General features: G+C 31.4%; 2 protein-coding genes across 3 annotated transcripts; both read right to left on the reverse strand.

The window, feature by feature from the left end:
- Positions 1–26,451: 26,451 nt before the first annotated feature.
- LOC107435010 (phosphatidylinositol 4-phosphate 5-kinase 1) lies at positions 26,452–31,823 on the reverse strand. The gene is made up of 8 exons (XM_016046543.4): positions 30,045–31,823; positions 29,750–29,914; positions 29,369–29,534; positions 29,085–29,195; positions 28,779–28,972; positions 28,536–28,666; positions 28,352–28,445; positions 26,452–27,616 (listed from the first exon to the last, which is right to left on the reverse strand). The coding sequence occupies exons 1-8, from the start codon at positions 31,220–31,222 to the stop codon at positions 27,310–27,312; spliced, it is 2,346 nt and encodes a 781-aa protein (XP_015902029.2). The 5' UTR covers positions 31,223–31,823; the 3' UTR covers positions 26,452–27,309.
- Positions 31,824–50,966: 19,143 nt separating this feature from the next.
- On the reverse strand, positions 50,967–60,193 carry LOC107435011 (oxysterol-binding protein-related protein 1C). Of its 2 annotated transcripts, none has more exons than XM_025067745.3 (10): positions 59,070–60,193; positions 58,294–58,650; positions 56,147–56,243; positions 55,055–55,512; positions 54,380–54,535; positions 53,670–53,837; positions 53,429–53,569; positions 52,510–52,740; positions 52,185–52,298; positions 50,967–51,659 (listed from the first exon to the last, which is right to left on the reverse strand). In XM_025067745.3, the coding sequence occupies exons 1-10, from the start codon at positions 59,658–59,660 to the stop codon at positions 51,492–51,494; spliced, it is 2,481 nt and encodes an 826-aa protein (XP_024923513.3). In that variant the 5' UTR covers positions 59,661–60,193; the 3' UTR covers positions 50,967–51,491. The 2 variants fall into 2 exon arrangements, with proteins under 2 accessions (XP_024923513.3, XP_048331317.2); XM_048475360.2 differs by having other exon boundaries at positions 55,055–55,503; positions 59,070–60,192.
- Between the last annotated feature and the right edge of the window lie 755 nt (positions 60,194–60,948).

The raw sequence follows: 60,948 nt of genomic DNA on the forward strand, positions 1-60,948 counted from the left end.
AAGAACTATTCAGGGATACGTATCATGTAGCTGTATCTTGATAATTTATTCAGCCAAACGCGACTCATTGAATAAAAAAATAAAATAAAATAAAATAAAAACCACTCACAATAAAATAATAAATGACTAATCAGCAACAGTATAATGAAAATTTGTCGGTTACTTTGTTTAGGGGGGTTTTGTTTTTGGCAGCCAACAAGAAGACCAACTAAAAGGAGCTACAGCCTACAGTGACTAATAAATTACATAAAGAAAAAATAAATAAATAATGACTAATAATCAAATGAATAAATAAACCAGTTGAACAGTAAATTTTTTACCATTTTTTGTGATCAAAGAAATACTGGACACTTGTTTACTTTCTACACCATCCTTTTCTTAAGAAAATAAATAAATAAGAAGAAAAGTATTTGTTTAGAATGGTATAATTAGTAACATGGTCCAGACTCGGATTAAATCCTTTATAAAAATTTACATTTTGTTGTCTCAATTGTCTACTATCAATCACATCCATAATAGTTGATTCTAATGTTTGCTAATAAAAATGTATATATTTCATTGAAGAAAAAATTATCTAAGAATAATATTAAAGGTATTAATTAATCTATTATAATCGTTATATTATGTGCTACATAATTTGTAAATAAATTGATAAATATCTTAATAACTTTAACGTCATTAAATATAAATATATATACCAATTTATCATATCATTTTAATAAATATATTAATAAATTAATTGATATACATAGCTAGCATTATTCATTATATAATGTTTCAAACTATACAAACTGGTAGTTATAGCATAATGGGTAGAATGTGATCCCTTTTTTTTTTTTTTTTTCCAAATTACTTCCAATTGTACTTAATTAAGACAGCAATTAGAGTGAATGACTTTCAATTATAATCATCTTGGTCAGGAAACAGAAATGTCAGAAATTCAATGTGAATGTAAATGTAGCATTTTCCACGAACGGAAGATTTTATATTCTATTTACAGGCCAACAAATAAAATTTATTGCAAAGAACCTGGGATTCCTTTTTTTTTTTTTTTTTTTTTTAAACCTGGGATTCCTTTGTGTCTAACAAATTATTCAATCAACATGTTGGGGTCAGACTTATTTAAAATAAGAACAAATTTAATCCGTACGGTGTTTTTTAAAAATTTAATTAGTACAACTCAAAAAAAAAAAATTATTACTCAATCAAATTAATAAAGGTTCCAATCATCGCATGGCAATAACTATTGAACAAAGGTTAGTTGTTACTGTTTCCAACAAAAAAAAAAAACACGAAAAAAGAAGAAGGTTAGTTGATATTCTTATTAGTTTGCCAGCAATAATAAATGAATCATTGTTTTAGTTGTTTTTTGTTCTAATCTAGAAATCAACCAGTTCGAAGACAACCTCCACTCTACCATAAATGAATATGGGGATTGAAAATAAATTAAGTGTCCATGTTATCTCTAATTAGTTAAGAGTATTCCCAAATATTCTTTCTCTTTCTCATACTTTATATTAATTTTAAAAAATCGAACCTAAAGCCTAGAACTTCAATATTTCAATAGACTTTTTAAAACTTTTATATTCTTTATTTTCTAGAATTTTATTTATTTTTTAATAGATTCTCTAAATTTAAAATCTTAAATCAAAAATTTAACTTGGCTTTTTAAATATAGAAAGTGAAACCCCTTTTTATATAAAGATTTTAATAAATTTATTTGTAATTGTACAGTTTTTTTTATTAGCTATTATAATTAAATTTATTAATTGGATTTTTATATTTTTTATATATTACTTTGCTATGTAAAAAAAATATTAAAAAAATATATCATAATTGATTATGGGGAAATGCAAAATAGAAATTATATTATATTTAGTGACATTAGAGTTTTTTGAAAAAGGAACCCAAAAAAAAAAAAGAAAAGGCTATTGGAATTGGAGTTGGATATGAAAGATCACTTTTTATTTTTTAAAATGCTATTTTTAATTTGAAAATTATAGTTTTTAAAATAAAAAATACTGTTTAAAACATTCAAATAAGAAACATATTTTCAACAATAGAAAGCGTATTTAAGATTAAAGATTTATTATTTAACCAATATATTAAAGAATCAAGTACGCAAGGCAATTTTCAAAATAATGAGCATATTTTTCATAACAAAGCACATTTTTATTTAAAATTAGTTGAAAATTTTAAAAGATCCTTCAATAATATTTTTTATTTTTTATTTTTTATTTTATCTATAACATTTATTATTCTATTTACATTTTTTTTCAAACTTTTAATATAATATAATAATGACACAAAAACCTGTAATACATTAAATTAAAATAATACAATATTTGAAATTAAAAAAAAAAACAAAAAGATATAGCTTTCTGGAATTATAACAACAAAACCACTGTTTAGAGTAAAAAGTTAACATAAAAAAAATTATTAAAACTATTTTTTAAAAAATTAATTATGTAAGATAACAAGCATGGACAAATAAAAAATCATTCAAAAATACTCTTACAGTTTGGAATACAGAATACATATTTCTTTCAAAATATGAATAGTTATTCATAGAATAGAAAATGAAAAAAAATTGATAATCCCTATTTATATGTTTGGTAAAAATATTGACTTAAAATTAAGATTTAGGTTTAGGCTTTATAAATATTTTTTTCTCAAAAAATTCAAATTTGATAAAAATTAATCAAAAATTAAAATTTATATTTATTTATATATTTTTAGTATGTAATAATTAATTTAAATTTAAATGTGATAAGAATATTTAAAAATTTATCTAAATTAAAATATACGAATAGAGATTTTGAAGTTTTATAATGAATTATTATTCTTTTAAATAGAGACATATCTATTCCTATATAACAGCTATTGCTAAATTTAAAAACTTACAAAAAAAAAAAAATCTATGTAATTTTATTCTTATGTTTATTCCATAAACCACACATGCCTTTAATGGTTTTTTTTTTAATTAATAAAACAGCGCGAAATATCGATTTAACTGAATGGATAGTTTCAATGATTGAACACTCCTATCTATTCTAGGGATGTTAAGATTTGGATAACTTATAATCTTAAAAATACTCTTAATGTCTTTTTTTAATTAATATATCAGCGTTTAAGGACAATCGATTTGGATAACTTGTAATCTTAAAAATACTCTTAATGTCTTTTTTTTAATTAATATAACAGCATTTAAGGACAATCAATTTTGACAAAGTGAATAGTTTTAGTGATTGAATACTCCTATATATATTCAGGGATATTAGAATTTGGGTAATTTAAAAAAAAAAAAAGAAAAAAAAAGAAAAAAAAATTCTTTATTTTCTTCGTTTTTTTTCAATAAGCAACTCAAAAGAGGATTACATAAACAGATTGCCACCCAACTGATCTGATTATACAATGTGGGTATTTAACCACTCCAACTATCCGTTCGTTCATAATATAATTTGTACAATATTAAATGAAAAGAACATAATACTCATCCCCAAAAGTCTCTTCGTTTTGAGAGAGAATATTTTTCACATTTTTCTTTTTTTTTTTTTTTTCTTCTATAAACATTTGTCAATATACATTATTTTATGAAATACCATAAAAGGATTGTTGGATTGGAACTTGTGTACCATTAAATAAAAATTAATATAAAATTCAAGTAGAGTTTCATACAAAATTGTAATAGGGTAGTGTTTTTTTTAATGCAAAATTAGTAGAATAGTATAAAAAGAGAAGTTTCATAATTTAGAGTTATTAATTTTTTGCTGAATATTTTATAGTGTGATTTTATTTATTGTTATTCAAAAATAAAATAAATATCCTTCTTATAAGTATCCCACTCAAATTAATTTCTTACAACAAATTACATCAAAACTAAACCAACTAAAAAATTACGTTAAAGAATAAAATAAAAATAAAACGTTTCAGAAGAGAGAACTAGAGTCCGATTCTAACCCCTTTTGGGTTTTGTCGGTTGGGCAAAAGCGCTGGTATGGTTTCGATAGAGAGATGATAAGATGATAAATAATAGAGCAAACAAACATTTAATGCCTTGTACGAAAAGAATAGACATTTCATAAATGGAAGTTTGGCTTTTGACGCGTTTGGGGTCTCTCTGGGTCGCAATCAAAGATTCAGAATCCTCTTCCAAGTACTGGAATACAGGTCACTAACACCAAAAAAGGACGATTTCTGATTTCAATCTCTTGCTCTCTGTTTTTTAATACTTTAGCTCACAAATAGAGCCTGCTTTTCAGAATCTCTACCACTACTACTACCAGCGTATGCAGGTCTCCATATGAATTTTTTTCTCCTTGAGCAATGCAGACAAGGTGTTCGATAAAAAACCCCTGAGAGCTGGTTTTCCTCTCTTGCTCTTTCTCTGGTCTCTACCATGCTTTAGTGCCTTTTTAGCCAAATTCATACAAGAAAACCCCTACACGATATTGATCGGATTTGGAACTTTCAAAATTGTGCTTTGACTTTTTGGTGTTGGACCTAATGTATAACATTCCTCTTATTATCACCCTGCAGGCTGTGTAAATCTTTGTGGTTTCTGGCTGTTGAGCTATTGAAGCTATAATATAGAAACCTTGTCCTGCATCTACAATGCTGCTGACCCCAAACAGTACCCAAAAATAAATAAATAAATAAAATTATAAAAAAAAGCCTCCGAGAAGTAAATATTAATTGTTAATTAATTTATAAATTAAGATATGATTGCCGGCTAATGTCTTCTACTTTTCAAATGGGTCTTACGAAAACTATTGCGAGCGATCCAGCACAGCAGCAATTCGACACTTACGGGTAGAAATTCGAACCTTCTTGCACCATTTTGTTATCCGTTTAAATTTTATTCTTTTTATTTTAATTTTCAATTTGAATATATATGTAATTGTATTTTTTTAATAAATTCTAATCATATAATTTGTGCTTGCTTATCTATTTCACAAAAATATATATATATATATATATATACATATATATATATATATATATGTTTGTATGTTTGCGTATGTTATTCCAATAGACTTTATTTTTAAAAATATATATATATATATATATCTTTTTCAATTGATTCTATAAATTGAAAGATAAAAATATAAATCAATTTTTTTTTATATAAAACTTTAAATAGATTCATTAATTGCTGCACAATCTTCTATGTATAATTATAATTAAAATTTCATATTTCATTTCTTTTAAATACTGCTTTTTCATATATAATGTGGGAAAAAAAGGAAAAAAGGTAAGTTATAATTATTTATCAAAAAAAATAATAATAATTATAAAGAGCAGCGTTCGGGTATCGGCTAAAAAAACCTTGTTGTTCCTTTTTTCTTTTTCTTTTTTCTTTTTTTTTCTTTTTTTTTTTTTGTTTTTCAAGTTTCAAATATAGATATTGAGAAAGGGAAGACTTTTTAAAGACGTGCCCCAAGAATCTCAAACACAAGGGATATAAGAGATTGTACGTGTTTATGAATTAAACGAGATTCAAGCAGAAGAAATGGTTAAATTTGTTAGCGGTACGAAAGGAATAGCATTAAATCTCGAAAATGAGAATGTAGGAATAAAATCCTTGTTTTTTCTTCTAAATAAATGTTTAATGCCCTAATAACTCTTTTTCAGCCTTTGTAGTCTTTTATTTAAAATGTTTAAATTTAAAATTATATTTTAGATTAACATAAATAAACACATACAGAATTTATATTACTATTTTAAAATTTTAATTTTTTTTAAATTTCTATAAATCTTAATATCCAAAATAATCTAATAACCAATAATAACAATTCTAATATTTTCATCAGAACAAAAAATAAATACTACTATTTCCATTAGAACAAAAAAATAACTCATATCAAACATACTACAAATGTTACTTTTATCATATTCAATTGTATGTCTGTAATTATATTTTTGGTACCAGACAATATTTTAGCTTAAAATATTACAAAGAGTTCGAAGCTGAAACCGAAAAAAGAAAAAAGGAAAAAAACAAAGAATAAAACGATGATGATGTATAAAACGATGGACGTCCCGTCCTATAAATTACGAGACTGACGTGGAACGATCACAGATCTCACAGATAAGATCAAGCGGCAGTAATTGGACCAAAATGTACATGAACAAATCCCGACGATGATGGATTCGATCGGACAGAACAATTAATCTGAACAGTAAGAAAGATGTGATGGAGGGGTGTGGTGTGATGATGGGATATGGATGATTGTGATAGTCTGTGATCATCATCGTGGTGCCAAACTCAAAGCATGGGTCCCAAAAGATATCTGAGTAGTTGAGAATGAGAGATGGTGGGGCCAGAGTACCCTCCTTTCTATCAAATGGGACCCACTTTTTGGGCCTAAAGCTGTGCTATAAAAAAAAAAGGTCCTGAAATGATGAATATGGAAAATGAAAAGGCTTTGTATTGTCAGTGTTTTGATATAAAATGTTTCCCCAAATTTGCACCACGTCAGTTCTGCGTTTGTTTTCAGCTTCCCTTTTGCCGCCTATTTTATCTGACATTCTGCATGCAATGCTTTTGTTTGTTTTTATTGTTTTTCATTTAAAAAATAATTAATAAATTTAGAAACCTTTATCAGCTATCCTTTTGTTTTTTTTGTTTTTTTTTTTTTGTTTTTTTTTTTTTTTTTTGTGTGGGTAGTATCAGTTATATACGAGGATAATCTTTTTGGTAAATAGCTATGCATGAGGATATTTTTCTTTTTCGTTTTTTTTTTTTTTTAATAATACTATATACGAGGATAATCTTTTTTTTTTTTTGGGTAAATTACTATATTTGAGGATAATCAATGGTTGAATAGGCAGCCAATTTCATTTTTCAATTTATCCAAGTTTGATCAATAACCATTAACCAGTAGTCAGAGGAGGAAGAAGATAAAATTCATGGTTATATATGGCAATTTACATTTTACTCCTTTCACGACTTGTATGATCATCAGGACGACTGAAAATGGTTTCAAGCATAATCTATAGTAGGGAGGAGATACATATCCTCCAAGAGCATATTGAGAATAAATATTTTTGAAACAAATAAAAAAATCTTTATCTGCAAAAATATATTGCAGTTTTGCTTTGAAGACCATCTAATATATATGACATTAATTGGAAATATTGAATGATTCTTTGTTAGTTTTATTTTCTCTAGAATAAAGAGTTAATCTCAGTTCTATGTCTCCAACAAACTCTTTATATTTACAGATTAAGACTTATAGAAAGTCAATTTTACTTTCTAAAATTAAATTTTTAATGTTTTTATTTATTATGTTAAAAAATATACTATTCTTACATTTTTTATACAAAATAAAAACAAATTTAAAAAGTGTTGTTGGAGTGGTCTTATAAAGTTCCACTATTTATTTTTAAAAATTTAATAAAATGCGTTGTTGGCAATGCTCTAAGATAATTGATTAACCAATAAAGCTATGTTAACAGGAAGTCACTGCTTTTAGCAGTTACCCATTTATAGGATCTTAGTGGTAATGAATCTTTTAAGTTATAACATCTCCAATATGCTTTTTGAAGGACTTCTTTATTCCATTTTAAGGAATCAAGCATTTCTTTTACAACTTCAATGTAGTTTTTAAACTTAAAAATTAGAAGAAATAATGGGCTCTCTTAGACGTAAAGAGGCAAAATCATTTTCTATATAAAATTTTTAATGTATGCATTTATTACACTAACATTTTTCTATATACGGTTAATATAATTTGTTTGATATTATATATGTATATAAAGATGGGAGTCATTAATGAAAAAAGCAGAGAAAAAAAAAGAACAAATAACAATTATTTATTGAAAAATGAAAAATTAAAGAGTGATAAAAAAAACACCATTAAAGTTTAATATAATTATTTATTGAAAAATTAAAAATTAAAGAGTGATAAAAAACACCATTAAAGTTTAATAAAAAATCAAACTCTTTATTTTGTAAATTTTTTAATATGTTCTTTATTTTAAAAATTATGATCTTTTAAAATAGAGAATATTTTCTAAGAGTAATGGATTCGTCTTCTCCAAAAAGTTTATCACCTAAGTGCCTGTAATATAATCATATAAACTGATAAAATGGTCAACGTGAATTTTTGTCTTTATGTATTAAAAGAATCATTACAAAGATTTTTTTTTTTTTTTCCTTCTTCTTTAACTAACCAATAAAGAAAGTGTAACTGTCAAAAGCATATGTTATTCGATAACCATTAAAATTAATTCACCAAAATATATATATATATATATATATATAAAACAAAAAAAAAAAAAAAAAACGTAACCATTAAAACAAGAACATGAGTTTCTTAAGTTTTCGATATAGAACTCCAAAAAAGGAAAACCATCCGCCGTCAAAAGAAACAAAACTTCCCCCAATATCCAGATTTTGAATGAAGAACATGTGCTTCACAGATAATCTCACTCCTCAACCTTTTTGACAAATCCCAAAGCATAATGGGAACCCAAATGCTAGAGCGTATAAATATAAAATGTAATCATAAGTTCTCATATATTTAGCAAAATATTAAAAAAACAATTTCACAATTTTAAAATTCAAAATTTATACTAATTTTTTTAGCAAATAAAACTGCATTAAGCACAAAAGATGGGGAAACAGAAAAGAAGCTGATTATTCCCTGAAACAAACAAAATATTCTTCAGCGAGGATTTGAGTCACTAAATCAGTTGAACAATTACAAAGATAATCATTGGAGCAAAACAGGATGATATTATCCTTCAAAGCTGCCTTAGCTGCAAGATCAACATGTTTATTGGCCTGTCTTGTGGGTCCAAGAAACAGACCAACTCTTCTCTTTCAATTTGCCTTTGAGAGCTGTGATTATATCCCATGTTTCCCATTCGCAAGGCTTTGAACTATAATTTAGCTGGTTGACAACAGAAAGACCATCCCAGTACCAATCCGCGTTATGCCAAGCAAACTCCTCAGAAATGGTTGTAGCCCATTCAATAGCGAAGTTTAGCCAGGTCTACTCTCACCGGTTGCATTGGCTTAGCTGCAAGCAAAAGAATCTTACCTTTGTCATCTCTGGCAATCAAAGCAATAGCTGATTTGCCTGGAATACAAGCAGCATCAGTGTTGATGTAAATTTTACCACTTTGAGGGAATCCAGGTAAACTCTTTAGCCATAGGTAAAATTTATACTAATTTGTGCCACATGCCAATCACATTTTAATATATAAAAGGCTAATGAAGTAAATTTTAGGTTTTGGGTCAAAAGGAAAGGCATATTAAATAGTAATGTTAACATCATCTATTTGTGATAATCATTAATAATAAATAATATTTTTATTAAAAAAATTGTTGGGAAAAGACCCAAAAAAAAAAAGAAAAAAAGAAAAAGAAAAAGAAAAAACTCTAGGAAAATGAAAAGTATAGATGATGATGACAATTAATTTCTCACACTAATTTCATAATGCAAGCAATATTAATTTCCAAGAGCATCTACATGTAAATACCATTTTTATATTGTCATTTTAAAATTTTAACACAGTTGTTCCATAGTAAATATCAATATTAATATTAAATTTTAGCATAAACTTTTTAATAGCAAATGTTAAAAAATAACGATGTGTAATTTTAAATTATGTTTGCTTAAGTTGTTTTTCTTTTTAATGGGATCTATCGCTATAAAATGGGATCACTGTCAATTTTTTACAATTTTTTAAGGAATAGAATCTACTATAATTATAATATCAAGTGCAAATTTGACACTGTAAAATTTACCATTTATCATTGAAGTGGTCAAAAACCGCTTCTATGTCATATTTTGGCAGTGTAATGGCATTGGAGATGCAAAAATTTTGAAATTCAAAAATTTGTACTAGCTCGTGTCACACGGAAAATCACATTTTGACATGTAGAAAGGTAATATTAGGTTAATTGGGCCTTATACAAAAAGAAATAAACTTATATTTTGGGTCCAAAGTGAAATAAAATTTCATACAACAAAATAACATTATATGAATTCACAGGATAATTTATATGTTTAAGTTGATGATATCATATTGAGTTCGTATCAGTATCATCTAATAAATTAATGGATTTTAACAAATGAAATATGATAAACTCATTAAACCTTTTAAAGAGAAATACTTTGTAATTATATAAATTATATAATATTAAAATTATTTAATTTATTTTAAAACATGTATTGATTTGTTGTTTTGATTTATTTTTAAATAAATATTGATTTGTTGTTTTTTAGTTTAATTTTTTAAGAAATATAAAAACAAACAAGTTTTTGTAAGATTTTTAAAAAAAATATGATTTTATTATTTGAACTTGGTTTGCTTTATCTTTAAAATATAAAAACAAGTCGGATATAAAATATAAAAACAAAAGTCTTATACAAATTTATCTTTTGGGTTCAAGGTAATACCATATATCTTGGACTTGGTTTTGCCTTGTGGATCTTTTTGTAATTTTCTCATTCTCTATGTCTAAAATCAATTTAAAAATAGCCCAAGATAAATATATGAAGGAGATTGGGCTTGGTCAGTTTGGGATTTGCTTTGTTTGTTTGGATTGTAGGATGTACCAAACTAATGTGTCTTTAAATCCAAATCAAGGATTTTTGGGATTATCCTATTTTTAAAAAAATGGTTGGACTTTTAGAAAACTCTTAGGCTCTCATTTTCAAACTTCAAATTTTGAATACCTCTCACTTTCCAAGCTAATTATATTCTTAGGATTATGGGTTTGAAGAATATTGTTTGCTGCCATTAATGATAATCGTAAGTGGGGTCATGTTTATATGTCCATTACCAAGAGGTGAAGGTTTGTGTTTAAGGGTTTATTTATCCTACATATATAATTTTAATTTTCAAAGTAAAAAAAAAAAAAGAAAAAAAAAAAGGATTTAAAGCATCGTATCATAAAGTTATAAGCAAGTCCATCCTTTGTGTAAAAATAAATTAATTTTAGACTCGATACTATAAAATTGTGCCAACGAATCTTAACTTTCACTTGTGGCCTTATAAAGTAGCTTGTGCCTACTATATTATTTTATTTTATTTTTGTTTAAAAAAATTATTTATATTTGGGCCTTGGAACATAATTTCTCCAAATTGCATATTAGAAATGTATATATTTTTGGAATATTTGAGAATGATAACATAAGCAGATAAAAGGTTATTTCAAAGGCAAGGGTATAGGGTACTGAGACGTTCAGGATTCCAAACAAATTCGATGCGTTGAGTTACGTATCATATTTCCCCCCAAAAAAAAAAAAAAAAAAAAAAGGGGTTACGTATCAATTTGCCAAAAAGAAAAAAAAAATATTATCACAGAAATTAGTTAAGATTTTCCTTCATGTTGGAATCTTTAAGTGGGTCTCAACTTGAATCTCGAATATTATTAATAGGCCCGTCCAAATTAGGTCATCGATGGATGTGGGCCTTTTCATTTGGATTGAAGCATTGGGCCTGTGACAATCTGGCAGTCTCTCGATTGTCAATATTTTTTCCTTTTTTTTTTTTAATTAAAATATCTCAATTGTCAATTTTGGAAGCCATGTTTATTTATTATTATTATTTTAAATTTCTATTATTCCATAGGTGATCTAGGCCTCGGAAAGTAGTCTAAGAGCATGTGTAGATTTTCTTATTTTTATTTTTAAATTTTCATGTATACATATTTTGTTACCGGAACCACTCTATTGCTGAAATGCTAGTTTTGTTAAGTGGGCCGAAATTTGGAGAGTATCCCAAATCATGAAAGCCAGGTTTACATTTGAAGCCTAGTTACCTCACACAGTTAAGAAAAGCTACTTTTTCCATTAACATTCTATCATATCTTTTTGGTGGATCAAAATGCCAAGACTAAAGCCCAGAATATGGACAATGGAAATAGGTCATCTGGGTGTTTTGTAGATTCTATAGATTTGAGACATAGATCGACTAAATCAAAAGCATTAGCATTAAGGGACACTAAAATGAATATTATACAACAATATCAATATGAATATTGGACATTGACATTACTTAAAGCCTCTGACCTAATCCTATATCATATAATGCACCCAAAAAATTATGATGGATCACCCACAACTGGATGACAAATATTTATATTAAAATCATCAACCATATGGTTTTGCCTCCCAAAATGGGTATGAATGTATTCCAGACATTCGAAAAAATGTCTCAGAATGAGGTGCAATGTCATCTCCTGCCACATGTCAAATTTAAGCAAAATCACACAGCTGAAAGTTTGAGTTGGCCCCCATAAAGAGCTGGAACAACCACCAATAAGAGAAATAGTCCTTGCCTTTTTTTTGTTTTTATAAAAAAAAAGAAAAAACAGAAAGCAACCAGGCACGACTCACCAAAATTATTGCATTTTGATATATAACGGAAATGATATGCGGGTTTGAAAAGTGGGGTTCTTATGTGTGACCTTAGAAAGCAAAGTCCATATGACATCTCTTGAAGTTGTCCACCCAGTGTCAGCATTTTGTGGTGTGAATATGTTAGATTGTGAGTTTGAAGTGTTTTTGGAGATCATTTTCAAAATCCTCTGGCTATGATCAATTTTCAGGATTTTAAGCAAAATTATGTAGGCCAAAATATCTTGTTGGTTCTTTCCTCCAAATGGCAACGAAAAAACCTACCAATCAACTATGTTTTTAGGGTTTTCATAACCACAATTTTTGGGCAACTCTATAATTATGACCAAATTGCTTAAAAATTAAAATTATAAAATGAAATTTGGTGGGGGCAAGTATATACCTCTATACAAAGAAATCAATTTTTGTCTCAATTATTAGAATTCAATAATTATTATTGTTGAATTATGAATTATTTCTATATTAGTATCAAAGATTATTGAAGACATTTTATATGTTTTAGGTCTCTATAATTCATGGACCATTTTGAGAATTACCAAAATTGTAATTTGATTAAAATTCTGATGCTCAGGGGTTGTCAGTGGGCATTTTCTCTCTTTTGCTGTCCAATTATATACCTATTTCTTCTGTCTCTTCCTCTGTTGCAGCGGACAAACTGAAAGCTGAGGGCTCCTCTTGTTCTTTGTTATTTGCCTTTATATATATATATATATATATATATATATAAAGGAGAAAAAAGTAAAGAGAACCTATTGGTCCCCAAAAGACTCAATAGGCTACAAAAATGGACCAGACTTGGGTTTGCCATCAAGTAAATATTGTTACGTACTGAATCCGAACTCCATGAGTGCTCTATATATTAGATATCAGATCCAAAGTAGGGTAGATACTATTGGGTCACAAAAATTAATAAATAGGAAAATAAAGAAATCATCCAACTGAGAGAGCGATGAGGAATTGACCCACAAATGTTTGATGTCCAATTTTGAATCTTATATAATTATTAAGATGCAAAAATGTAAAAATATCTGCAACATTAAAATGGAAAAAAAAAAGAAAAAAGAAAAAAAGTTGTGATTTTGGTAGATATGGAGGTCCCAAAATTTTTATTTGATGGTGTTAGCCAAGAATATATATATATATATATATATTTATGGTGGTGCACTCAAAGCTTCCTTCTTTCATGTGCCATTATATTAAAAGCCCAACCGCAGATACTTTCCTCATCTCAATCCTTATTATATATTCTTTATTTATTTTATTTTATTTTTCATTATGGGTATTCTATAAACCAAATAATTCACCTATTCATAATCTTTTTCATGCCGATCATGTGTCTTACTATGTGTAACTATTTGTCTGCAATCAGATTCTACTAAATTTGTTAGGAAATATTCGAGATATGTAATGTTCAATGACCCTTTTCATAAATATCCATAAAATTGAAAACAATTAAAAAAAAAAAAAGTAAAGAAGAAGAAGAAGAAGAAGAAGCAAAAAAGCTGAAGGAAAGTTTTACAACCTCGATCTTAATTAGTTCCAATGCAACATTATATATTTTACATATATATATGAAATGATTGTGCTCATGTAAACCCTTTTTTAGAAAGCTCAGCCAGTATAAATTAATAAGGTCCATAACTAAATAAATATGTAGATATATACATTTGTTTGGTTAAACTTGCTTAGGTGGCTCAAGAATATGGAATAAAATATGAATAAGGGGTTTATCCATATAATAACAAAATGAATATGATATTGAAGAAGAGGAACCGCAGAGAGCGAAATAATAGGGACTGTGTTTCCTTTTGTGGGAACCTAATGACTAATGTTGGAGATGCGTGGACCTTTTCTAAACAATTTGCCCTTCTTCTCATTTCAAATTTGGACAGCTTTTTATCTTGGAGAGTAAATACCACTTTTTTTTTTTCTAGTTTTCAAAGTTTTAGGTAAATTGAGTTGAACTTCTCTTCCTAATAAATGTGTAATCTAATGGAAAATGTGTAAAAAGAGATTTTGAATGATAGCTTCAAAAGTTTGTGGCTTTTTTATTTATTTATTGTATTCATTTAATAAAAGTTTGATAAATTTGAAGGCGGACATATAGGTAGCTTTTTGAAGGATGCAATGGAAAAAACCTAACTAGTCAATGTTTAAGAATCTTTCATCGGGTTTAAATAAAACAAGTAGTTATTTAAGAATGAGTTAAATAAACATTAAAAAAAATTGCAATTTTTGAAGAGCAGAATGAGGACAATTTTAATTAAATAAATTAGTATTATTAAGTACAAAAAACGTGGATGAGAGTAAAAGGTTATGGGAGGACCAGGAGAAATAAGGAGGAAAAAATTAATTATATTTTTAAATCATTTAAAATAATAAAAGATCATGACTTGTATCTCATAAGTACATTGTGGTAATCGCGTCTGTTGTCTATGAAAATTTAATATATATATATATATATATTATTTCATTGAAAGGTGGAAATCAGGTCGGGCAGTTTATTGCTGTCTCGTTCTAGGGCAAAATAGGCTTATAGGATTCACAATACGTGCTCTAATTATAACTTGGAAGCTTGTTTAAACGTACCATGCAAGATTTTGTGTCTCTCTCTGGCCTGCTCTGGGTACTTATAGTCTCTTGTCCTATAATTCTTTTCTAATTTAATACGTTGTATAGTTTTCGATTCATTGTCTCTGACAGAATGCATATATATTGAATCCCCATTTTTTAATACTTTTGAAATTTAGTATAATTTATTAAGTTTCACTACGCTTTGTGAAATGACTGATTAACCAATTTTGACCAGTACCACTTCTTTACGTGTGAATTTTTGTGAAATATAATAAAAAAATATTGAAGAAATTAAAATTGGCATAACTGTAAATGTAAAATGGCAGGATATGTTTTGTATGATTAGACCTCATCTTGTCACTTCTGGTGATCAAAATTAATTAAGGTATTGTCTCCTTTGAGGAAGTTATTTTGTAAGGTCTCAATAAATTTATTTTGTCTTGGAAATTGATCGAAGATGTCACTTGTAATTTCTCTTAAACTATAAGCTGCCAAGTAAGTAAACCTAATAATACAAATCTTTTAACCAATTTTTTTTTTAAAAAAAGAAAAAAACTACAACTCTTCAAAGAAGTAAATTAAGAAACTTGATCAATTTTCCTTCATAAAGATTATGTCCAAATTGGGGAAAAAAAAAGAGTGTAACCGTTCTATATAATCCTTCTAAAAATCAATAATCAAATCACATGCAACATAAATGAGATAATTCATAGATAATATTGTCAAAATAAAAAAAATGTAAGTTACTATAAATGTTTCTTTCAGGATTGAGGTTTCTGTTCGTAAAGTATACAAATTAAGTAGATGAAAATTTCTTAAAAAAGAAGAAGTAGGAAATCCATGATGTTGAACGCTAAGCCACCCCAGCTAACTCATAATGTATAACACATATATAGTAATTATGATAGGTTTTAAGAAAGCATTAGAATAAGGACATTATTAATATATATATATACATATATATAATAGTTTGTACTTAGCTTTAGAATGTACAATCTTCATTGGTAGATGAGAGAGCAATAAGTAAGTATAAAAGCATATAATTATGGAGATGGAAATTTGTCTCCTCACTTGGCCCAATAAAATTAGACTTGTCGCCCTCCAAACAAGCCTCATGTTGGCCATCATTGCGGCCTTTCTCCGACAAATGGCCGCAACCCATTTAAGAATTGAAGGCCATCAATTCATTTATCTCATCACTCTTTCGCCATTATGATGTTTGCTTGTATCATTCATATGCCACCTGTATGTGTATATTTATTTTGTTTATTTAAGGGTATGTTTGACAAATGAAAAATCTCAAATTAAGTTAAATAATTGAAGGAAAATAATCATGCCAAGTGATGGAAGTTTAATTTTAACTCTCATTTTGAAGGACATTGTCCATATGGAGGTAAAATAGAATTGGGTAATTTATTAGAAATTCATTTTGTTGCTAATAATTAATCATGGGTATATATGAATCTCTTTTTTTCTTGCAAAAAAAAATAAAAAAAATTAATGCCATTTTACAAATATAATTAATTGTTTTGGTCATAATAATTCAGCCGACATACATTTATTTATTTGTTTAGCCACCATACATTTATTAGTCAAGCTTTTAGGTGTGAAGGTGTGAACATTGAGCTCCTGTGAGGGCCCATATAAAGTCCTTTGTATGGCTCGTTCTTGTTTATCATATATTTATTTATTTATTTTAAAAAAGGAAAATTTAACAATATATATTCTACATATTTTTAGTTTTTTAGTTTTTATTTTTTAAAATTTCCCCCCGGGATGGGGTATACAATTCTCCGTGGAGATGGGAATGGTAATTCGAAAACCAGCACTGCCTCGTTCCGTCGTCATTATTATTCTTAATTTGTAGATTTTTACCTTGCACGAACTGGAAGGTTGGATCATGGATAAGATAGAAAATAACATATACTTTGCAAATAAATAATTCTCCCAAGAAAACCTTATAATTACTATTTTTTAAGGGTTAATCCACCGACTTTCTTAAATTTGGAGGGCGATTTATCACAAAACTTAACGTTAGGCTCGCAAATATTCTCTCTCATGGTTTGAATGGAGCCCAATAATGACGGTTATTATCTAACAGTTGGAAATTGAGTTTGTGTGATTTTAAGAAAATGACGTATTTGAATTTTCAACACTAGAAAATATAAACTTTCTTCGTTTTTTTGGCGTGCCTAGTTCTTTGGTTCATATATATATATATATATATATATATTAAAAAATAGTATAATTTCTTATAATTTTTTTCCTAATTACGAAATTTGAGATGTTCATATAGCAAACTTAAAAGTTTTGCATGCGCAATTTTGATTTTTTTATTCAAATTCATATAATAATTATGGATTAGCAATATAAACTCCTCCATTTAACAGTATTATATAATTTAATCTTTGAGTCAAGCGTCGACAACCTTCCTCGACCACGTAATATATATATATATATGAGACAAGGTGGGGTAAGGATTATTAAATAAATCCGCACAAAAATTTGGCAACCACAAATTATAATAATAACAAAGACAACCACCAAACATGTTGTCTAATGCAGTTTAATAATTTATAGTTTCAAGAATTTGAACATGGAAGATTAAATAAATAAACAAGCTCGCCGAGTCCCGCCACCCAAGTCATACATACATTACATACACCCACGTTTACAAATAAATATATTTATATAAAAATTGGCCGAAATGTTGTTTGAATTTTTCTTGACGATGAAGTTTTGCTTTGGAAATCATGAAAACTCTATCTTTATCTGCGACTGCAAAGGAATACTTGTGGATAAAGGTTTTGATTCATGCACGGACATATATATATTTATAAACATTAGCTATAATTATATATATGCATGCATGCAGGTGGTGATGGTGTTCAAGCAATATATGTAACCAAACAGCTTTTGGTTTTAACCAAAGATTTGCTCATCATTTGCTTTGCATATGTTTCTGTGTGCACGAGAAATCGCATTCATTAAATTTGGCATTCTTTCACTTTTTATTGGCATGCATGAAATAATATGTCCCTTTAATTAATTAATTTATAATAATCCATTAAATACATATATATATCATATAAAAATATCAGAAAGCATTTTAGCTTTGATTATCTCACTCAACACACCGCACCGATTGATCCAGTCATTATATATATATGTATATGGCTGGCTATAATTCTTTCATTTTCATTCATGTTTTTTTGGTGAATCTTATTTTCGGTCATGTTGTAAGAAAGAAAAATAATATATATATTTTTTTCCCTTCCAAAGAAAAAAGAAAAAAAAGAGTATATATGGTCACACAGCATATAGCTAAATTTAACAAAACATTGTTTTTACTCAAAAAATTTAAAAATTGAGTGGGCTTGGTCTATTCTTTTGTTGCCATTTTCATGCATATGATCATCCAATTTTCGTAAAATTAAATTAATATTAAAAATGGTTTAAAACTATCTTAAAGGTATTAAATTAAATATATTTACTAAATAATATGGTAGTATTTAATTGATTTATTTTTTTATTCACTTATATATATTAAGGTTATATGAATATAATCACTAATAATACTTTAATATGTATAGTATTACTGTAAGTTGAATTGAATTTCAAGTGTAAAAAATAAAAGATTAAATGAGGTAAACATTTTCCGAAAAATCATTTTCAAACCATAAATCATCTCATTTGTATACTTTTTTTTGGGCGAAATATGATTTATAAATTTGACGAACATAAATATGTATATAAATTATATAGTCATGATCCCAAAAGTTATAGAAACCTTCTATAGTAATATGTGATCAACGATTTGGTATTATTTTAGATAAATAAATAAAAAAAACAGGTTTTTAAGTTATTACAAATTTCTTTATTTATATAGTATGTACATTAATTTTAAACTTATGAGCTGAAGACGTAAATACCCTTCAAATATAATAAAGACAAATAAGAGAGTTGAATATAAACAATATGTAACAGGCTACTTGAAAATAGACAATATTTGGTACACCCTAATTCAGTGGGGACCCAATTTGTAATTCAGACAATCCATGTGATAATGATACAGACGATCATGCAACGATACAAATATTGTTTTTCGTTTCTATTATAGATTTCAAATTCCAAACTGGAATGGGATATGTATTCTCAAAAAATAATAAATAGATAAATAAATGAATGAATAAATAAATATCACTTCTTGGTGGGGGAGGATAAGAGTTGTTTGTGAAAATTGTAAAAATAAAAAAAAGATGGTGGTAATAAGATTATCTTTTCCTTCCAAATTATTCATATTATGTTATTGTCGTTGTTGGTTTTTTTTTTTTTTTTTTTTTTTTGGTATTAGAATTTAATTCAACCGTGTATTTTGATTTTGCCAAATATATTTGATGAAATTAACCATAAACACATCGTACGCACGCATATTAGAAACTTTTTCATATATGTCTTTTAATAGTTTCATTATTGTACAATGTGTAAACATGCAAAATTTTGCTAAATTTATTTTGGAAAAATTGTATGAATTAGACTAATTTGCCAAGGAAACAGAATTTTCATTAATACTAACTGAGAGAACAAAGTATTAATTAGCCCTTGAAAATATGTTGGGACATGTATATACAGAGAGAAGTGGAAATGTGGAATGTGCAGAGGAACCAGCAGAAAAAAACAGAAGAAAGACAGTAATTTTTGCAGCCTTGTTGGTCATCTTTTATATAATGGGTCTGCTTTGTTAACTTCTGAGCCTAACGCCACCCTGTTGTATAGACTGGAACCATGCCTAAATCTGCCTTTCAACGACTAGAGATTCAGACTATTCCCAGCTACGTACATACATACAGATGTATATTATATAAATACATATACAGGGGAAGTTGGGAAGGAAATTAATTCATTTATATTTTTTATTTTATTTTTCTTTGTCATAGAATTAGATAATTATAATAGTGGATAATTGGTTGATCATATTTCATAAACTTCTTTTTGTCAAATATATATTATATGTATGTATATTTTTGATAAATTAAAAAGAGAGAATTCCATTATTAAATTTTGATCGTTGATATGATATGAAAACTATTATTAATGATTATTGTCAATTAAATTATCCAAAAATAACTCAACCTCTCTATATATATATATATATATATATCTATATATTATCAACTCCTTATGGAAATCAACTCTTTGTTACAAAAATGTTTAAGTGGTTCCACTATTATAAGCAGTTTTACTGTGATTTGTTTTTCAATAAGATTATTTTACAATGGTAAATGAGTTAAAAAGAGAAAGAAAGAAAGAATGAGGTGAGTCTCACAACATTTTTTGGTCTCTAAAAACTGATTTTGAAATTCAGTTACATTGCTTTATAAGTTACAATGTTAAGTTTATTTTTCAAATTATAAAACCAACATATTTTTTAATCACAAAAATCCGTAGCTTAGGCATGCAATGATAGTCAACTATGTGGACACCTTACGAAAAACAAAAACAAAAAAACAATTTGGACACAAACTTTTTTTTATTTTTTATTTTTAATTTAATTTACTTTTTTAATTTATTATTATTTTGTATATTTGAAGTCAACAACAACAAAAGCTCTTTGTTTTTATATATATATATATAATAAAAAAAATCAATTACTTTCTTAGGAATAAAAACCTTTGAAAGAATTTATCCAGGTGGCTCTATGCTTTTTATTTTTTTGACCAGACAATTTATTAGTAGTGTAACTCGGCAAAGGATCATTTAATTTGTGCTAACGGCGAAATGACCCCTTAAATCAGAATTATGGAAGACTAAAAAGGGTTAATTAAGGAATTGTTAACATGATTAGTTTTTCAGTTTTTTTCTTTCTATTTAATTATGTATAATTTGTTATTAGTTTTTTAATTATTGGAATTTAGAGTTTGCTAAACATCTAATTACAAAATTAGAATATATATATATATATATGTTTATAAACATCAAATTGAAATGTCTAACAAACTTTAACTATTGTTAATTAACACTAATAAACATTTAAAATAATCAAATCAGGAATAAAGAGATATAAAATAAAAACTAAAAACTATTACTTAGAAAAATATTATAAAAAAATATAATATACACACAAAGCAAGAATGGAGGCATTTTTGTAAAATATGATTATACTGAAAGCTTTACAAAAAGAATAAAATAATTACAAGAGCTTAAAATAATAAACTTGAAAAACTAATATACAAAAACTACAAATGATATAATTATTTGGACAAATAAATAATTATCAAATATTACAAATGTACGAAATATATTAATATGAATATTAATATAAAACTGATTAGGATGATGGATTCTAACTTTTAAATATGAGGTGTATGTTTCATATAATGTTTTCAAAATAAATATGTTTATCTTTTAAAATATAACGGACTATAAAAACTTTAAAAATTACACCTTTGAACTTTTCTCAATAAACTTGAAATTGTCTTCCTTTTATCATTTTGAAGGACTTTAAATAAATTTAAAGAAATTTGAAAATGATATAAGAAAAGAGATACAGAATTTATTCTCTTATAATTCTTATGTTCTGTCGCTTTTCCACTTCTAACACACTGAAGGAGGCCAGGTAATTATAAACCTTAACCATTAGAATTTTAACCTACCATTAAACTAGAAATTAAAATAATTGTTATAGAATCAAATTCATTCAAATTTTGTAACTCTTTGATTAAAAATCTATTAAATAAGCTATTTAATATGGCTGTTGCACAATTTGGATTGTCAATATCTTTAACAAGCCATTAACGTGGCTGTTACAAAAATTAATTTGATTTTAAACCAAAATTTTCCAACAATTACAAAACCATATCTTAGGAGATTTAAGTTGATAATTTTGTTCATGAAGTTTATTTTCTCTTTTCTTTACTCTTAAAAGTTTCTTATCTATATCTAATTATATTTAACAATTCACATGAGAAAATTCAATGATTATGTAATTAATACAAGTAGCAGACACCATACAAAAAGCCTAAAAAGGATGAGGCTTGGAAAAGGCCTTCAAAATAACATAAACAAAGCAAAATTAGGTAATTAGATTAGAAGTCAAAAAGTAAGTATTGTTGAAAAGGTCAAATCGACAAAATGACAACAATGTAATAATCTACCTAAATTATACGGTCAATAATTGACCAATGTGCAATAGAAGCATCAAACTACATGATTAAATTATCGATAAAAAAAAGTATATATATATATATATATATATACACGATAAATTATTAAAGAAACAAAATATCTAGAAGAGAATAGCGATTATGCTTCATGTTTCTGTCAAATACTTTTCTTTTCCTTCTCTTTTTCGTGGGGTGGGTGGGTTTGAGAGGGAATTACAACTAAAATTCCTTTTGATTTTTTTTTTTTTCTTTTAGTATTGAAATTGGAAGATTCGGATTGTTATGGAGGAAAACGACAGTTCTACTATATTTTGGATTGTTCTTATGAGGACACATTCTTTTAACGTAAATTTCTTTTTATAAAAAAAAAAAATGCTATTTTGTATCATCTGCTTAATCCAGGAATTTCTATTTAATTTCGTTTTCCATTTTTGAACTGGTTCTCGTTACTGTGTATTTTGTATAATTCTGCAACATTTTTTTTTTCTATTTAATGGAAAATGATTTATAATCTTTGACAATCCATCATTCATAATTTCGTAATAGAATATTGTAAACAACATATTTCTTCTAGAAATATCTTTACAACATATTTCTTCTAATTAAAGGTTTTGTTTTGATTTTATTTTATTTTTTTGGGTAATAAAGAAGTAAGACTTTTTTTTTTTTTTTTGGAGTAAATAAAAAATAAGTTTGGTTGTTGATGCTTTTGAGGCAAAGCCATACATCTTGCATCGCCCACCCAATCCCACAGGCCTACTTCCTGCAACCCGCCCCGCTCCGCCACTCTAAAAATCCTTACCTCTATCACACGTCACTCTTTGGGAACTGTGCAACTACTCTTTCTTATTTTTGTTTTTATTTTTCCATTGTTTTACTGTTTGGTTGTCAAGAAAACTGTTTTAGAAAAAAACGAAAATTTTTCAGAATTTTCCTTGCTCTTGAAGGGACAAAACCAAGTATGGTCAAACACGGATTCAGCTGCTTTTTTGGATGTTACAATATGTTCTATACACAAAACGTGTTTCACGCTCGATTCCTCCACTCTATTATTTCCTTTCTGTTTTTATTTCTTACCAATTTATATGCTCTATTTATTTTGTTTTTTTTTAGCTTTTTAGCATAAAGAAAAAGAACTATATTCGTATCCATATAATTTATTTCTCACTTTTTTTTTTTGTGGTTAATATTATTTAACTAGATAGTTTTAAAAATATATATTTACTTGGCTAAAAGTTTTGAAAAATTTACATCTACCTTCCATGTTCTTACATTTGCACCCTTCAAATCTTCTATCAAATTTTATCATTTAAATCCTTTATGAAAGTATTGTCCAAAAAAAATCCCTATCAAAATATAATCGACATTTTCAAAATAATGGCAAAAACTCATAGGGGTGGGGGAATTATACCTATAAACAATCATTTTATTTTATTTTACTCAAAAGTTATATACGGTAATATATTTTATTTTTATAGTGACATTCTATATAGGGATAGTCTTTTTATCTACTTATAAATAAGAATAAACTATGCATTATAATAAATTATAATTTTTTAAAATCTCATCTTAACAAACTTATCTCCATATAGTAATAATTATCTCTCTATTGCAATATATATATATATATATATATGCTAGGTTACATTAAATATCTAAAATAAAATAAAATATTTATTTAAAATTATTTGAGATAATTTATTTATAGAATTTAAATTTAAAAAAATATTAAAGAAAATGCAAAAATTATTAGATTTTTATGATGATTTTGTATATTTCCAGCACAATATAGATGCATATACTAGTTTTTTGAAACTTTATTTATGGATTTTATCAATGTTTTTACCTTGGATTTGATATACTACATTAATTATTATTAATATAATAACACTTTACCTCAATGCCACTTGCATTAAGAATAAATAAGTTAAAACAATAATTATTGTAAGTACATCTCTATTGAATTATAACCTCTCATAATAAATAATAAAAAAATTAATTTAGTCTCAACATTATAATTATAAGAATTTTTATTGTATCTAAAATCAAAATATTCAAGGGAGTTAATATTTGCAATATTTCTTGACCAAAAATTATAATTAAGTTCAAAAGTTGAGCATTCCCAAAACAAAGGACCCAGTAACCATGAACTGAAAAAATATATCATAAAATTATGAGGTTTCCTGTTTATCCCCCATGATAAAGTACCTTTTTCATGTCCTATATAATTTGATTAGGCACCAAATGGTGGCAATTGTGGGAAGAGGGCAGTCAACCCACTTATAATTAAAAAAATGTATTCAATTTGCCAATAACATTTCACTATAATCGGATTACATAAAATAGAATATTTCTTAATACACTCAGGAAGGCTTTGCAGGCAGATGCAAGACAGCCGACATCAGTTCCCAAGCTTGCATTTCGCAGCTCAAACCAAATATTTTGATTATATTTTTAAGAAAGTGAGTTTGGTTAGGGGTTGGCTAGGATTACGCATATCCAACTCTTATTGGGAGAGCTATACATTTTTTACTATATAGACCTTGATGATTTGTTTGGTCGTCCAAGATACGAGTGAAAATGTATAGCTATACATTTTTTACACATTTTTTGTACCAGAAAAAACCAAATTTAATAAACAAATAGAGTGTCGTTTTCTATGTGGGAATATAGAAATAATACCCAAAACCATTAATTGGTTGCGAATGAGTTTTTAGAACCAATTAAATGCTTGGCAAAATGGGTATAGAAACTGTAGGGGCGTATAACAAGTAGGGTTCGGTTATGCTTTTTAGTGGATGCACATCCATTTCAAACAAAGATACTATTCATCACTATCAGTGAAAATTACTAGTGGCTTTGATGACACTTTTGTGTTGCTATTTATTTAGGTATTCAGTTTAGTCTTTATAGCTAATCACGATTATCATATAAGCTGTCATATCATTGTGATTATTATAAATAATCAAGTTTTTTTTTTTTTTTTTTTTTTTAAATTTGTGGGTGAAAGGATGAAATAGATAGGGTAATCCACTACAATCTACCAAACTATCATGCAAGCTGTCTGATTTTGACAAGAATGATAAATAGTAAAGTTTACTTTTAGAAGAATGAAAAAGTAATTAATTATAGTTTTTTTTATAATAAATTAAAAAAAAAATTTAGAATTAATACGAGCAAATGACATTATAACCAGTCACCTTTATTATGATTCACATTTGGATTGTTTTAAAAGGAATAGATCACTATATTATTTTTTTGGGTGAATAAGTAGACCACTAAAATTGATTACATGAGTGGAAGATTTTATTTGGAATGTTTTAGGGATTGAATGACAATGTCTTTTACTTCCATTAGTATGGATATTAGTGATGACGAGTTTTACAAAATTAATGATTTTTCAAAATTATTATTTTTTTATTACTTTGTTAGATAAAAATAAATACTATCCCCGTACTTGTATCTAACCAAACAATATTCAATACCTGTTAAAATCAAATCTTGAACACAATTCAGAACATGGGTTTTTACGTTGAAATACTAATAAAATGAAAAAGACCGCAAATATGATAATATATTAAATAAAAGACAAAAGAACATTCTATATTTTAATTGATCAGTTTGGTAGATAGATAACCCAATATAAAAATTGAGAATAATAATATAGGAAGCAGATGAATTTGACTTGGTGGTTTAAATTGAATGAACAAGAACAAAGAAGAAGATCATTAACATGTCAATTTCCGGAAACAAGAAAAAAAAAAAAAGAAAGAAGATTAGAAGTGGGATCCATGAAAGGGGAGATCCAAGGCCATGGGATGGACCCCATCAAAGCCAAAAACAGCCACTCAAAAGAGTTTGGGTGTGTCTGAGCAATCAGACATGAGAAGCTCCTAAAAAGAGCCACAAGGTCAAAAAGAGAAATACTATACTTTGTATAGTAAAGAAAGCCCCTTCGACTTCGACACCTTCTTCTGCAAACCTACTTTGACCTCTGCAGTGATGCCACTACTACCCCCTCTTCCCCCTTGCACATTAACCAATAACCTACCTATTTCCTTTCCAATTTACCCTTTTACCCACCTCCCAATTTCCATGGAAATGAATAACATCCTCCATTTTGATGCCCACCACATGGATGGTAAGATTCTTCTTGTTTATTTTATTTATGAGGGAACCAGATCTTGTAAGTCAATGGTCAGTGTTCACTAAATTTTGCTTTTTTTTTAAATTATATAATTATATTGTTCATTCCAAACTAGTAACAATTATTTTTTTACGTTTTGAGGGTTTCACTCGGAAAAATGGTATATCAAAATGGAAAACAGTAAAAATAATAATAATAATAATAATAATAATATTAAAGGGAGCAAACAAAGTGGGCAAAAACAAGAAACGCCAGCGCATCTTTCTCTTGCTTTCTCTCCTTTTCATGTTCTTCCCTCAACTCTTCCTATCCAAGGCCTTCACTTTCACTGCAAAAGCAGACCAATGACCCCATTTCTATACCCACATTTTATAATCCCATTTTTAGACAACACAAGCCAAAGAGTGAGAGAGAAAGAGAGATTCCCATGGGACCCTCCTCTTCCCTCTCGGAGTAGGAGATTTTCCAGCATTTTTCAAAAGAAGAAAAAAATATATGATGAAATTTCATAAACTATCCATTCTTTTCTATAAGCCTGTACACTTTTCTTATTCCGAGTCTCCTTTCCCTTTTTTTTTTTTTTTGAATCTTTCTCTGGGAAACATTTCTCTCCGTTCCCTATACCTAATTTTCAAATCTTCACATCCCTTGAGATTACCACAAAAATTTCACCCAAAAGAACCCAAAAAAAAGGAAAAAAGAAAAAAAAATCAGAATCCAAATTTCCACCCCCCGCTAAATGTACAAGAATCTGCCCTTCCAACACAATACCTTGGCTGTACTTCAAAATTCAGCCATAAATAACCCCCAAACCCCATAAACCTCCTCCAACCGGAATTCCTCTAATCACCCGCCCGCCACACAGTTCAGTGGCCTGATCTCTAGCCCACCAAGGTTTTTGCTCCATTGGCCACCCGGAGCTGTTTGATTTGGATCCAACCCACTTCCAAAAGGGGTTGACACTTGACATAGACTGCCAGAGTACCTTGTTCCAACAGTACCAATGTACCAATCTTGACGTTCAATTTTTCACCGCGTTTGCTGCCTAGTCTTCAACAAAAATTCTCCCTATGAAATCCCGGAATCTCCTCGAGTAAAGCTTAGGATCAACTGCTGAGATTGAACTAGGATCAGCTTGCAAAGACTTATAGGCATGCTCCAACTTCTTGCTGATATCATAGTCTTGTAAGATGTCAATTATTCCAAAATAAAGGACCACTTCATAGACTTCACCACTGCGTGAAGGGGTCAAATGGCTAACCCCACCCGAGGTGTACTGATCAAAGTCGCTCCTTCTACCCATCCGCTCTGCTCGGGCAGGCATATTTGCTCCCAAACGGATTAATGGCTTCCTGATTGACAAAGAATTTCATGTTAATGCATACATCCTCAAAATAGAATGTACTCATTATTTGCCAACAAAATTTTCTAACAAAAGATTACCGTAGTTAAGAATAAAAACAAAATTATCTAAAAATAATCCTTAGCAAAATTCTAAACCAATCATTGAAATTTCTATTTGTCTCACTACACATTTAGCACCTCATTTTTCTACTATTTACCATAAAATTACACATATAAATGATCGTATCAGATCCAGTTGAGAGTATAGAGAATACAAGTACAAAGCTACAGTATGTATAGAATACAAGTACATACAATGGTTCCAAAGAAATTTGGGAAATGTAACCACTGCAGCGGGGCCATGGCAATGAAGGGAAGTCTTAATTCTTTTGAATCTTATCTCTAAAACTATAAGATACATCCTGAATCTGCCCCACAACCAACTGTTGTCTACTGGACTACTCCAACAAGATTGCTTAGAGAAAACCAGGCTACTCTATTCTTTTTTTTTTTTTAATTGAATGCAATCAAACAAAAATTATTCACTACGTAACATCAAAACTAGAATGATAATTTACCAACAATGCTGTGTTCTTAAATTTCCAGTCATAAAGTATTTTTCCAATGTCAACAACAAAGTGTGGTAGTTACCTAGTTTCTAGAAATGCCTATGCAATTGATTTTTAAGGCTTGGTCAGCCAAAGACGGCAACTAGAAGGAGCAGGTCGGTCAGAAATACATACCGGCCAGCTAATATCCGATCCATGTCTTGTAACTCTGCTTCAAGAAAGCGACAGCCACGCATAAATTTCTCATTCTGATAAGAATCCTTCTTGCCTGCAAAGGAAGCTTTCTTGTCAAAATTCTTAATTGTCATAATCTCTAAAAAATTACTTTCAAATCTGGATGATGAAATTATTCAGGTACCATTGCGCAAAAGAAATGGTGACAGCCCCATTTTGTCATATGTGTTGTCATCGCGAAAATGAAGACCAACCAAAAGACTATAATCCATTATTCTTTCCGCTTCCAAGAACTCACAATCTCGATCAATTTGTCTGTCCAATATAACAAGAATATTAATGATGAATGTAAAAGAATTCTTAAAACAGAAAGAGGCAGTTGAATTAAATCCCAATAAGATAACTAATAATATCATTTGGTACTTACTTCATAAGTTCTTCAAACCAATTACGTTGAAGGCGAAACACAAAATTGAGATCCAGATCCTTGAGAGTGGTGGTTTCATCAATTTCACCTTCAGGTTTATCAGTTGTTCGGCCATGGGAGGACCCCTTAAGGTCAAATCGCCTATGGATCCTATACTCAGAGCAGAACAAATTGCCCATGACAATGAACCGTGTCTGGTTTCCAATTACAGAATGAGTTAATTTGATAGAAAAACAATAAACTAGAAAGACACCAGCAAACAAACTTGATTCTATGCAAAGTCAATTGGGTCTTGGAAACTCATACCTTCTGTCCACCAATAGGTTTGACACAATGCACGCCATAGAATTTTGTGACAAGGGAATTTTCATAACGACAAACATGTTGATGATAACTCGAAAGCATCCTTATAAGCACCTGAAAACAAATTTCCAAAATTCAACGTCCAGTTTAGTTTTCATCATCGACCCAACCACTATTTAATTATAAATTAATGATACTATACAAATCACAATAGCTGATTATGCAGAAAAATGAAATTGTCAATAAGGATCATAGTCAAGAACAATAAAGTCAAAGAAGGCACAAACCTTGACTTCTGATTTCTTCACCGTCTTTATGATAAATCTATCATCCTGCGTCAGGTAAAAGTAGCTACCACTCTTGCCTGGAGAAGAGAGCTCCCTAAGAGCATCGTTTCCACAAATAGCTAGCATGTAATCAGCGGGATCTACTTGGAATAATTCCCTCAAATGCCTGAAATGACAAGCACACAGATTAAGTCTTCATTAACACCATCGCAGAAGAAGAAATGCAGTACTTAGTTCGATCAGCAAGCCATTCATACTCCATTGCATAAACCTCAAAACTCAAAGTTAGTCATCCAGTAAAGATTAACCTTATAAGGTAATAAATAACAGGACTAGAATCCTAGAACAAAAATAGAAAGAAAATTAAATATAAAGCAATACCTAAACACCATGGGACAGTAGTCTTTCCATCTGAACTCGATCGATTGATGGGGTGGTGTTTTATTTGAGCCTTCAGGTGGAAACCTCGTCCAGAACTTCTCCTTCGGATCAAAATCACTCGGCTTAAGGTCTCGCACTATCGAAGCATGCTTTCCAACAGAATACCTACACGTTAAAAAAAAGAACAGACACCAAATCAAAAACCCAGCTCCACACGAAAAAGCCCATCAACTAGAAGCAATGTCTGTCTCTAATCACAGATCAATCTTATGAAACCCATCTCGCAAATTTTTACCTAATACCCAGTTGAAGATTAAGCATCAAATCGTAGTTCTTATGCCCTTTTGATATGGTCTGTCCAGGTTTCTTGGCCTCGCCGTTGAAACAACACGGACTTCGCCTAAACTGTGTGAACCCATCTTGATCCAACCCGGTTCCATCCCTGTAAAACATCGAAGCCTCCACATTATCGATTATATCGCACGTAATGTCTCCAGCTTCTCCATCGGACTCCCAGATACAAATCCTCGGGAAATTCCTATCGGCCAAGCTCCCTCTGGCTCCGTCCACCGACGACCTTTTCCTCATTGTGATGGTGAAATTCTCACCCATAAACGGACCGTTGGCTTTTAAGCTAAGCTCTTTACCACTACCCGGATAGAAAGTACCATTCAGTTGCTGTATTTTCATATCTTCGTTCCAGTTACCCACATAGCAGCTCCCATCGGGCCAAGCGAAAACCCCGTTCCCAACAGGAACACCGTTTTCCCATTGTCCGTCGTAACGGTTCCCGTTAGCCCAGATAAGGACCCCTCTGCCGGAGATAACCCCATTCTTCCACTCGCCATTGTACTCGTTCCCGTTCTTCCACACGTACCGACCCTGACCGTCCTGGAGGTTCCTCTTCCACGAGCCTTCGTAGAAATCCCCGTTGGCGTAGCGTTTCTGTCCGTACCCGTGTTTCCGATCCGAGCTCCACGACCCGCGGTACGTGTCGCCGTCGGATCCGATGAAGGTCCCGAAGCCTTCCATCCGACCCGATTTGAATTCGCCTTCGTAGGTGGCACCGGAGGGCCACGAGAATTTTCCTTTACCGGAGGCTTTGCCTCTGCGCCACTCCCCTTCGTACATGCACCCGTCGGTCCAAAGGTACTTCCCCGATCCGTGCGGAACGGTCCCCGAGAAGCTCCCGATGTAAAGATCTCCGTTGGGTAGGAGCTTCTCCACCGTCGACGGAGCGATGACGATGGCTCCAGCAGCGGCGGCGGCGGCGGCTTCTGCAGCTGCTGCGGTGGCTGTGGTGGTCGGCGTGACTCTTCGAGTGCCGGCTTGGGATCGGCTCCGGCCAACGACTAAAACCGGAGGCGCCGGCGATTTGGGTACCTCTTTGTCTAGCTTATCTTCGTCTGACTTCTTCTTCTTGGTTGTTGAAACAACGTCGCTGGGGTCATCACAGTGTAGTGCTTCTCGCATTTTCGGCTCATAAACTCTCTCTCTCTCTCTCTCTCACCCTCCAAAAAACCCACGTCACTGCTGCATTTTACCCGTAGCTATTTTTTCCCTCCGGTTTGTCCGTTTGTTTTCCTTTTCTTTTCTTTTCTTTTCTCTCAACTATTACTATGTATTCCTTTTCCTTTCCTTTTTTTTTTTTTCTTTCCCTTAAATCCCTCTGACCGAAAGAAGAAACCTCGCCGGAAAATACAAAACCGTGAGCATCTCCGGCGGTTTCTCTCTCTAGAAGTTGCTTTTTTTTGTCTTTTTTCTCTATCTAAAACGTTTTATGTCTATGTCGCTCTTTCCTCTTCTTTCTTTGCTTCTTTCTTCTTTCTCTTTCTCTTTTAGTGCTTTGTGTTTGGGAAAATAGGTGGGAATCCTACAAACAAACACAAGGTGCACAGAGGAGAAAAGGGGTAGAGAGAGAGTATGTATGTGTGTGTGTGTGTGTTAAAAGAAAAGAGAGATAATTCAAAATCCCAAAAACTTAAAAATAAAAATGAAAATGAAAAAGTTGTTTTAAGAGAGAGAGAGAGAGAGGAGTAATGAGCCGGCTTTTTTCTTGGAAACGTTGCTATACCACGGAAAATGAAGAGAGTAATCTACGACCACCTTAGTTTGTTTATTTCTTTTAAGACGAATATGCCCCTCGTTTTTTTCTACATTTATATATATATATATATATTTTTGGCCTTCATTTCGTTACTGCCCAACCGTAGTAGTATCTCTTCTCTCTCTGGTTTCATCGTGACGTGACGGAATCACCTAAGGATGAGAACAGGCTACGAGTAACGTGATTTTCTGTGGGTTTTCTTTTTGCCCTTGATTTTACTCCTAAATTACAGCTATACCAATCTCCTCTCTTAGGAAAAAAAAAATATATATATATATAAATAATTTGTGGTCTGAGTTGTGGTCCCCACTTTCCTGGTTTCGGTGACCCATCCAATCCAACGTTTTGACGATTCGCTATGTATGGTTAAATTATGGTTTGAAACGTTTCTATCCTGAATCGCATTTTTTAGCGTAAATTTTATGCCTATATGGATTTTGTTTCTGGTTTTAATTTTTTTCTTTCTTTTTTTTTTTTTTTTAACACAAAGGGTGACATAATAAATTTTTTTATTTACATTTTTTTTTTGCTGAGAAATTTTGTTTATTTACTTATACGGTTGGTCCTTTCTTCTTATATATTTTATATATAAATTATGATATATCATCAAAATTAGATGTTATGTTTGGTAGGAACCTCACAAGAATCTTGAATTTGTACTGGAATTGGAATTGTTTTTGGTTTGATATATATATGTGCAATGTTTTGTTTTCAAAATTAGAGATCCAATCTTTAAATAATGAAACCGAATCTGATCTCCATGATGAGGCATACAGAAATGGTATTATTCACATCTTAAAAAAATTTAAAATTTCTCTGAAAATGGTTTACATTCTTATATACATATTTAATTATCATTATATAAAATATAATCACCAACACAAAATATTATTCACATATGGTCAATGAAATGACTTGTCAAAAATATTAATTTATCATTGACGATACTGCCAGTTTTTTTTTTTTTTTTATAATATCTTTGACAATGCTATAGTAAAAATGAATAAAATATTTAATTTTAAAAACAAAAAAGATATGATAATAATAATAATAATCACTAATATATGTGTGTGTTATTAAGGGCTATTTGGGGAAATACATTTTCAACGTTTATATCAAGGTTGGGAAAATGGCAATATGGTGCAAAGGAATAATAATGGTATGAATCTGTACGCCCATGCGTGGCCCATATAGAAATAGTGGGTTGTCCAATTAAGATCACGACCCAAACACAATAAAAAAGGGCATATAAGAGGCTATGGAAGCACATAACATCATTTTCGTGTGTAATCAGCATTCTATAACTACAGAGTTTGTTTGTGGCTAGTTCTCGTCTTTCCAACTATCTTAACGCTGCTAAAGCTATTATATATATATATATATACATACACACGGAACTATTCTAGCGGACGACGTTGGATATGGTATGTTGTCCGACGACCATTTGATTTAAGATATTTCAATAATGAATTAAAAGGCCGTCAGATAATATACCATGTTCGATATGGTCTAATAGAATATTCGTATATATATATATATATATTTATATTTATATGGATGTCTATTTATTTGACATCTCAATTTTATAATTTTTTTTTCTTTTTTGTTCCACATATTTAATATTCATGGAAGCTAGCTGTTTCCATTCCATTCAGCACCCCATCTAATTCTAATCCATGGTGGTGCTGGTAATGCTAGGTTTTAATCCATTTTTACTGGATCCCAAAATGGATCTTCAACAAAGTCTTGATTTGGTGCAGTGAAATCTCCATTAATCAATTTTTGGGTTTTTGTTTGTATACCAAATTGGAGAACAAAAAAGGTAGAGAGAAAATGAAAACCCATATAGATATTATATAAATGTCAAAATCATGATGGTGCATATGCAGAGAAATGCCAAGATCATCAACGGATAGAGTGGAAAATGGTGTTGAAAATTGGTGGGCTAAAATATGAAGTTGCTCTTGAGTGTGACTGATTTTTTTTATCTCTTTTTTTCTTTTTTTCTTTTTTGGGTTGGTGAATCTGTTTTTGTCATGTTTAATTTCTCTGTCAAAAGCTTTTGTTTTGGGAAGAGAAAGGGCCTGAAAATATGATCTTAGCGTTAAATCAAAATCGTCCCAGGCTACCTAGTCCTACCGTTTTGAATGGAGTATAACAATGAGTTGTCAACTTCATTACAGTGCAGTGTTGGGCGTGTGGAAAGCTGCACATCTCACTTCTAATACTACTTCCACACAATTAAATTACATGTTCCAAAAATATATATATATAAAAAGAACGCTTGGAAATTAATTGTATGTATCTATAGGATCATGGGTTTACTTCCAAATAATAGTAATTATATAAAACTAAAAAGAAAAAATCCAAAAAAAAAAGAAAAAAAAGAACCAAAGGCTACGAAAGAAGAAGAAATTAAAGGAGAGTTGAATAAAGGTTTTTTACTCTAGTCTCCAGCCCTTTTAAATCACCATCCTTTTTTGGTTGGGTCTTCAGCATGCAAAGCAATTGTGAATCATAAATTCTAATGAATAAATTTTACCTTCACATACAGAACCTTTTTTGTGTGCCCATTTTTAATTAATAGAGGCCCGCGTCTTGAAGAGCAATGCATAGGGTGGACATAGAATGAAGTTAGATGTCTACTTTCAACCACTCTTTAATTACATATCAACGTTTTCCAGCTCACAAAGTCGTTTACAAAGGTTTTATGTAAGACCCGACTTTTAATAAATGAGAATAATACGTATCTTATATATATTCAACCATCTTATTTACTTCCTTTATGTCATTCTTTACTTTTTTATCTCAGTGTATAAATAAATATATAAAGTCATGCTTTCTTAACGTGTTACATAAGTATATATCAAGATACAATAATTAATATCCTAAATTCAAAAAAAAAAAAAAAGAGTGTAACTTAAATCCACAACTTTAAAATTTATGAAATTAACCTTTTATATATATATATATATATTTATTTTTTTTAACACAGTTAAATTCAATTAAATAAGTCCAAACAAAGTGAATAGTTATAACTAAAAACCTTGACATATTATTATTAGGTACACTTGATAATACACTTTTCAAATACATATGTGTAAATGTGTATGCATGGCTTTTAATAATGGGAATCTTTAGCTGGAGAAGGCGTTCTTAGATTAATTTAGATTAAACAAATCAATATAAATGGTCCAAATGGTATCTAATTAGTTACCTCTTAATGGAGATTATATAAATTTCAAAGTTACAGGTTGGCGAAGCCAAAATCTATTTGCGTGGACATGTAATGGTAAACTTTCAAGTTCTATTTCTCTCTCTCTCTCTCTCTCTATATATATATATATATATATATTTATATATACGTATGTGAGATATGAGACGATCCTTGAGAAGGATGGAATTAATATATGTATTTTTTGATAAATAGGATGGATACCTCCATTTGAATAATGATATTTCTATTGTTTCAAAATAGTGATGTTAAAGTACCAAGTTAAATATAAAAAATATACCAGTTAAAAAATTTGGGAGCTTCTTTCAATGGTGATAATTGAAAAGATAAAGACTAGTCGAACTAAGCGAATTCACATACTACAAAGTAAGTTCATATTTTAAAATTTTTTACGTGTGACATAAAATTTAATGTATATAATATAGATAGACAGAATCTAATGTAATTATTTGAGATCGAATTGTACGTAGTAGTAGTAGTAAACGATAATCGTTCAATTTATAAACTGCTTAGTTAAAATTCTTTGCTTGTGACAACTCACAAACAAACCTTTGAACAAAACAAAATATGCACCACTAACAATGCTCATAGCATCTATTAAAATATTATTTATATATATAAAAATATATACTCATAGCGGCTGTTTCTTCCTTCCAAAAAATAATAATAATAAAATAATGTTTTACTTACAAATAAATATTCATGAATATGATATATTGACTCAATTCGAAGTTTGCAACCCTATAAATTTCATTATCGTGATGCCATGACGATTTTCCCAAATAATTTATGTTTGTATATATCATTCAAATGCATATATTAAAATGAAGTTTTAATGAGTTACATAATGCATATTTTAATATTCCCAAATAATTAAAAAAAAAAAAAACGGTTTCCACTATCAAGTACAAGGAAGACACTTAGGAGTTTTTGATTGGTCATTGAGTTATTTATTTATTTTGCATATTATTATCTCTACCAATTAATTAACCCATCAAGAAGATGATTGCTTAAACAACTTAAATATAGTCAACTTTCGTTTTCTTCTTCCATTGCTTAGTTCACCATTTAATTATTATTATCCTGCACCTCCTTTTATTATTATAATTACTATTATTAATTATTTTTGGTTGGCGGAGGTTGGTTTTGAAGTTTTTTGCATTGGAATGATATTTTCCACGGAGCTTATTTAATTTCTAGTAATAGAAATGGTTATTGGTTAATCAGAGTCAAGCCAAATAGTCCCTTTTGCCTGAGCTGGCATTGGATGTGGGACCCAGTTAGACCGTGTATTGTTTAGCTTTCGAAAAGGTCGCTTTCGAGCAGTCAGACGGAACCTTTGCCACGTTGCCACGTCTCCGTGTTTTTGTCTATCTTCGCCCATTTAACGAACATCGTGCGACCACGGTTCCACGTGGTCTTCTTACAAGTTAACCATCTGTCTACCACGTCAGCTTTTGACAAAACAAATTCTTTTTTTTATTCCTCTTTTTTATCTAACACTCGCGTTCCCTCCAAGCGCTAATCACGCTAGGGCTGCTTCCTCTTTTTGGTTATTTTTATTATTTATTTTTATTACTACCTTTTATTATTATATATTTTTGGGATAGAAATTTTAGTACTCGGTCTAATCGAATACAAAAATTAGAAAATTATTAGCTGTGATGATTATTATAGATCATTGACACAACAGTAAAGCGAAGATAATGCAAATGAAAAATGTTATATATTATTGTTTTTTTCATTGATATAGTTACTAAATAACAATTTAAATAATTATTTTCATAATTTTAAAAAATAATATAATTAAATATTTCAATAAAACTGATAAATAACAAAACTCAATGTAAATAGTATAAATCACTTAAATTACCATATCATCTAAAAATATGCATTTTGAATGGAAATGTGAATTGTAAAAATTATTATAATATATGTCATATAAGCAAATACAAACATTATTTTTGGAAAATGCTTTCCAATAATATTAATATGTGTAATGAATGTGAAAGTTGATTTCACATAAACATTGGTAAGGTTAATGTTTATTTTTACAAACTCATATAGTAAGTTTTTCCACAATAACTCACAATATGAAATTAATTAATAATTATAAATATATATTTATATATATTTTACATATTATCATTAAAGAATAATTTTTGTATTGGTTGTACATTTTGTACATCTAAATATTAATATTGTCTATTTTTATGCAACATAAATAGTGATCCATGTTTATCATTAGAGATATTTTAATTAAATTATTTATAATAAATCACTATTGATACACAAATGATAAATACATATATTCTTCTCAATATTATATTCTTCTCATTAGGTACCAGAAGCTTATTTCCATTTTTAAAACTGAATTATTTGATATTTTTGTATTTTATTATGGGGTCAACATTAAACTTGCAAATAATTACAATATCAAGGGGAATCATTTTGAGCATTACATTTTTAATGGATATAATTTTAGTGTTTAATTTCGTTTTAAGCTATAAATCTTTGACCAAAATCTTAAAATAATCACTGTTGATAAAAGGGTATTAAAAGCAATAAAGTATTCCAAACAAGAATTGATAGATCATATAAACAAAGTAATCAGAAACAGCATGCAAACCAATCACTGTAAACTATTATGTGATGAGATATTAAAAAGAAAATTAAACAGTTATAGAGAGAGTGAGAAGTAAAGAACACGCGCAGCAAAAGGTAGAGAGGGAGAGAGAGGAAGCATCAAGTATTATGAAGAAAGATGCCAGAAACTTGGAACAAAGAGAGAGATAAAAAGGCAATTGACCACTTGATTGGTGAAGGAGAGTGGCGTCGACGCGCTCACGCGCTTTGTGAAATGGGAGGAGAGTTCAAGCAGAATAGAAGTTGGATTGCAATTGCATGTGAGGTTTGGAGAGGTCGTTTTGGTTGGTATCTTAATCACGACATATTTGTGAAAGCTGCAACCATATTCGGTTTGGACCACTCCATTTAACCAAATGCGGGTGGCTTTGTGTCACGGACTTGTTTGTTTACCCTTCAAGCCGTGCGGCCTTAGTTGCTATTCCGACCCTTTGTTGCAACTAAGTAAGCCTTTTGCCCACTAAAAGAGAAAGCTAAGCAAAGAAAGCTAGAACACAAAGAGAGTTTGGAAGAATGAAAGTATATTGCTTAAGAGAGAGAGCTTTACAAGAGAAGCTTGGATTCTTGGATGGTTTGGCCAAATGAGGCCTCCACCTATTTATAGGCATACAAAGCCTAATCCTACGGCTATAATTGCTTTAATCCTACGGTGGAGAATGGTTCCCACCTACTTTCCCACCTACTTTACATAAAATATCTAAAGAAGCATCTAGAATGGATATGTACATGGCTTGACCTAGGTGCTTGGCCCATTGTAAGGCCCAAAATAGGCCCAAAGTGGATTATAAGGCCCAAAATGGATTGCAAGGCCCAAAATGGAGAGAATGCTCACCAAGTGTTTGATGAAATGCTTCAACCGTGACATTCTCCCCCACCTATGCCGTCGACGTCCTCGTCGAGCTTGCTTCATGGAACCTCTTGATATGATCTTCAAATTGCCAAAGCGCGATAGCAGGTTCCCAACTTGCTTCGCTATCGGGAAGTCCTTTTTCACGGGACATGACACTCTCCCCCACCTAAACTCGCGACGCCCTCGTCGCGCCTTCTTCCTTGCCCGCCGAATGTGATCTTTGAGTTGCCGTTGTGTATCTTCGTGCTCCCCACTTACTTCACCATCCGGCAGGTCCTTCCCCTTCACCAAGTATTTGGTGTAGTTGGGTATGCCTTTATGTTGACCGACTCGACCCGCAGGTGTGGCTTCAACACTCTTGGCGGGTGAAGTCACTATCGTCGAGGGTGCTCCTATTGACTTACCTTTCGCTAGGGCCTCCGTGCCCCCTTTCCTTGCAATGGGAAGTGACTCTTCATAGCGTCGTGCTTTCCCGTCATGTACCTCGTTTTGTTGAGGTGATGGTTTGGCTAAGTTCCCTTCCTTAGCCTCTTCGTGCTTTCTCTTGTCGTCTCCACGACTTGAAGCCAATGCACGCAAGCTCCCTTGGTGCAACTCCTTTGGCACATGTTGTACCTTAGGAGATGTCTTTGCATGGTTTGAGGCATCCTCACTAGGCTTTTGGGCAGCAGCCAAGTTGATTTGCTCCTCCCTCTCAACTTGCAATGCTGACAAAACCTTGGCCTCCCGCTTGCTAGCTTGTTCCGTAGGCACCATGCACGTCGTTCCCCCATCCATGATGCATAACTTGCTTGCAAATGGGAGTGGGAAAGCCTTTACTTGGTTGAAGAAGTCCATACCAAGGACAACCTTGTAGTCATCCATGGACACAACCGTTAGATTCAATTGGCCCTCCCAATCGTCGATGGTGGTTTTCACACCTCGAGCAACTCCTTGGAGTGGCTTCGCATCGGAATTTACCGCCTTTACGGAGCCCCTTTCTTCGGTTGCCTCGATCCCAAGCCTTTGTGCCTCCTCCACCGATAGGAAATTATGTGAGGCACCCGTGTCCACCAACGCCTTGGTGGGCACCCCATTGAGTTTTGCCTCCACGAACACTAGGCCACTCTTCTTTGTCTCCTTAGGAGCAGCCTTGATAGCGTTTAACAGCTGTAAGGAACCTATTTGTGTTTGCTCTTTAGTTTCCCTCTCTTCGAGCATGGCATTTAATGACTTCCTCTTTGGACAATCTCTTGCCCAATGGGGACCGTCACATAGGAAGCAATCTCTCTTTGGCTTTAGTTCGGGCTTGGCTCCTTTCTCCCAATCTTTGCTAGGTAATGGTGGCCTTCTTTGATGTTCCTTGCTTTGGGGAGTTTTATAGAACTTGTCTCCCCCACCTTTAGTATAATTATTCTCATCTAATTGAGCTTGCATAAGGGACAAGGTTTCAATTACCTTTGTTTGGAAAGCTTGGCTTTCATGACGCCATGCCTCGGTGTTGGCCTCGTTGGTGCTTTGCATGGTACCTCTAAGCTCCCCCACTTGGTCACCCATGCGACCATCGAGCTCCTCCATGCCTTGCTCCACACAATCAAGCCGCTCCAACATGTCGGCAACGGCCAACTCCATCTTGACCACCTTGGTCTCCATGGCGGTGCGAACGTCCTTCGACTTTGAACGCCCACGTCCCTTCCTTGCAGCTTCGGGGATGACCTCCCTTCCCCTTGCTTCTTCAATCACAACCTCTGATGAAGACATTTTGCTCTAGATGCTAGCTTTAACCTTGTCTCTGATACCACTTGTCACGGACTTGTTTGTTTACCCTTCAAGCCGTGCGGCCTTAGTTGCTATTCCGACCCTTTGTTGCAACTAAGTAAGCCTTTTGCCCACTAAAAGAGAAAGCTAAGCAAAGAAAGCTAGAACACAAAGAGAGTTTGGAAGAATGAAAGTATATTGCTTAAGAGAGAGAGCTTTACAAGAGAAGCTTGGATTCTTGGATGGTTTGGCCAAATGAGGCCTCCACCTATTTATAGGCATACAAAGCCTAATCCTACGGCTATAATTGCTTTAATCCTACGGTGGAGAATGGTTCCCACCTACTTTACATAAAATATCTAAAGAAGCATCTAGAATGGATATGTACATGGCTTGACCTAGGTGCTTGGCCCATTGTAAGGCCCAAAATAGGCCCAAAGTGGATTATAAGGCCCAAAATGGATTGCAAGGCCCAAAATGGAGAGAATGCTCACCAAGTGTTTGATGAAATGCTTCAACCGTGACAGGTTTGGAGAGGTCGTTTTGGTTGGTATCTTAATCACGACATATTTGTGAAAGCTGCAACCATATTCGGTTTGGACCACTCCATTTAACCAAATGCGGGTGGCTTTGGAACACATGTCCCCTCAGTTATTAGTCTTGGTCGGGTCATAACCCGACGATTTATTATTATAGAGAAAGAGGAAAATAAAATAAAATAATTCTATGAAAATTATGGAGTAAAATTACATGCTGATGGTTGGCAGGATGGTGGTGGACACATTTTGGTATTAACTTTCAATAACATTACTCTTTTTCACATCCGTGCGAGATAGTTCGGTGGCAATGTTACTTCTCCAGTATATGAGATGTTGAATTTATATCATCTAAGAATAAAAGATTTAAATAAAAACATTCTCTTTCATATATAAGTTTTTTGGGAAAAAAAAAATTTATTGGTATTTTTTTCTGTCTTTATGAAACGAACTAGTTAAAATAACTCCATCTGTTAAATTCTTATTCAATCATAACATTACCAAGTGGTATGGTATCCATCTTCTATGTGATTAGCAACATATAAGATTAGTTTACTTTCTTATAAAAGTTTAATATTAATTAAATTACATGTTAGATATTGAATAAAAAAACAATTCATATAAAATATTTATCTACAATAATTAATCCCATTCGATAATATTGGATTCAATAATATAAAAAATAAAATGTATATATATTTCATAAATTTGATTTAACGGTAAAATTACTCTGAATGGATATCTCTAGGTTTAGAGGTTTTAAACCTTGTTCTAGATAAAACTTACCTCTTTCAATTGTAATAAGTTTAATATAATTAAAAAAAATCCAAAAAAAGGAAAAAAAAAATTTGGAAACATACAATGTATGCATGGGCCGGTTCATACTGAAAAGGGCTAAGTTGATGTTTTGGACTACAAAAAGAATAGGTCACGGTTAAGGAGGACCAAAACTAGGCAAAATTTGGAGTTTCCAGAAGAAATTAGGAGATGAAGGCGAAGAGGGCTATGAAGAAGCTGAGATGATGGATTGTCGCATCGTGTTCTCAGAGAGACACAAAATAACTAATAATTTAATTTTTATTTAATTTTTTCAATTTTTTACATCACAAACAGAGAAGCATCAACCTGTGAAAGAATCCAACCGGACCAGCTAGCCTACTGAGTTATAATATTTTTGTCGTTTAACAAGCTTTGAAGGTGTAAAACGCTGGCAGACAACTCATGAGTGCTCAGTAGAAAGTCAGTTTCAAAAAAATTATTAATTACAATTTTTAAGCAATTTAAAGTATAATTTGCACACCATCTCTCTAAATATTTTCCTTGTTCTTTCGAATCCTTTGTCCCAACGGAATGAGTATCTGAACAAGATGGTTCATCTGCTTGCATCATCAAACCTTATAATATTATTTATAGAGAAAGAAAATTCTCATTTAAGATAAAGTTATTGCAAAAAGATTATTGTCATCTCTAAGAAGAAAAAGATAAGACAGAAAGATATAATCAAACTGAATTGGCAAAAGGTGTGAATCAACAATTTTTGTCATATCTTAATTTTTTTAAGCTTTTTTTTTGTTTTTTTGTTTATTTTTTTTTTTTGTTTTGCTTTTTTTTTCCTTTTGTGATTATGAGTTATTATGTGAGCAATAATGCATAGTTTTAGATTGACGTGCATAAAAATATAATTCACAGCTTAGTGGTTTACCATTATTTCTTCATATAAAGCTTGAGAATTAAATTGGATATAAATATTTGATATGATAACGTTGCATTTAACCTACTTAGTCAAGTAAAATACCTTCTAGAGTCGTAAAGTAATCCATTGGGAGGAGATTACAAGGCATAGATATATAATTCTAGAGCAAAATATGGGAAGAACAATTAAAAACACTTTGGATATGATAAATATTAAACATTATCTACGTGTGTGAATCAAGAGAAAATTTTATAAATAATATATACATATCATACTACGTAATGTGAGTCACCATTTTCTTGTTATATTAAGCTTTGTAGACATAAATATTTATAGTATATGCTATAGTTGGAGATAAGGAACATACTCTGAGGAACAAAAATATGTCTTCCAAACTTGTCTCTCTCTCTCTCTCTCTCTCTCTCTCTCTCTTTCTTTCTTTCTTTTTTTACTATATCTTCCAAAGAAACAGCGATGTGACAAGATTTGGCAGAAAGAATCATACATTTTGAATAATTCAGGGAAAGATTGATATAAATTTATTTCATATATACGCAAGAAATATGGTTTTTGGACACACCAAAAATAACGTTGGGCAAAACAATGTTGGGGTGGATGCCGAGGCCAATGGAAAACAAGGAAAAGCAACTGAAAACTCAAACCACAAACCAGAAAGAAAGAGTTGGTTTTCAATAATGGTGATAGGAAAGGATAGGTAAAGAGCATGACCTGACAAAAACGACCTCGTTTATCTCATCTGAGTGTTTAGTATTGTTGAGGGTCTGTATACTATGATTAAAACCATCACCAATCAATCTGATAAATTATTTCTGACAATTTGACGTATGAGATTGGATATTGGAAAAAGGGCTATTGATGAGACTGGGAGTTCTTTATACATTGTCTAAACTGAAAAGCCAAAAAAAAGTATACGGATTGAACGGTCAAGATGGATTGGATGGTTAAAGATGGAGAAAATCCGGGGTTTGGAGGATTTGTGTTACCAATCTACACCTGTCAAATCCACACCACGCCGATCCATCTTTCAACAAAATATATTTTTCTTTTTGGTCAAATATCTTTCAATAAAATATTGGTAAATTGATTTCATTGAGTGTTTGAAGAGAATAGAGAGAGTTGCTTTTTGGTAAGGTAAGGTGTGGGTATCTTCTTATGTCAGATTACCATATCCCCCACTTTGCGTCATCCTTATGCTTGTCTATGTACATTCCTATCCAATACATTATTTTCAGTTATTTTCAGAGTTTTAATTGGGTCTTTAACACCCATCAAAACCAAAAATTATAAGCCCTTAAAAGATATCAATTGAGAAGTTACAAGCAAATTTGATGGTTGCTATTACCAAATATATATATATATATATATTGGATAATTGCTTCGACTACTATGCTAAGGATGGTTAATTCACCCCCAAAAAAAAAAAAAAAAAAAAAGGCCTAGGATGGTTAATTTAGGACCATTTATTCCTTGGAGTCTATCAAATTCGAATTAATTCTCGAATGTAAAAGGCTTATTGACAATCAAAAGAAAGTTAATATAGTCGTTAATGAATAAATTATTTGTGAGATTCTAAGTTAGTAAAATCATTTTATGATTTTTTTTTTTGGATTATTTAAAAAATTGAGATTTAAAAATATATTAAGGGTTATATGAAACTAATGAAATTCTCAAATTTTAAAAAGATAAAAGTGAATCCAAATGATTTATATAAATTCCAAATGTGTTTCTAAATTTCACCTTTTAAAAATATTTAAAGATTGATGATGTGAAAATTTTCATCTATATGTATTATATAGGATTTTAATATGGTAGGCTATGTAACTTACCTTACAATATGTGATATTAAATGAAAATATTGAAATATAAGAACACAAACTCAAAATTATTATTTAAAAATTAATGAAAGTTTTTACTTACAATAGTAAAAAAACTTTATATAATTCTCACATTTTAAAATTTCAAAACTACCTTTTAAGTTATTTTTTTAAAAAAAATTTGTTGATTTTCTTCAAAATAAATAAATAAATAAATCACATAATAGTTATCTAACATACTAGCATCCTTCTCTTAGAAGAAAAATTATACATATATATATATATAGATATCAGAGATTGTCGTGCCCAAATCGTGATTATAATTTCTTTCAGGAAAGAAAAAAAAAATAGAATGTTATGGAATAGTGCTTGGTTAGATTGTGATCTATTATGTAATAGTAGAGGTATGAAAGGAAGGAGTTTTATGGGCAAAACCCTAATCCCAATTTGAAAAAGAAAAGAAAGAAGGAGATGATGAAGATAAAAGGTTTTTAATTTTTATTTTTTTTAATAAAAAATTGTTGTTTTACGAGTATTTTGATAATTGAAATATTTATAAAACTGCATAGAGTTATTTTTGTATTCATAAAGAACTTTTAAAAAATAATAAATTTTACCACTAAAATTCTAACATTTGTATTGTAAAAATGAGAATGATAAAATATGCATTTATATTTTAAGATATTTATATTCTAAGATATTTACTCCTGCACAAGCAATAAAAAGTTATGGATGGTTAATACTATATTTATATAGAAGTAAATTTCTTTTATACGTAATATTTGATACCTCAAACTCACATCAAGTTGAAAGATTGAAATTTAAAGATTTAAAAATGCAATTACAGTCTATACAGTTGCATATAGGGTATGCTTTGCCCATTTTGTATTCTAGTCTTTCATTAATTTTATATGTTTTTAAATCTTAACTATTGAAACAATTATGTTGATAATATGATGTAAAAAAGACTTATATGATATTTTAGTTCATAAAATCCTCCCCTAAATAGAGTATAGATAGGGAAGTGTTCATTGATCCAGATTATTGTTTTTTTTGTTTTTTTTGATAAATAATGCAAAGTATTAATTTAACGATTTTTTTTTTAAAAAAATGAGTTAATAATAATAATAAAAAGTTATGACGAGGTCTCCTACGGTATATATGTATAAATTTAAAAAAATAAATACCATAATATATGCATATAATTTATAAACTCTGGAAATTATGATGGTTAATATATACATTTTGTATAACTCCAAACAAACATATGTGGTCTCCCATATATATATATATATATATATATATATATGTTAAATGAAGGTTGTAACTAGATGGATGAAGAACCTTTGTCTATATACTAGTATAAAAATTGCAATTTGCAATATCTAATAGAGTTTTGCTATTTGTTGTTAGTAGTGATAATTATTAATGGAATTATTATCGATATAAATCAATGCTAATTGGTTGTATTAGGTTATATATTCATTTTTTATCTTAAAAAATTAATTTGAAAAAGTAAATTATTTTAAAAAATCACTTAAATTGTAAAATAGCATGTAAAACCTATTAGAACTTCTTCAACATAATATCCATTGATTTTACTCATATAAAAAAATCTTTGCCACATAAAATGGACAAACAGCCTTTAAAAAAAAGGTCCTCTCCATTGATGCTGTACAAGAGGTCTATTAATGTGAGGTGGTGAAAAAAAAAAAAAAAAACAAATATGAAGAAGCGGTCTAATAAATTTTCTATTTGTGGAAAGTCTATTAGACAGTGAATCATAAATTTAATCTTTCCTCTCTCTTTTCTCTTCATCAATTCACTATCTCTTCTATCATCTTCTTTTTTAGTATGCTAATTTTTTTATTTAAAATTCTAAACATAAGATATTTGAGAATAAATTTAAATAGATATTATTTATTAATATATGCTATACCATTCAAACTTCAACATCTTTTAATTTTTAATTTTTAATTTTTTTAAGCTAAAACTTGGATTCTATTGAAACTAAAAACAAGAACAGTACAACAAAAGTCCAGACTCAAGGAGCTTTTTCCGGTATACTATCCTAAGTCACACACAGTACAAAAGAGAGCAGCAAATAAAGAGGATCAACTAGACCACTAAACCTTTGTTTCATCATCCATTCGACTACAATGTAGGCTAGTCTATTGGTATTCCTAAGGGCCCAAACAAAGAAAATATTATGAAAATCAGTAATAGAGGAGAGAATGTCATCAAATATGAAGTTTAAAGCCCAATGAAGACAACTCCTATCTCTCTTAATGATCGCTTTGTTAACTGTTAGGGCATCCGTTTTCAAACATACATTTCTCCATTCAAACGACGATGCTATTTGCATAGCTTTTAAGGTGGCTTCTAACTTTGCCACTTCAGGAATGGACACTTTCTACTTAAAAGTATGGACATGTAGAACATTTCCTTTTTCATTTCGGGCAACCACCGCTAAAAACTATCGCCGTTTCTCATTGCTACAAACAAGTTAATTTTGACCACCCCGGTCAGGGGGCGTCTCCACTTGTGAATGTTCGACCCATTCACGTCCAAAGGGGTTCCATCATCTTCTGGCTTGTATGACTCTAACAATTCCTTTTACTTATTCATGACTAAAGCCATCGAGAGGTTTGAAAATGCAGTAGCTTCTTTATGAATAGCTTGATTTCAAATCCACCACAGATGGTCTAAGGTGATGACATTAAATAAAAAGAAATTCTTTGTATCTTTAAGATAGACTTGGAGAATTCCCACTGGATCAATTAAGCAATTAAGAAAGGAGCTTAAATCATTACACCCCGTATTTTCCCATCTAATACCCCATGGGTAAACAAACCAAAGTCTCTTCGCTACTTCACAATGGAAAAAGACATGGACCTCATTTTCACAGCTTTGAAAACTATGAGCACATCTAATACTTTCCAGTTCTACACCTTTGGCAGCTAGATCTGAAAGCACCGATGGTCTGTGGTTGGCAAGTTTCCATAATAAGAACTTCGTTCTTTCATGTATGTTGCTTTCCCACATAATCTTTCACCATTTATCGCCTATTACTTCGTCTCCCTCCTTTAACTTATAAGCAGACTTCACACTAAAAGTACTAGACTTAGTATTTGTCCAAATGAGTTTATCTCTCTGTTGATGTTTTGGACAAAACATTCCTCTAATGTTTTTCACGATTTCTTGGTCAAAACGGATAGCTATGCAATCCCAGCAGTCTTCATTGCTCATTTTCAATGAACTAACCATATCCATAATAGTAGGTGAGGGGTTTCTTGGTTGAGGTAAAAAAGCTTGGTTATTGGGAACCTAGGGATTTTCTCAGTAATTAACAGAGTCACCTTTCCCCACTCTAAAGCACAACCCTTTAGCAAGCAGGGACCTTGTTTTAAGCACTTCATTCCACTGCCAAGAATAGCCAATTTTTTTTCTACATTTCACAAAAAAGGAATTGGGGAAGTATTTGGCCTTCAGGGATCGGACCCATAGCTTGTTCTCTTCAGATGGCAGGCTTTATCCTATCTTGACAACCAAAGCTTTATTGAAACTCCACAAAGTTTTGAAGTATAGCCCTCCTTTGATCTTCGGCTGACAAACTAACCTCCAAGCCATTGGTATAAATCCCCCAAAGGGTTTAAAGTTGTTTTTCAAATATATGCTCAGGCCCTTTTGTCAATATTTTTGCACCAATCTTTTAGGAGGAGGAAAGCTGACATCGAATAAACTGGAATGGATGAAGCCACTGAGGAAGTAGCTTAGCCTTTTACCCTTGGATCCTCAATTCCATCTTTCTTCTTAAGTCTTCAAAGGCGACCTTCTTACTTCTTCTCCCAAAAAGCATGAGCCCAAGATGTTTAGTTTTTTATCAAGCTCTTTCAGCCCCAAGTAGCTTTTGATCAGAGTTTTATTTTTTCCAATGACATTGTGAGAGAAAAAACAGCCAGACTTATCTAAATTAAAAACTTGTCTCGTCCATTTACAATAGAGCTGAACGCATTTTATGACATTTTGAACTTCATCCATATTGGCTCTACAGAAAATAAGGATATTATCAGTGAATATAAGATGAGAAATTACGAGGGATGTCTGTGCTAGTTTAACCCCCTTAATCTTCCTGTTACAGTTCTACTTATACAGTATTCTTCAAAGAAGCTCCGAAACAAGAATGAAAAGGAATGGGGACTCCGAGACCCCTTTTCTAAGCCCCCTTTCCATTGGTATTTTGCCAAAAATACCTCCATTTAACAAGAGTTTTATGGACACAGAGGAAATGCAATTCGGGATTAATTTTACATTTGAGAACCCAAATAGAATTAGGATTCCAGTGAGAACCAATCAGTCAACCCTTTCATATGCCTTTTGCATATCCACCTTAATTTCCAAGAGTCCTTTAAAACCTTTTTTATGCTTCAATGAGTGTGCTACTTTATTGGCCAAAATGGTGTTTTTTCCAATCCAATGTTCAGGAACGAAGGCAAACTGATTAGGGAAAATTAATTTCTCTAGAAGAGGCCTGATGCAATTTGTCATAGTTTTTGATATAATTTTATAAACTGTATTGTATAGGTTGATCGATCGAAAATGCTTAAACTTAGAGGCCCTATTCAATTTAGAAATTAGGACAATAAAGGACCGGTTAATATCACTTGATAGGATTCTAGACTGAAAAACATTATGAATCATCTTAACAATATCATTCCCTATTATACTTTAATATTTTGGAAAAAATATCTTTTAAATTTTTTGTTATATAAATTTTAATATACACTATACTTCAATATTTTTGAAGATATATCTTTTAAAATTTTTATTATATAAATTTTAATATAGAATTATTGGAAATTTTGTTAATCATTATAAGATTATAAGGAACAATATATAGCATTTTTTATTTTTATTTTATAGGATAGATAGATGGATGGATGATGGCAGCGGCAGGGTGGAAAAGCTACAGGTGTTTTTTTTTTTTTTTTTTTGGGCTCAAACGTGAAAGCTACAGGTGTGATGGGAATGCAATAAATAATATATAATTACGACCAAATAACGCATTTATTTTTTTATGTTTTTAGAAAATAAAGAAGATATTTTTAACGTGTAAGAATGTGTTTTGCGGTTGAGGACGGTTTCGGATACAATGGGTACGTATCTATTTGACTAAAAAAGACACTGAAAGAAAGCAAAATCAAATCCCAACTCCAACCTACATACCTAAAACCTGCACGTACGAACAGGATGGACATGGTTTTGAAAAAACAATTAAAAAAAAAAAAATCATGATCTGATTGATCCGTCTATCTCGGGTACCTTTGAGGCATGTTTCATGCTTGATTAATTTGTATTACCTAAAAAAGAAAATCCACAACTATAACGTGATCTTATTGTCCTTATTATACTGTAATTATTTTCCTTTTTCTGGCTCTTGTATTTTCGGATTCAAAAATAAGATGCAGTGTTATCCTTAATTTGGTCTGTAAAGAAAGCTGACTTTCTAATAGTCGTAGATAAGTATAATCAATCTTCTTAATAAAACCTATACTGCAACGCAGAATTACCAAGTGAACCAGCAAAATAGTATATTTTGGATTGCCCCAGTTTGATTGAGCTTTCGTCTTTTAGAAGTAAGTTCAAAAGAACCATAAACCAAAGTACTCTATTTTTTTTTTTTTTTTTTTGGTGAAAGTTTAATGTCCTTTTTTTTTTTAAATTTTTTTGTGGTGAATATTGAAAGTTTAATGTCATCCACACATAAAAACTTACTGTTATGATTAATCATTGTTGTTATTAGTTATACATACACATGCACTTGAATAGGTAAAAATAGATCTTTCTTGGGCCAAAGGTACTACTTTATTTTTGGCAAAGATACAAAGTTATAATCCACCCACCCCAACATAATCAATCATGAAAAGAGTCCAAGACCTCTTTCCAGTTCCAGTAAAGATTGGGGTGGGATGTTTGTTTTGCTAATGAAATCTTGATTTCTTGTGAAATATGGAACTCAATTTTAGATCCAATCCCAATAGCAATTCGAGTTTCTGCTTTCAGCCAGCTGATCATTGAAGTTGGTTTGGACTATGTTGCATGGCCAAATCAAATGTTGAAATAAAGCCGTGCTGCAGTACCTTTACGTTTATATACAAGATTTCGAACTAGCGCTTCTATACAAATATACTGCAAACGTTTAAGGCATGAATTGCAAACCTGAAGCCCACGCTTTTATTTCACTGATTACCGTTGATACATTTCTTGTCAATCCTTGGGTAAACACTTGTAATTTAAACTGCATCGGCTCTGAAAACCTTAAATTTTTTTAATAATAATGTGTAAAAAAACAAAAAATCTCTTAACCAGAAATTTTTTAAAAAAGAACTCCATAAAGAATACTCGGTTCTTCATAAAATTATTACACAATATTCATTATTAGTAAACAAATTCAATTTTCACATGAACATCAATGCAAACAATGACAATAACATCCAGAATATAAAATCTTTTCTTTCTTCTCAGATAAATGAAAACAAATGTGGGAATATACAGGAAACTTGAACACGGAGAGGAGGTAAAAGATAACAATTTCTTTGATTAGAATCTCGATAACAACATTACAGCCACTTCAAACAAATTACCTCTGAGCTATTCACAGTAAGATAAATGAAACAAATTCTGTTAACTACAGGTAAAAATTTCAGTGAAAGCTCAAGGGTGTGGAGGCAGGAATGAAAATGAATCTTAATTTCAATTTCTTTTCTTGAGAATGGAAAAAAATAATAGAGGGTTTTCTCTTCAACCTGTGCAATTAGAAGCCACTTGAAAATGCCTTGATCAAGTGCAGCATCCACTCTGTTTTTTAACAGCCAAGAACACCAACCCCTTGCCAGGCGGTTCCAATACGTCGCTATGCTCATATCCGCATCATAGCATAATAGATGGAAACAAAGAGAACGGGGAAAAATATTTTTCTTTTATTAATCGATATTTATCATCCAATTTTACTTACATGCATGCCATGGGGCAGCTCAAGTGCGGAGACCTACTGAGAAAAAAATTGGAAAAAGAATTCGGGAACCCAAAAGACCGCAATCAACTTATTCGAGTAAGTTATCACAAGGGATTTGGCCAAAGATGTCAGGACATGAATCCCAGTTTCCTTTTTCTCTGGCCTCCCAGTATCCACCAATGTAGCGGTAAGTATCGCTTGCTTTGTCCTTTGCAAACCACTGTGGTTTCCAACCTCTTTCTTGCATCTTCCGGGCCTGAGGTCCCAAATGAAACAGTGTCATCAAAATCAATTGCCATTTGAAACAAAAACAAGTAAATGAATTACAAGACACCTAGGCAATGGTCTTATAGCTTTCCTAAAAACTAACTCCCCTCGTCTTACCTAAGCACCTTAAGCAAGGCGTTTCAGTTTTGAGTAAGGACACCAGGTATAGATATCCAAACATACTTTAAAGTACGTACTATTAAGTTTCTCTTAGAAGTAAATATATATCTTTCTTCTATAAAATTTATTTCAAGGCCGGTAGTATATCAGCATACAAAGACTCAACATTTAAATAGCCAAAAAAGGCATTTAAATAGCCAAAAGGAAGAGGGGGGGAGGGGGGGGACGGACTCAATGACTTCACTCTAAACAAATAAGCAACTCTTGGCAGAAAAACTGTCCAACCATAAAATTAACATATTTTACCAGGAGGTAACAAATGCATTGTATAGACCAAAAAGGATAAGCTGCAAAAGCATACGGCAATATACAAATCATACAATCAATAATTTACCTGCCGTTGCCTCTGCTCTAACCGTAATTTCTCGGAATTTGCCATTTCATACTCCCCATTTTCTAGATACCTTTGATCAGGCCTGAGCCTTGAATCTGTAGGGGGCAACTTTTCCTGCAAGTAAAATCAGGATTAAGAAGTCCTCATCCCCTCACACCATATTAAAATTTAAAGCACTTGAGTGATTTTATTTTGTTTGCATGTTCTAAAATCTTTTCCATGCTAAAAAAGCAATTGGAAAAAAGGAAAAAAGAAAAAAAAAATGTTCCACTGCAGTGTTTCAAACCAGGGTGCCAAGGAATAGCAATGAAGTCATCGAAACTACCTTTAATCCAGGGGTGAGTTCATTCAAGGTGATGGCAAAGCGTGTCAAGTTATATCTTGTTGGAAACTGGGGTGGCTTGCTCCTCTTCCAGAGCAACTGGGCATCAGATAAAGACTCCAATCCTTTTTCCTTCCCAGAACAATCTCCATTCACATAATGCATGCTCTCATCCCATTTTCCAAAAAGTGTTGCTACCGTTTTTCCATTTCTATCTTGTACTAAACCATGTACCTGACCGAAAAAGAAAACAGCAATAATTTTAAAAGAACAATCTTAAGCTTGTTAACAATAGTATAGTACTTATTAACAGAATCTGTACCCTCAATCCATTCTGTTCACCCAAAAATAGAATCCCTTGGTTTGATGTATTTATCAAAAAAGAAGAAGGAAAAAAAAAAAAAAAAGTTTTCTCCCGTAAGCAAAATAAAACCAAAAGGGGGAAGAAAATCATTCATGAACTGCCCCTTATAATCCATACATATTTTTCTTGCAGACAACTTCAACTCCCATATAGGATTAACTAATAAAAATTTTCTGTTGCCAACTCCAAATCCTTTAGAGGATTCGAAGTTGGTATCATCATATATAAATTATGTAAACTCGTTTAAAAATTATGTATTATGTAAATTCCATGTGATATAGTAGTACGATACTTATTAAACAACATGATTGTATCTCATTCCACAAAGAAACAGACCAAACAAAATATGCCTAAATTACATCATCAATTGGTTACAATAGTTGAGAAACGATACTGTTTTCTCAACTCTATGATTCTTGAAGAAGTTATGCCAAATTATGTTCCTGGAGAAAAAATTGCCATGCTTTTTTTCGGCCATCCAAAAAGACATCCAAATGTTCCATATAAAACTATATGCAAGTAAAGCATTTGAAAATTAAAAGAAAAAGGAAAGAATACTTGGTGAGGATTTCGGTCAATGATAGACTGCTCCTTGAATTTCAGCTTACAAGAATAGTCATGATTCCCCTGTATACGCATTGTACCATAGTGGTCACAATAGAGCTTTCCCAATATGAGGTTGTAAATTGATGTTGTAACCTGACAGAAAAAGAACAGAAACACAAGAAGGAATGAATAATATAAAAAATATTTATTTTTAACAAAAAAAGGGAATATTAGTTGAATCATTAGTCATTACCTTACTCCATTGAAAAATTTCTCCGTCGTCAAATTCCACCGTTAAAAGACCAACAGGATCAAGCTGAATTGAGCGGCCCCAAAATTTACTCTTCAAATTGCTATCACCCCAAAATTTCCATCCTTTACCCTCACAGTGGCAAGCAACAATCATTGGATGATGACTGACCTGACACCGAAAAGATAAAGAATATTCAGTATGTATGCACAAGGTTTTGAATGTCCAGAGTCTGTTAAAGAACCTAGTTACCATTTGTTCTTCCCCCTTTCCTCCCTCACAATCTAGTACTTTACAGGGTTACTTTCTATAGAGGATTACGGTAAATTCAGATAACGCCAGCTATATATTCTACACTGTTTTGGCTGAGGTAGTCATCTTTTGGTGAAACTAATTACTGGCCTGAATATCATAAAAATAAGCATGAACTTCCTTTTCTCTCAAAATAACTCCTATTGCTCTCTCCAAAATTTATAAGGCTATCCCTTTTATTGTCACTGCCGCACATACCATAATAATGTTATCAATTCTCCTTTTCAAATTATGTATAGTAATGCTTGAGTGTGAAATATGCATTTATGTCTAAGATGGAATATGCACACCATATTGTGTCTACCTTTTAAACACAAATGATTTATGTAAAACTAGCCAAAGTGCTCCTAGTGTGACAGTTGTTTGAAGCAGAACTGTAGGTTAGCGTTTGAAGTCAAAACCTTTTCTGAGAAGAATCGGAGGCCTTTATCTGGATAGTCAGCTTCATATGTCTCCCCTAATAATGGATTAAATGGTTTGCATATTCTTCCTTCAGTTGAAGCATATCCAGATACAGCAAAAGCGGCAACATTTAGAATCCTCATTAGGCTATTACCCTGCAAAACTTCAAGGAAATACAAAATTAGAAAAAAGGGAGCATTTGGCAGAAATCTATTTCACAGAAACAACTCTTGACAGAAATGACAAAATACAGCCACCACTAACACTCCATGGCCTAAACATAAATTTGAACATGCAAGCAGGGAAGTTAGATGCAATAAAACCAAAAACAAAATAGAAAAGAAAACACCAAAATAAGATATTTATAACAGCAGTCCTTGCATCTCTGCAAACTAACTAACACTACAATACTTGTTCTGTTTCTAAGAAATACAAGTTATTTCTGAGAAAATACCACTTGATAAATGGTAAGTATAGTAAATTTACAGTACGAAGTAAAATCTTTCTTTTTTTCTTTGGGGGGATTAGAAACACATTCCATAAAATACCATTAGATGAATAAACATCAACATAAAAGCTACATGTAGTGTGTAACCGTGCAGCAATGAAAATAGCCAGTAATAAAATGACAGAGAACAATCAAAAATCACACATAGACCATCAAATGGAATTACCCTTTTGCCCCATTCATGTGCTCGATCAAGGAGATATGAATACTCTAAATCTTCGAAACATTTTTGTAGAGAGGAGAGAGGCTCGTTAAAGTAAACAGGAAGACAAATTTTGGTGAGGTCCTTCCCTATATTATCTTTGATCATTGACCAAAGACTGACACCCTTCTCTTTTTCAATAGGGTCAGGCAATTTCTTACGCCGCTTTACATGAGGATAGTTAGTTCCAACAGATCTAATGGATGGATCAATATCATCTTCAGATTCAACCGCGTATATACCATCCTCATCTGAAGAGAATGATGATATCCTAAAATCAGATCCATTACTTTTGAAAGAACTTGATGACAGAAAATCACGTGTATCAAAAAAGGTGTTCTCCTCATCATCTGTTTCTTCTTCGGCAGCATCAACCCTTTCATTATCATCGTCAGATTCACTCGCACTTCCTTCTGAAAAGACTAAAATAATGCAGGGTTAGATTGCCACAACGATACATGAAATTAATTCAACAGAATATGGACCATGATAGCACAACCATTACTAATCACCTAATTTCTAGCAAAATTCAACATCAGGTAAAACAGAATGATGATTAAGAAACATCCATATATTAATACATACCTCATCACATGTTTAGAATACAAAGATCATGCAACCAAGGAGAAACTGGTTTAGAGGCTATCTGTGTGCCATTCAACTGTAGCGATTTCAAAATTTATTTTAAGGTTCTCACAATGTAAACGTTAAAAAAAAAAAATTAAAAAAAATAAATAAATTACATGGCTCTGAAGGTCTTGGCTTTAAAGGTATTCGTTAAATTAATCCATATTAGCTTTGTCAATGAAAACATAAGCATGAAAATTGAGTTGAGAATTCTAGCCAACAGTAGTTGAAGGGTTTTAAATATAAACCCATAAGACATCCAGAATATCAAAATTGTTGGGTAATTTAAAGGTCTAAAACAAAAAGAGAGATAATACTAACGGCAATCAAGGGTAACGTTTCAATGCAATCTTACCATCACATGAACAGAGTGAAAATTAAATTTAAAAACTAAAAAGCTACTGCTATGGTGTTCCGCGTAAAGCTTACCGCTATATTTGTCCTGTCTTAAGCTAGAGGAAGCCCCAGAATCGTTCAGCTGTCTACTCTCATCAACCACGGTATTTTCCAAATCAACCTTCTCTGTCTACACAAATCAATATAAATAGCAGCTTATGAGCATTCAAAAGGAATGAAAACCTCAAATCTTAAGTCCAACTCTTAACAAAAACAACCTTAAGTGCACAGATATTTGTGAAAATATCACAGGGGCAAATGGCTATTGAGGATGATACACATTAATTCAACTTTAAAACCCATCGTTTAGAAAGTAGTTTATAAATAAAAATAACACACTTCAATTGCTTAACAGTGATTAAAAAAGAAATATTCAAAACTTAGCTGTTAGTGGCAATGCTGTTAACGACTTTACAAATGTTTCACCATAGTTGCAAAGCACATATATATTTTGCCACAGGGCAAAAAGGCAAAACAAACCTTTTAAGGCTGAAACTTGAGCATCGCCATTCAATGGAGTTACAAGTGTCAAGGTAAAGGAGATTGAAGAATGAACACAGCAAGAAGAAACAGATATGTAAGGACTTTGGCGCATAAAGGGTTATATTGAACTTAATGAAAACTCAAACCATCAGATAGTCTAACAAAACTCAAGGCACATATTTCCACATTAACTGAAAAAATTAAGAGCAAAAATTGGAAAATAGAAATTCCATCATGAACCAAGTTAAAATAATGGAACTAGATTCTCATTTATGGATAAGAATTTCTAATACGTTTGAGTATACCACCAATGTATGTAACTCAAGTACCAACTCCAAATAAATATCATTGATATGTGTATATGCAGCAAATCAACTCTCATCTTCTCATGCAATCAAGCTTATTCACGCCATAAACAGACCGTTACCCGGTTTCCTTTTTACCTAAGTTCTCTAATAGAGATACCTTGATATGAAATTCATTCCCTTGATATGAAATTCATCCTCCCTTTAAAAAAGTATTTCACTGAGTTGGTTACTTCTAACAAAGACCCATCATATGACAGCTACAAGGTTTAACTTAACCCAAACAAATCCTTGACGCTAAAAAACTCAATTAGCAGAAAATATAGCTGATCAGTTAGTTAAATACTTCAAAAAGCCTTCATGACAGTTTTGTCTATTATGAAAAACAAATTATTAGTTCCCACCATTGCCAACCCGACAGCAGCCTCAAGTACAAATATTGCTGCCACTGCAGTAGCTCAGAGACACACGCCATACCTCAAATCACCACCACCGTTTACCATCCACAACCATTAATGTGACACCAATGCATCTGTTTTAAAAATTTCCCTTATAAATCTTAGACACCAGGACTACGCTTAAACGAGAATGCTAGTGGAATCTAACTTTCATACCTTGATCTATTAACAGAAGCTCGTAGACATACTACGTAAGCCCACATAAATGTGTGAGCCCGAAGCTATATTCTTGCATCCCTAACCACCCCTAACAGAACTTTCAACAATCATAATTAAAAGCAATTAGACATGCAAACACCATCCATTGAACCTTCTTATCTTTGGCTGAAATATTAGTAGTTGAAATAACATCTTGGGCAACGAAATAATTGTTGCTACATATACAGCCATGAACATGCATCATATACATCCTATGTTCTAACACATTTCCTCAGTCTTCAAACATATATCTGTCAGCTTTATCTCTGATGTAAAGTGAAATACAATAGCTGAACAAGAGGTCTAATTTATGTTGGATTAGAATGCCATCCTACAGTCTAGTGACCTTACCATCTATAATCTCACGAATCAAAAAAAAAGATTCTGACAAAGTAGCCTACATCAAAAACACCAATATTACTTGCATTGAAGACCACAACTTGTAATTACATTAATTGAATTATAAAAAAGATATACAGAAAACATCTTTTAGAAGAGAAGCTCCTTGGGGGGATAAATCTGTACAAAATATAAATCATGTACAAGATGGAAAAAAGAAAAGAAAAAAAAAAAAAAAAAAAAAAAAAAAAGAATGAGCAATCAAAGGAAAACCCCCCAAAGGCCAAAGCCTCATAGCAATTTATTTGGTTGTTTTAGAGAGAGCATTAGAATTCTGGGCAGTAGTAGGAGAAACGAAAACCGAAGAGGAAATCCGAATGGCATGAAGTTGCCGTACCTCTAAGTGCCGTAATGTGTCCATTAGTAGCCATTGCTTCTGCTTGAGCAGCATAAGCTGATTCTGCAGCACCGAAAACTCGCTTCTCATAATCTGCTCGCTATCATGGATGGCTTCCTCACTAACACCCTCTTGCATAAGCCGCTGCCTCAACTTTTCCGTTGACACAGTCACTTGGTCCACTGGGGCCATTAGTTCGCTATTGGACATACGCGGAAACATGTCCTTCACAGCCTGTAAAGCCTCCATCCACGCCGATCTATCTTCACGTGTCTCAGCCCTCAAGTGCAGCCTCTTCGTCCCAGTGAAGATTGAGAACCTCTTGTCATCCGATTTGCTTTCACGGATACTGGAAACCTTTTTTTTTTTTTTTTTCAAATTAAAAAAAAAAATCATCAAATTCAATATATTTACATATACACCGAGACAAATAAAATGAATGAAAGAGACTTCTTTGCATTATAATCTAATGTAGTCTTAAAAATGGGGAAAAATCTAGACAAATCGCACCACGATCAAAATTGAAAATTCCCAGAAGATGATGCATCGAATAAGAAAATTCAATTCCAAAACAAATACGAAAACAAGATGTGGAAAATTATAATTTACGAGAACTGAAATCAAAATCGAAAATGGAAATGGAAATTGAAGATTAGATGATGAAAAGAAATTTTCCAACGAAAATGGACTTCTAAAGAAATGAATACAAAGAACAAGAAGCGCAAGTCAGAAATCGAATCGGCAACCAAAAATAAATTAATTAATTAATTAAAAACCTTCAAATGAATTTCACCGAAAGGCTTGCGCCGGAGATGATGATTGTTGCCATTCTTATGCCTAGAAATCCTTCGCATAGATTCCTCGCCAATGACCTTGGATCCTTTCTCAGTTTCCAGAGTGACTTCGATCTTATCAGGTCCATGAATCTTGTAGTACGACAGGACTCCATCTTGCAACACGAACCACCGAGGCCTCCAACCTTTACCATAATTCACCCACTTATATAGTATCCCCGAAATCCCATTTCCCACCAGGTTATTGATCTTCACGTCCACCGTCTGCTGCTCCCTCGCTGACGGCATCCTAGTCAGCGCCTCCGCCGCTGCCATAGCCGCCATCGCTGTGGTCCGCTGGCTCAGCCTCCCGAATTCACTATTACTATGATTATGATTCTGACTCGGAATCTGATTGTGATTGTGATTATTATAATGGTGGTGGTTGCTCTGACCGTGACCGGCGGCGACTCGTGCGGACGAATCGGATCTATGGACGAAAGACGTAGCAGGAGTCATGGGGAGATTAGGCAAAGGAGGGGGTTTCGCGGGTGAATGTTCAGAGACCGTTGAGACACAACAGAAGGGATGCATATGGAATTATCATCCAAACAAATATATATATATATATATTCACACAATTGTTTCAGAAATCACGGGATCGGAAAAAGGCAGACTCGACGGAGGAAAAATGTTCCGGCGACAGCGGTTGCGTTGGTTTTTAGGGTGTTCATAGTCTTAGGGTGCGATATCTTGTGATTGCGAATGAGGAAGAAAGGACAGAGAAAAAGGAGAGAGAGAGAGAAGGTTTGCTTGGATTGAGGAATGAACGGTTATATTGACTATTGAGAAGAAAGAAAGAAAGAAAGGGGGAGCTTTTATCTGTTTATTTCAAAAAAAAAAAGAAAAAAGAAAAACGGAATGAAAATTTTTACGCGATAAGTCCGGGAAATGACGCACGGAGGCGTAGACGGAGAGAGATAGAATCCTTTTCCGGCAAACAAAGAGAGAGAAAGAGAGAGAGAGAGAGAGAGATTGGTGATGATTACACGGTGGTTGTATTGAGGTCAAAATACTTGAAATACAAATACGCAACCAACAAACCAAAATAAAAAAAATAAAAAAAAATTGAAAAAAAAAAAAAAAAAAAAAAAAACCAAACCGCTGCTATAATGCCAAGTTTAAAATATGAGGCGGTTGGTTAGAGCGTTTTATGAACTTCTGAAACTCGCTTTCTCTTCTTGCTGGGTTTTGGTTAGGTACGGTGATGACTAAATGGAGTTGGCTGCCGGCTAAACGTGAGGATGACATGTGGGATTTGTACTCTTGAACACGTGTACAATGCAGAGTGGTGAATCAGTGGCCGGGGTGTTTGACGGAAATCGTGCTTCGAGATTTTGGGACAATCTCGATTTTGACCGGGGGTATAATTGGAAATTTGGATTAAATGTGGTTGTTTTCTCAACACGGCGACGGAGCTGAGAGATCCGGTCTAATTATGCGACTTACCTATAATTACCGGTTGTTTTTATTTTTTATTTTCTTTACGCGCTATTGAATTTTGAATTTGGTTGGTTTGAACCAATCAAAATTATGAGAAAAAAATAAGTAAAAATTAATGTAAATAGAATATAGGATTTGGTGTTCTTTTTATTGGATTCGCTGGTTTTCAAAAAGCTTTATTAGATTTCATAAAAATGGCAAAGTAGAGTCCAACAACCAATTTTCTAAGCCGAAAGTAAAATCATGTAGAATATTACTCTGAGAATATTCTTCAACTCTTGGATCCCAATCGACTTAATTATCAAACTTTGGCCATTTCTCACTTAATTATATGCACCTTTTTTTTTTTTTATTGTGTGTGGTGTAATAGACCGAATTT

This window comes from Ziziphus jujuba, chromosome 5 (assembly GCF_031755915.1).
Source record: "Ziziphus jujuba cultivar Dongzao chromosome 5, ASM3175591v1".
Lineage (NCBI taxonomy): Eukaryota > Viridiplantae > Streptophyta > Magnoliopsida > Rosales > Rhamnaceae > Ziziphus > Ziziphus jujuba.

Coding starts and splice junctions, on each gene's coding strand:
- LOC107435010 (XM_016046543.4), bottom strand. CDS start 31,222: ATGCGAGAAGCACTACACTGTGATGACCCCAGCGACGTTGTTTCAACA. Junction 28,446..28,535: donor ACCATTTCTTTTGCGCAATG/GTACCTGAATAA, acceptor CTTCCTTTGCAG/GCAAGAAGGATTCTTATCAG. Junction 27,617..28,351: donor GATCGGATATTAGCTGGCCG/GTATGTATTTCT, acceptor TTTGTCAATCAG/GAAGCCATTAATCCGTTTGG.
- LOC107435011 (XM_025067745.3), bottom strand. CDS start 59,660: ATGCATCCCTTCTGTTGTGTCTCAACGGTCTCTGAACATTCACCCGCG. Junction 58,651..59,069: donor TCGGTGAAATTCATTTGAAG/GTTTTTAATTAA, acceptor AAAAAAAAAAAG/GTTTCCAGTATCCGTGAAAG. Junction 54,536..55,054: donor CACATGAATGGGGCAAAAGG/GTAATTCCATTT, acceptor GAAGTTTTGCAG/GGTAATAGCCTAATGAGGAT.